Below are 72,089 nucleotides of genomic sequence, written 5' to 3' on the forward strand. Positions count from 1 at the left end.
GATAAAAATATGTCTAATGTAAGAAAGTAGTAGTGCTATGGGTCATATTTTGCTATGCAATTATATTTCATTGCCAAGTGGACAAAAGGGCCTCGATCTGGGAGTTGTTCAAAATGGAGCTTGGATGAAAATGGAGGATTAAAACATTACGAGGTGGTAGGTGACAACAGGATTGATACAGATTGTATTGTGTATACAGGGCTATAAAAGCATGTAAGGATGCTGTTAAATAGACTTGGACAAACCATCTGTAAATGGCCTCGGATGTATACCTCCTTGTGAATTTGTTGCCTTGTGAGTGGGACTAGGAGTTGTGCATTTTTACATTTGTATGATATCTAATTGGATATGTTAACAACTAATGTAATGAAATGATTACTACTACCATGGACTCTGTGTGGATTTTAGTGAAATACAGTCAGTATATCTGAAATTGAATTTTCTAAATTTATTTTAAAAACACTGGAAAGTATAAAAAAACGGATCAACACATTGTCCTTACATTTGGCATTTAAGCAAAAAAAAAATACTCCTTTTAAATACTACTATACAATCCATCAATCACAGATATGCTCTGATTTGGGAATTTAGCATCTTTAAATTCAGGAACATTTCTAAAGTCCTTATTTTGTAAACCATATCAAAGACATGGCACACAAGTGTATCACTGTAGGTAAAAAGAGCAAGGAAAACCAACGAAAGAGTAAGTCTGTTAGTGATTAAACCAAACAGGTATTTCGTCAAATGTTGACATATCACAAACACACATTTCAAAAACATCTAAAAATAGAACTTAACAGCGGAAAATGTTTCATCTATCGATAACGTTGACCATAAATGCTAGGTTTTGTTGTCAGCTTTTCAGAATCAAAGAGAGATTCATCAGTTTGCATCACCATCCAACCGTCTTACGTAATAAACAAAAGGCAGAGTTACATTTTTTTTTACTGATAGTGACTGCTGTAAAATGCAATTCAGTCACAGTTTGTGTCTTTAACTGTTGTTTGTAGCAGATGAAATGCATTGCCCCCTGTGATGTGCCTTGTTGTACTTGGATCAACTGTGCACAAAAAAGCACATCCCCCCCCACCATTCTTCTTGACTGGAAATACAAATACAAGCATGCAGACAGCCACAGTATCCATATTGGACGGATCTGGACCACATGATTTACATCCAATGTAAGCGTGTACAGATCAAAGATGCTGAGATCCCAACTCACAATGCTTTCAGAAATAGTGGCTATACCAATATGTTAAGTACAACTTTATTACAAAGTAACTCCTGCTCTGCACTCACAAGACAAACTGATAATATTTAACAGTGAGCTAACCACATGTTCCACCATGGTCAGGGCGGCGTAATGAGCTGTACTAGCCAAATGAGATGGGTGCAGGGCAGCGGCCATGAGCTAACACATGGCCAGCCCACCGATAATAACCAATGAAGTAAGGAGAGACTCAGGTAACAACATAAACAGAGAGAGAGAGCGACTTCATTATCTGCCATTTTTTCTTTACATTGAAAAACAGCCATTTGCTTCTATATTGTTTAGAATATTAAATACATCTCTTTTTAAAATCTAAATTTGTCAACAATGCTTTGATCACCACTATTATTGGATTAAAATGTTTCCAGATGCAGCATGATTAGAAATTGAATGTGATCACTCCATTATTAGTTTGATGCATCTGTTACTGAATTATTTCTCCCCCTAACTTTAGCCCTATTTTTAATTTCTCTTACTTCCTCATCTTTTTTTTCTCTCTTTACCACGCCTTTCTGTCTGCTTTTTTCTGTCTCATTCTAATGCCCCTTGGAATCATCATTATGCACACTCAACCATATCATCTAGAAATATTTTTATGCTAATGCCTGCTTTTGTATGCTGCTCTAATTAAGGCTGGAAGTGTGACATATGCAAGAAAACAACCCATAGAGTTTTCTCAGTAGGCAAAGAAATTAGTAAAACAATCCATAAACACTGTCGTTCAGAGTGGAAATGTTATTACCTTTTCCCTGTAGACCACAAGCTTGTGAAAAAACAAAGACCTGATTGATTGGCTGCCACTTAATTAACTTAAGCTGACCATCCAATAAGATAACAGGTAAGTTATTTCATCATGCATCAGGATCTCCCGGTCTCTGGTTGGACAACACATTTAACAATATTTCCCTTTTGCATTGGCGCTTAAGTTTGGAGTTTGGCTAAAAACGGCCTTTGGGAACTACGACCTGATGTTTGTACAATATAGCCAAGTGTGCCAGCTTCCTGCTTGTACTGAACCCAGTGGAAATGACTCTCAAAAAGTATGGTTTTCTATTTGGCCCTTAGGTTATTGTGTTTTTATTTACTTTTTCATTTGTGATAAAATATCCATGCTATTCACCAAAGGCCTACTGGCCCCAAGTTTAGATGAAATTAGAAATCTATAATTTAGTTCACACTTCAGAAAGTGTGCCGAGCAGAGTCAATGTTTGGCGAGAGAAAGAGAAACACACACACACACACACACACACACACACACACACACACACACACACACACACACACACACACACACACACACACACACACACACACACACAAACACAGAGACGGGGAGAACAAGTAAGGGGAGTGGAGAGGACAAAAAAAAGGGAGGTTTAATTTCCGCCGATCACACTGCTCTTGGCCCAGAAAAGTCTCCGGCACAGAACACAACCTTGAATAATGAAGTATATATGCGTAACAATATCTTCATTTTGCTATTCATATGAAAAAGGCAAGTTGGTTGAAAATAAAAACTAAACTAAACTCTTAACAACAAGCAAGAGTAAACTCTTCAGCATCAACAGTTTGTCATGTCATGGAGCCGAGATAAGAGTGCAATGCTTGATCTTCTGACATGATATTTGACACATTTCTCTAATATAATTGTTGATAGAGGAAACTGTGTGAGCCCATACACATCACCCAACTTTCTTCCTCAAGCCTCTGTTAGTTAATACAGTCACTTCAAAGATCCAAGTTAGTGGGATGTTATTGGATTTTTGACGGGGGTGGAGGGCGGGCTGAGAAAGATATTGCTCAAGAGTTTTTCACCAACACTCAGTGCAATATCATCAGATATTAAACATGGGGAGAAATCACTCCCTTTGAAGAGCGGTAAAGGGAGAATGAACAAAGGCAGGAGAACACAAGATCTATTACCTCGGATGTTGACAAAAAAAAAGAAACTATATCAAAATGGCTCGGGGCGCCAGGCATTTTAACCAGATTCACTCTACCTTTTCATTGTTGTTGGTTGTATTGTACTTTAGTGCACTAGCAGGTGCTTCATTGCCTAACACAATAAAATAGAGGTTATGTTTTCATGGTAAATGTCAGATTATAAACAATATTCTTGAGCGGTCAATTTTGAAGTCAGGTGATATTTGGTTGGTCTCAATGGTGAGAGTTGCATGAAGGGAATAGGGAATCAGTCATATAATGTTTCTGGGATGTTGTACATCTGCCTGTGAGCTGACATTTGCAGGGCCATGTGCTAAAAGAAAAGAAGTGTTACTCAGCAGAATAACTTTATGTTCACTGTCTCTAGAACAGGAGGACAGACATGAGTAAACATGCAAAGATTGCTTTCCAAAGGACCGACACAGTTTTGACTTAGATTGACAGTGTGACACAATGCAATACTTCTGTCATGAACATGGTTAGTATTCAATTCATTACTTGGCTTTGCCTACAGATGATGCTCCAGTTTAATGTTAACATACCTCTGGAATATTACTGAGTAATACCATTCATCCTGGTAATATCTGTCTCGTAAATTTTCAAACGTCTCCGGGTATTTTGACACGTAGCATGAGAGGATGTGTTTCACTCTCTTGTCATGTGTGAGACAGATGGATTTGTTTCTCCCGTCATGCTCTGATTCAAGGCAAAGAAGGGAACACCGAGCGATGTGCTGGGGGTGGAGCGTTTCTTTAAATCAGCGGAGAAATTCATCATCTAATTTGTTATCGTAAAAAAAACGGAGAAATTAAAATACCACAGTGACAAATGCTTTCTTGTTTTCTAATGATGCACTATAGAAGCAATGTATGGTAGTTTAAATGAGTTAAAATCAAGGAAATCAGTTGGTTCTTGAGAATCCAACCTTAAAAATGTCATATAATGTTTTATTGTCCATGTCTCAGAAATGGAGTAATGTGCTAAGAATGAGAAACCGGCACGACAAGCAAAAATGCAAAATGGAAAACGCAATGTATGCCTTTGGAATTACAATCTTTTTCACTGCAAATATCAATCCGAAATTGCCTTTCTCATGCCACGCTCAACAATATGTTAACCATCATGAGATAAACATTAATTCATGTTCGTGTTGCTACAATTTCTTAGTTATGAACTGGAACCAAAACAAGTTAAAAATGACTAAATGCCCCTTTTAAAATCTTTTTAAATCACCTCTAGTTGTCCTTGGGTTGTGTCATTTATCCAGAATCAATATAGACGACCTGTTCAGTGGCAAGTACATGCTGTTATTAATCCATGATATGTTTCTCTTGAATGGCTTTCAGAAATGGCAATGTGATTTCAATACATTGGAACAGTCAACACATCAAACCAAAAACAAAGAACAGATCCCTAAAAAGACTGGATTTCAGCCATCTTTACAAGCCTTTGGGCTGTTCATCCAAAACAAACCCTAGGTTCTCTATCATGACTTTGATGACAAATTAAATGCATTACCTCAAGCAATAAGCTTCTATTATTCAAATAAACCCTTGCACTGCCCTTGGGCTAGAGACGAACCAGTGTGAATCCAAGTCAAACACTTAAATGACCTAATTCAGCAGCATTGTCCATTTAAGGACGAAATCCATTTTTTAAATGACGACACTACCGTGAAATTGATTTCACCTATCTTATCAAAGCAAATGTTGAAAACCTTACATCTTAAGTTCGTTAATTGCACCAGTTCGTGATGATCTAATTTGTTCAAAAGTCCTAACATTTATTGTTTCATATTTAGTGTTGCTTTATCCTCCAGGCTTTTAGGAAGCTGAACGCTCTCCCCACTCACTCACTCCCTCCCCTCTTTTAGACTCCTCTGTCTGACTGCTTGCTAATACAGAAAGATATATTTTTTTAATATATTTTTTTTCTCAAATGTTGTCTGTATTTTAGTCTTTTAGAAATGTTTTTTTTCTTTCCTCTATCTATTGCCACTTTATTATCTGTATGCACATTATGCACCTCACAATTGGACAAAAGAGAAAACAAAATTCAATTATTCTGTATGTTTGGTACATGATACATGGCACCTTAACTGCTTCTCTTTTGCACTCTGGACAGATGCAAACTCCATTTCGTTGTCATAGTACTTGTACTATGTGCAATGACAATAAAGTTGAATCTGAATCAGTCTTTACTGATTGACTGTAACCTCAACTACTCATGTTTGATTCTTAAATTAACTATTTAAAATACAATGTTCCTTGAATCCATATTATATTTTTAAAATATTTATGGAAGAGCTCTTAAATTATTCAGTCTTAAAATTGATTTTATTGATATACAGACTCAATTTTGGATTGTGTTTCACTGTCTTTCCTTTAAATTGATCTGTTCTCTCCAACAGGCCACATCAGCACAGGATTTAATGTCACTCCCCATCAACACATTGCCATGCTATGTAAAGTACGAGATATTGAAAATGAGCTAGTTTAAACTGGACATCTTCATCGTGATAATTAAGAGTTTTTGTGCATCCAGATGCACTATTTAAATGTCCAAGCACAATTATCTCTATGTTGCTGAAAGGTGCCACACAGTGAGGCAAGGAGCCACTTCAGGAAGCCTTGTAGGCCATCTGCCATGGGCACACCTAAGAACCACATCTGACAGGCAATTAATAAGAGAGCCTCTTGCTGTGGTGGCCAACCTCTGTGGCATATGTCGCTTTGATGACACTCGCTTGTCTGGCATCGTCCAATTAATCAAACTAATCATCTAGGAATTGCATTGTTGCGTTCTCTCACTCAAGTGAGTTACTTTACTCTGTATCACTTCATTTGGAGGAATGGAAGCTTTTTGGAAACAGGGGTGGACTACATATATCACTTTTTTTCAAGCAGGAAAATCCACAATGTTATGACAACTCCTTTTTATTGGAGTTTTTAAGACTTTATTGCAAGTTACTCAACAGTACAACCAAATTAATTTCCCTATTCAAAAGGAAAATAGCCCTACAAGGCAACACAACACTACACAAAGTACCTGCTCTCAAATGTAGCAATTAACAGTTTATTTCAAGTTTCTTTAAGTGTGCATCAGATACCGGCGCAGCGCTCACTTCACATAAAAACACACAGGAGCAACATTCCTTCACTTCCAGCCAACTATACGAAAAACAATGAAGGCAAAACAGCAACACTGATCCGTTTGATCTAAATACAAAAACACCGGTCAGCATGGTAGCGTGTTGTGACTTCACCTGTCTCTCCTCTGGTTCATTTTGTCTGACCCCAGACTGCTGAACAGTGGCAATATCTGGGGGTGTTCGATCCTCGCTTGGCCCTGATTTGGGGAGATTTTTATGTAGCAGCAGCGCCTATAATTTGGAAATTTTTCATTTTGAAGATGTGCAGTAGTTTGGACTGAAAGCTGCCCCTGAATATCCTTGATCATTGACTAAGGTCGTGGTGAGGACTTAAGGATAGTTGGAAAGCTTGGTACAGATGTTAGACACAAGTAGTAGCATTGAACTGTCTGCTGTTGGTCAGAAGTCAGGCTATGAGGGTCATATTTATGCACTGGGATTTTCCTTCTTTGTCAAGGTTCTAACAAACAGCCCACATATAGGAAACCTACAGTATTCATCTGACTAGTGTCCACATCATGGAAGTAAATCAGTTTACAGCTGATAATCTGCTGGAGGAATGGATGCAACTTGGCATTTATCCATGTGTCAGGTGGAAATGCCAGTGCTAGGTTACTGACTGTGTTTGTGCCGAGATATTCTCAAAGGTTCAGCAGGAAGAAGTCCTTTAACTTGAGATCTGCAGAAAAACTTTGGTAAGTGGCGTGATTAAACTGAGGAGATCCTGAGACAGATGAATGTATGTGCCCACCATCATTGAAGGAGTTATGTCATGCTGAGTAGCTGCTAGAGATGTGAAGGGTGACGCTTGTCTTAGTTAAGCCTCTGTCTGCTTCAGTGCATGACAAAGACAAACTATATTTTGGCCAGTGCAGCACATTTGACAAAATCACGAAAATCCAGGCAACTGTAGCACTATGAGACACCTTCTAACTATCCACAGGAATCCTCCTAAATACCTTCTCTTAACGTGTGCGTAGGAGGAAACAAGGAGTTCAAAAAGTTTGTGAGAGTAGGTGAAATCCAAGGCAAAAAAGCTACATGTTTAACATAAAAGCACAATACATATTTCAGTTGCTATCAAGGTAATCTGTTGAAAGTCCGAACTTTCTCTAGCAATATCGCTCATATAGTTTATCCATACTTTTATTTTAGTTTACATTTAGGCTAAACATATTGAGTGTAATGTGACGCTAATAGTGTCTTCATTTTTCCATAGAACAAGACCAGGTACAGTTTGTTGGGCTGCATGGCTGTACCACATTGTAGCAAGAATGTGGCTCCCAAGTTAAGGGATTGGAGACCAGTGTTGGGGTAGTTACTCAGAAAAAGTAATTAATTACACACTACTAGTTACTTCTGAGAATTGTAACTAGATTACTTTACTAGTTACTGCATTTGAAAAGTAACTTCACTACTAGTTACTTTACTTTCCATTTTTTTAAGCAAATGTCCAAATTAACTGCAAAGATACATGGACAAACATCATGGCCCTTTCATCACTTTATTTTCAATTTTCAATAATAATTTATTATTATTAATTAATATAATTTCCAATAATAATAATCGCGCGAGTCACACGACACTTCCTGCACAATCTACCGTAAACGTCGGGTTACGAGCCGCTACTACCTTCGGTCAGAGTCCCCGTTAGCTCCCCGCTGTAGCCGGCTGGGGCTCCTGCTAGCGCTCCGTCACTTCCCCGCTAACTTCCGCTAGCTCTCCGTTAACTTCCGCTAGCTCCCCGAAAACCACCAAAGGTCGCGGGACCAGGCTCGACACCCGACTTGAGCAGAGGGGTCGCGGGCAGTAGCAGCAGCAGCGGTAGCTAGCAGCTTGTTGCTATTGTTCATGCAGGAAGTGTCGTGTGACTCGCGCGCCACTAAAAGAGAACTTTTCGGACTGGTAAAAATGGCGTGGGTAACGCAGGAAAGCGCGTTCCTGAGGTCTAGTAAAGTAGTGTAGTTACCAATATTTTGAGTGTAATGTGTTACCTATAATAGTAATATCGTTACTGTAATCCGTTACTTTGTAACTCGTTACCCCCAACACTGTTGGAGACCCAAGGGTGAAGGTAATTGGAGCACTGGTCAAACCTATCGGTTGTAATGGGAGCACATATGCTGCTTCATCGATATCATGGAGGCCGCTAGTATTGAGCAAAGTGGTGAGACAGAGTGGGGAAAGGGGTCAAATAAAGGATTTGTTGGTCAGAATTGAAGTGAGGGGTTGTAGTTAAGGGGAGTTTAGTGTATGGAGTTTAGCAAATAACATGCTAGACATCGTCACATTGATCCAAACACATGTATGGAATCAATGCCTCCAAACATCACTGGATTTCAGGTTACAACAAAAGGCCTGGAACAACAAGGTTATTGATACAGTAAAGCACCCTCCTTTACTCGTCTTAGTCTAAGACCACACATCCAAGTCTTTAAGCTCTTGTCCAGTGAATCCATTATGCCAATAGAGCAACAGTTCTTGTTCTCGGTGAAAATCAATTGTGAGCCCACTGAAACAGCTGCTGCAGCAATGGGACTGTTTGCGAGGTATATGAATAACTGCTGAAACGGAGGACACCACACCAAACAACTCTCTCCCAAAAACATTATCATGACTTAAGGTTCAAACCGTTGGGTACCAGGGCAAACATCACTTTAATAAAGATGAGGCTGCGAGAGGGAGCTATTATTAAAGGCAAAAACACAATGCTATTATCAGTTGTACAGCCATGTTGTATAAGCGTCTATTACATGTCATGATTATCTATTAAAGTAGTATATCCAAAGTAGTGAGAGAGGCAGTTCAAATATTTAACTTCTACCACATTGTTTCCCCATTCTGGTTTATTCGCCTTGTAAATTGTAGTAGTTTTGATTGTGTCTGTACTCACCCAGCCATGCTGCTTCTGCATATTGTAAAGCATTGGTGATATGCTTTCATCTCAATAGCATTTTCTGCTGTGATTCTCTGCTTGCAGTGATTGTTAATTATTGAGATATTCTCTTAATGACTCTCATTTGTTTATGAATTGACTTTAGCTTGAACAAAGCTATTCAAAATAGCATCTCAGCCTTTAAATTGCAAAATTAAAATGGGGCAAAAATGCAAAGGATTGGAAAACTCCCTTTTTAAAAACTGATCTCAACATGTGAGCTGCCCGATATCTACTAGTTTTTGGCAGGATAAATAGCTTGGAAAAGATTAAATATGCAGATGTCCTTATCTTTCTCAAACATGTTAAGCACACTGCTGAGTGGAGGAAAACAAAATTGCCTTCTTTCCTCAGTAAAGATGGGATGAAAGGGGAAAATCGCTTTTACAAAATTTTAGACTGTTGTATACCTGCAGATGACTGGCACATGACAGCATGTTTCTGGAGGTAAGTGAGGATTTAAAATGCTGCTCAGACTTCATAGGTGCTCATTTCGTATTCACAGAACACAAAGAGTGGAAGCAAATTTTGACTTCAAAGCATTTACTGTAAGTCATGAGATATTTTTAGATTAAGTGGACAGATAATGGATGAAGGATGACTTTCATGAAACATCATCTGGAAACTAAGTCACTTGTTAACTATAATGTATGCCTTTTATGTAATGTATGCCATCATCCGTATTAGTCATAAAGTGTAGCCATCGGTGGGAACTTTTGGCTCATAACTATTGCAAAGTTTTGAACCTTAATTCCTCTTTCTGTGTGTGGAAGCCTGTATATCCTTTAGCAGCTAACTGAGAAACTACAACTGGAGGCTAATTTTTGTTAGACATTAGTAGTTAAAGTTACTTAATTCAAGGATGTAAAGGATGCAAATAAAGTAAAGACAATAAAGTAAGAAAGGGTTATATTGGGAAGGTCACTATGGGTGGAATTCATCTGATATATGTAAGAGCAGTATTGGGAAGTGGGAAGCCAGACCAGGGCCCTATTTCTCGTACCTGGCTTACTGAGTTAGCGGGCTATTTGTCAGGATAATATGACGTCGGTCAGACTTTCTCGGTTTCTCGAAGCAAGCTTAGATTAATCACAATAGCAACACAGCCAAAAATGTAAACCTGCTCCCGGGCAGGTTTACTGAAATTCACTGGATAAGCTGGACACTCCCACCAGACAAAAACGGCAGCTCACTTCCTCATTGATGAAGGAGCGATATTAGTTATATTAGTTTTAAAGGGAGAGAGTTCTTTTAGATCGCCAAGATCCATTTCTGAATTTCTGATTATGAACAATACATACATACTGATCCGCCCATACACATATTCAAACTCTTAGTTATATAGTAATCTACACATATATAGTACATGATTCATACGCACATACAGTACATATATCCTCATAAGTATATATTTATTCGTAAATATAATCTGATTGATTTGGGTGATGAAGCACTTAAAATTTGCTGATACATTTTCCACTGACGCATTTAACTTGTCTGATATATTTGCGACGCTTATGTCTCGCAGCGGGCGCTGTTAAAGTTGCGTTCACGCCAACAATGTTGCAAAAACATTGGAATATTCGCAACGCATTTGCTGTGAATGACTACGGTATTGACTTCCTCATATGCCTTCATGATCATCTCCTGCTTCTCAGCAGATAAATAAAAAGAGGTTCCTCTGAGTTTTATTTGCCATTGTACTGTTAGAACATCGTGGTGTCAGTGCTCCATTATTATCCCTTCTGAAGAGGAGCGGGCGCGCGCATTTATCCAGATGACTGACGTCTGGCTAGAATTAACGAGACCGTTTCAGCGCGGATCAGCCGTGAAGAAACCCAGATAGCCCGATGTCAATCATCTCGCTAATTTAAGATGGAGATTAGGACATTTGCTTGACTTTGTTTAGCCAGGTACGAGAAACAGGGCCCAGTGCTATGTGAGAAAAAAATACAATCCAGAAGTTTTTCAGACATTTTGTTTAATCTAAATTTTAATTTAGATTTTTTAATCTAAACAATTAGCAGGTAAATGGGAGTAAGCCATACAAAGTAGTCGAACAGGAATGTGTGATGATTGCATGTATTTGACTGGCCAACAGTGCAATGCTGCAGAAGTTGTGCCAGGTTATTTTGTGCCGGGGCACTTGGGCGTTGGGAACCTAATTCTGCTGGTTGTCTCATTTAAATAATTGAGTAAGCTGATGTTAGTCCAAAAACAGCGTTAGACAATTGCTTAGTAAATGCAGGGGCCTCTTTGTCTCCACACTGTCTCCTGAATTTCTCGATACTTTTATAATGACCTTCCAACGAACAAATTAAGATTAATTTGATCATCATGCATAATTGCACCATCATAATAGTGGCAGACTCAGAGACAGAAACACTGTGTTAATTACTACTCCAATAATGATTGTGTAACATATAAATGTGGCTCCCTCGAGCTGGGCATTTTTTCTGTTGAGAGGGTGGGAGAGTGTGGAGTCATGCAGTCATTCACATGCCACCTGAGTGTTCCACATGATGGGTATGCAGTCATGTTTTTTCAATCTCTGTCTGTAGGGGATCCCTGTGAGTCAGCACGTTAACCACGTCACCCCATGGGCCTTAATGGTTGAGCGAGGCAAGCGTCACAGAAGGGGCAATCTGGCGACGGTGGCTTGCGGAGACATCCGGACTGGACTGACTCTCCGTTGGATACTGCAATGCATGGCTTCTTCTAACCAGCAGGAGCACAAGCAGAGCTATTCGGCAGGAGCACAGAGGAATGTGATGCTGAAGCTGAGCTCGTTCCTCCTCCATAAGAACCTCTATCTCTCCATGGGCTGTGGAGTTTTACCTTTAGAGATATTTAGCCAGAATAGGAGATAAGAGCTCAGCTATTGATATTGATCTTTCTTGGTTGATGTTCATTCTAAATAGTGTGATCGGTATTCTCTATAAAGTCCAATTAGAAGAGCTGATCAAATGAGGCATCAATTATGAATTAAAACTCAAAAACTCAATTGCCTGCTTTCTTGCCTGCCTTTTCATTTACTCTGAAAGCAACGCTGCTGAACACACACACACACACACACACACACACACACCGAACCTGGCGCCGCAGAGTTCGCTTTGGAACTTGTTCTGTCTGAACAACCCATGCGGAGCAGCCAGCTCACGATCTGCAGCGATAGTTTTACCCTCTGTCATGTCTATTTTTCCTGCAAGACGTGAGCAAATCTGCCAATAAAACACACTGTCAACACATGATGACACTTCTAAATCTGCATATCCACTACATTTTTTAGAAATAGCTTAGTATTATTGCTGTTTGTGATCGCTTTTTAAAATGACCTACTTATTCCCCATATCTGTCAGTTGTGTCGAATCTGAGAGCCAGAGAGATGAGCACACACACACACACACACACACACACACACACACACACACACACACACACACACACACACACACACAATTGTTGACTGTCGTAGAGAGATGGCTTTAAATATGACCAGTGTTCAGTGATTGGATCGGCCGATCCTGCTTCCAGCGAGTGGAGATCCAGCCCAACAGTCCTGATGGGTGCACCGTTAAGTATCACCAGGGGGGGAAATCTCTGGAAGGGAAGTCACTGCTACTGGCAGGATAAGATAGTCAGTGAAGTCTGGCTGGTCCTGGAAGCCAACGGTGGACTGCTCGATGCCAAAGCAGATGAGGCTCTGCTAATGCACGTCGACAGTGGCACCCAAAGCACGGGTTGAAAGAAAGATGTCAGCCACAGCTGCCTAACAAACACATTATCTGCTATGGTGTTGGCCGGTGTCGCTGAAGTGGATGGGAAATGATGTGGACACTTTCTTTTAAAAAAGGTGGCCCTCATAGCATGACCATTTTCAGAGTAGTGGTTAACTTGACGCATTCAGAATATGAATTATATCATTTGATGGCAAAAATCAACTGTACTGCTGAAACAGGCTGTATGGCTACATCATTGGGTTTGGGAATTCCTTGCACAGTGAAGCTTGGTTCAAATTACAAAGCATGTACACATTTGTTGGCAAGGCCTGTAAGCAAGCCCAACTCATTAAGCCATTGCTAACAATGCTTGGTCAACTGTGACTTCTAAATCTGCAAATGTCAGAAAATAACTGGGCTGGAAAACACTATCTTTATCAGACCCTTTTCAATCACCGGTGAGCTCACATAAGGGGTTAACATGCATCAAGGAGCCCTTAATGAGTCAAAGAGACGGAGAGAAACCAGGGAGGGATTAATATGTGACAGCAACCAAGACTCTGGTAATCTAATTGGTGTAGATGTGTGCCATCCCCCAGCAAAACTTTGTTTAATTTACAGCATAACTGACAATGTCTTCAGGATGTCAATATCCCAAGATGCATCACGACTCTTACAATGTTGGTTATAGATATGTTTTAGGTTCCGAAAGATGAAGATGCATATGAGGAGCATTTCAAATCCACCAAGCCAGCAGGGCTACATATACATGCGACCTCAACCCCGAGACAGCGGTGCACATCTTAAAGTTTAAAGTTGTGACTACTATATGGTGGCAGCGTGGGCTGTAAGGCCACCATGAAGCTGATGTTCAAGCTTGAGGACATGGGCTTTTGGATGATTTTGTCACTGTTCTCCATCACTTTCAGTTTCAGTCTCAGGAGATGTGACCTCTGAGGGGGAACTTCAGCCCAATATAATTATTTGTGACAGGCGCGTTCACATCGGTGCTTGCCCCCCAAACTCAGCTGTCAGCGCGAAATTTTTTGTTGGAATGGACATGTTTGTGAAAACAGAGAACAACATAGAGGGATTTGTACTGTTGCTTTGGCATGGCACATTGCCAACCGATCTTCACACTTTTCTCATCATTCTCACCTGAAGCAAGGCCAGCGTGAGCTTAGCTCTGCAATCTAAAGAGAACTAATGATAGCATCACAGGGGTGAATATAGGCCGCCATTTCTGCTTTCCTCCCTCTCAGCCTCTAGCTTTCTTATTCTTTCTTATTGTTGTACTGTACGTCAACGCATAATCAAAAGAGTTCTGAACAAATCATAGCACACTGTACATTGGAGTGTGGCATATTGAAAATGGACAAATGAATGCATGGAACAAGAACAAATATGCAAATGTTTTCTGTACTAGAATCCAACAGTGATCACAAGAGGCACTAAAGAGCCGTGGAGTCACGGAACTGTGCCTCTTGAAACGGGTATGAGCATGAGAATGTTCCAAATAATTCCGGTCTCCCAGAATAATACGATGACTCAGAAATATCACCTTACTTCTGTGTGATCCAAAGTGAATATCAGATACAAAGCACTGAGCATAGCCTCACCCACTCAACTTTTATTTATATTGCGTACTTGGCAGAACTCCAGCCATGCAGTTTTGCCCAATCGAATACTGAGCCAAATAATACTGTGGAATACAGTGGAATCCCATTGCTTTCATCCTCAGTAGGTTTCATTGGTAGTTCAATAGCATGCCTTCAGAGTCACTTTGCCTGTGGCTATACATGCAGTCAGACTGTAAGACACACTGATCATTATGATGATTGAAATGTATTAATAATGTGTGAGCTTTAACCCTAAAAAACTAAAATGTTTATATAATTGTGAAATGTGTATAAATAAGGTTCACCAATGTTAACCTATGTAATGGTAAATTGCATATAAACATGCAATTATGTTGACATAATCTCACAGAGCTGTGAGCTCTGTATCTCATCCAGTAAATGCAAAATAGCTTCAAAATATATTTTTAGCACGGTGTGATATGTGTGATACTTTCCCCTCCTTCTAAGCCTTCAGTGATAGCCAATCACTGGAACTGGTAAAGAGCAAAAATCCCAATCAACAGGTGACAACCGGGAATCTGGAGAAGCTCAGCTAATTCACAAGTCATGACACAGCTAGAAAAGGTCAAGAACACGTATGTAATGCAGCTCTCTTGCATAGAGAGCACAACCTTGGGTCGATCGATAGATCGCTCCCTTAGCCAATGGATGATCTGACACTGATGCTGATACAATAGCCTGAACATTTTAGTTGTTAATTTATCGGACAAAGGGTGTAGCACTGTGTTACTCTTTGAACGATTTGTAGACATTATATAAAGCATTACACTGATTCACATTGAATTCCCTTGTCCGCCTGTTCATTCTCACATAGGAAATATGTACTTATATGTCCATGCACAGAATTTTTATGTAGAAGAATAAAATCTTAAAAACTACCAAATGTTCGCTCGAGTCAGATCAATTCTATGGCAAAAGGGTGTGTGTGAGTAAGATGAGGCAGAGACGTGCAAAGTTATTTCAAAGTACAGTCTGTTTATTAATGTAGTTCTCAACTCAATTAAGTAAGCGGCCTGAGAACGGTCTCCCACCTTAAAGAACTCCCTGAAATCATTTCAACCTTTTTCTTTACTCGCTATATTTTCATTAGAGGGCACACGGTTGAGCCAATAACGGCTTGGCTTTGGGATCACATTTGAGGTTTCCAGCTCCTTCTCGAACACATATTGCTCCACAGTAACCACACTCAGCTTAGGAGAGAACAGTGTGTAAGACAGAAGAGTTGGAGGCAAGTACCTGCTGTAAACTGCCATCAATCAAAACAGAGGAGAGCTGGCAAGCTTGCTGCTGACCCTACACACCTTAGCAGCATCCAAACTGCCATCTCAAAGTCAGTAAAGGTCATTTGCCACCTGGACAAGGTGGAACCTCTGCAGCTTCTTTCCTGCATTAACAATCAGAGGTAAAATGTCCATTCCATTTTTGTGCCTGACCAAAAAAGTTGCAATCTTTTCTGCACAGATGCTATGCTCAAAGTATTTTTTTTATTTAGTAATAATTTTAGTAGTATTCCTAATATTTACTTATCTTTTTTTTTTAGTATAGTAAATAATGATTTTACTCAGACAGCTTATATTAGCATAGATAAGTCTTTCACGGTCACACATGCAAGATTAGCGAGTGATGCTCCCTGAATTCTTGTTGGTATATAAGCCACTGTGTGCCACGTCCCCCTGGCCAATGGTGTTTAATTACACAGGCCACGTCTCCAACAACAGCTGGACAGTCCCAGAACAAACGCACATAAACTAAAGGAGGATAACATAATCGCCCATTTTGCTCAGAATGACAGCATTGCAAGCTGCAATGCTGTCATTCTGCTGCAAGACCCGTTCAAGGCACCTCTGGGCAGCTGTACTGAAGATGATGGATGGAGGATGTGTAAGGAAGTCCAGTCCAGTGACAGTGTCAGTTCAGTGTCTCATTTCCCTACAGGGACCATCTCTCAGTGGACAGCTGCTCATGAACTCAAGGGTTGCCCCAAACCAGAACAATTATAGGTACAAATGGAGCTGTGTGCAACATTAATGGATACCCAACTGTTTAGCCTGCTGTCATCCTCAACTCTTTCTCTGAACTGATTCAACTACATGAGAGTGTGAGATATAGCAATGAGAAGGACGAATCAACGAATGGGGAAAGCACAATGGTAACTGTTTCTTATTTATTTAACTGCATGGCGAAGGGATACAAACAGCAGTGTAACATGCTCGCAGGCAACAGTAGCATCCTCATTAATGCCATCTAGATCTACATTAGTGAGATAAATGCTTTGAACAAGTTAGTCCTCGCAAGTGGTGATAAAAGTGACCCACACCACCAGCACGCAAAGGCCGCACCGGGAGGTGAAGACCGCCTGCCCGCCGTTGAATGGGCCGGTCTTCAGACTGCTTGCACCGGGGCTCGGTCTTCAGACGCTTGGCGTTGCCGTCAGGCCGTCGGTAACAGCCTCCTTTGCGCCGGCTCTGGTCTTCTCTGAGTCGGGTTGTTTGTGAATGCAGCCAAAAGTGTGTGATAAACTCCATCTAGTGCAGTAAACCACTGCGATCATCAGAACATTTCTGACCACATCCAAACATCTTAACTGTAACAGTACGTTGTGTTTGACATATTGCAATATTTCTGTAAGACCAGTACAGTTAAAATGTTTGGATGTGGTCAGAAATGTTCTGAACACATTCATATCAGTTAGTATTTTGAAAACCGGATGTTGGGTCCCGTGACTCCTTCCGCCCGTTTGAATATTTTTCACGGAAGATTCTGCACTTGATGTGACCACAGAGATCCGAGTGTCTGCTGATGATCGCAGTGACAACCCGACTCAGAGAAGACCGCAGCCGGCGCGAAGGAGGCTGTTACTGACGGCCTAACGGCGGCGGGCAAGCGTCTGAAGACCGAGCCCCGGTGCAAGCAGTCTGAAGACCGGCCCATTCCCGGCCTAACAACGGCGGGCAAAGGGTCTTCACCTCCCGGTGCGGCCGACTCTCGGTCTCCCGGCCGGGCCGGCGCCCGGCCCGGCCGGCTGTCACTGGCCTCACCCCGCCCCTCTTTTCTTTTTTCTCTGCAGAGTTTAAAAATTAAAGTATGCTTAAATAAAGCAACAAAACAATAACACAAACACACGATTATAAACGTATTTGTAATACGTCAAACACAAACATAAAAACAATAAAACAAAAATACGTGTATAATCAAAATACGTGTTTAATCAACCTATACGTGTATAATCAACGTATGTGTAATACGTCAAACACAAACATAATCAGGGAGGAGATACGTTTCTGATCAAACGTAATTGGGAATGCGTATTAGTTCTGGGGGAACGTAATTTTTAGGAGACAGGGTTGCATCTGAAGGCTGCCAGCAGCAACATCTGACATACAGCATGTCACAAGTCTAAAGCAAAATTCTCCTACAAAAGTGTCCATACATGTATCTTTTTAAAGGAAATCATGTATTTTCAATCCAAAGATTTGCCGCCTAAATCAAAGCCTGTTTGCTAGTTAATACACAAAATGCACATACCAGCCAAAAACATTCACAGTTTCAGCAGCCTTACCTTAAATAGCGTCTCCTTGCCGGTTTCTTGGTAAATAAATACACCAAGTCATTTAAATCCAGATGTGATTCAATTGGAGCTGACAACTGACGCACCTCAGAGTCATGCCGTGGGTAACTAGCGCCGTACATCTCTTTGTATCTTTAAACCTATAGAGTATAACACAATTACATTTCCCACACCTGATATTGAGCGTGCTGTAATTATGCCCTATGTGGGGAAAGATGTTTCCCACCGGCCGGGAAGATTATTGGACAATTATTGTAACTGGCAATTCTGTGATGAATGCTAAAAACAGTCCAGCCCTTTTCAACTGCAACTGCACTCAAATAATCTGGTCCCATACTGACATGTATTCAATCTCAATGACTGCTTACCTTTAAATGTAACCTAATGTGTTTCTTTATTATGATTGAGTCTTTGTATATCTAAATCATGGTCATAAATATATCCCCCTGCATAGTCTAGCCAACTGAACTGATTAAGTAGACTTAATCACAAACGTAAACTAATTATAAAACTATAAAAAACAGTTTATTCCCCACATTACATATCTTGCACCTGTATTATATGAACAACATTAACTTTGCATGTCCTCTACACCCCTGGACTCAATCAACACTGAACAAATATTTTAGAGAATACTCATCGTGTCCTGAGAAACTTCTCAAACCTCTCGATAAACACCCGGTATGCTCCATATTCTCACGTTAGAGGAATTTGAACCAAACACATACAGTATACATTTACAACATTATCATTGCCTCACAGTCCCGATCCATCCGACCTGTCAGTGCAGACATTATGACTTGTAATAGGAAAAGCGCAGGTGTTACGAACGTCGATTATTCTATTCAAGTGTCCCATGTGACAGTGAGCCAGCATGCAGAGTAGATCCTGAAACTCAAGCAGCAAATTGGAATTCAGGCTTTCCCGTACTGTGACATGTCAAAATGTTCTCTGTGAAAAAGGCCTATACTGCATAAATGTTGACCTCAGTTGAACTCCCAAAACCAAACACTTTGCTGTGAACCAGTGGCAACTACACAGACATAGTAGTTAAGAAAAGACAGTCCGACTGTATAACATCACATACATTAGCACCATGTTCACAATGTGGGCATTTTGGGAAACCTAAAACACTCCCGTAATGTAAATGTAGGTGATACAATAGTTCCTATATGAGGTGACTGGTGGAGGACATATTCAGAACTAAACACAAAGTATCACTTCTGTAAAGGTTACATCATTATTATGAGAAACATGCACTTAAAGTATCATAATTGAAAGTACCCCTAATTCAAACAAATGCTTAATAATTTCAGGACCTGTGGGGCGAGCAGATGCTATTTTATTTTCAACATTAATATTACGATTGTTGAAAAGATCATAATGAGGATGTCGGCCTTCGGCGCCTCATTGAAGTTGTCCTCTGGCGGCTCAAATCTCCATAGTGGGAAATGTGAAAATCCCAGTCAGCTGCTCCTCTAGCTGGCCACCATGCGGCGGGCCCGAGAACTGCAGCTTTGAGCGCAGCATCCCTGCCAATCCCGATCACTCCCCCCCCCCCCCCCCCCCTCTCTCTCTCTCTCTCTCTCTCTCTCTCCCTCCCTCCACAGCCGTCGCCGGGAGCCGCGAGTGTGTGTGTGTGTGTGTGCGTGTGTGTGTGTGTATACGTGTATGTGTGTGTGAGAGCGCTGGTGTAATCTGACAGCACGCTGGGGCTGCGTTTCCTAAGAAAAGCTCAGCGCTCTCTCAGTTTTGTGCCCGTCTTATTGCCGCTTTCATTGTCTTTGCCGACAGTGATAAAGAGAGCAGGTACCATCTGTCCATTCCGCCAATTTATTACCAGTTGCCTTTTTTTGTTTGCTGCTCTTCACAGATGTTATGTCAACACTTTTTGGGTGGTGTTGGTGATGGGGAGGGGTGTGGGGGGGCGGGCGGGAGGGGGACTCCCCAGTTCTAATGGAATTTGTTGTGGCTGTTTTGGTCTCTTCTCTCTTTCAGTTCAACCACGGGCCTGTTTTTGGAATAAGAAAAGCATTGCTGTTTTCTGACTTTGAGAGAAGGAAGAAAGGACTCCTCTGGAATTTCCTAAGGAATTTATTCGGACAGCCCCGGTAAGTGGACATTTTGCTATACAAAAAAAAGCTTCATGGTTTGGAATGCATGCCGCTATTTACCACGAGTTCACTTTTAATGAAAACAAAACAAGCGTATATCCTTCATTTTCCCATTCTTCTATTTTAATTACAGTTACCGGGGCTTTGCATTCTACCGCCTGGGTATATAGTAAGTAGTATAGACTTTTATTCCTGCACCTTTCATTTGTGATTTGCAGTTGAAAGCTGCTCATTGTGTTTCTGATGTGTGGAAGAAAGTGTCGATCTGGTGTCTCTACAAGTTATGTGTCGTGTCGCGATGGGATGAGCAGGTGCCCATGCAGGGCGCATATTTCTGCATATCTCGAAGCTGCGTTATGGATCATGTAGCGCTCAACATGCACCGGTCTGCTGCGCGCCGTTACACTCCAGATGGTGGCGAGATATTTACAGATTTGTTTTGAACCTCATCATTTATAACACACATACTGCGCTCAAAGCCACAGATACATCTTTGCCCAAAACGATGGTCTGCACGCACGCGCGCACGCAACCATTTCTGAGATATTCTGTGCGTTAGTTGTGGGACGTGCTGAGAAAGTTTTCTTGGATGTTTGGTCCTGACAACTGAGCCATTTTGAATGGTTTTGTCTTTGGATTTATGCGCGCGTGTACGCGCGCGCGCATGCCTGCTCCTGACTCAGGTGATGTAAACGGTGGGCGGGCTGTGACTCACTCGGTTTACCCATTTCGCTGCTGTTATCTGACAGGCGTTGATGTCAGATTTCACTGGTGATTGACAGCGGATCATGCGCAGTAGTGTGTCAGCAGACCGTGTTTTTCTCCATCGGTGCCAGCTATATTTGGAAGTAACCAAACAACATGGTTTATACAACCCTTCATCTGTGCCAAATAGTATTTGTCAGACTTCTGCTGACAAGTGATTCATACATAGCCAAATACCTGTGATTTCAAGTCATACTTTGAAGCCTGAGAAAGGGGGAAAAGCCTATAAAAGGCAGGATAATGAACTGAAAAGTTTGTGTGCCTCAGTATTTTGTATAGCAAGCCATGCTGTGGAGAGGCAACCGCAAATGAGGGCAAGGACAGCTCACACAGCCAGAGCGATGTGTCTTCCCTGGCATGAGTAGAGTGACAGAGGGCTAAGTGAGCATGGCCATTGAGGAGAGGTAATAGCATTACGGTCTGCGAGTCAGGAGGCATTGTAGGCTACAGTTGCATTTCAAGAGGAGCTAAATGGACAGGAAGCTATGACATGAGGGCACTGAGCATTTGACAACTAACAACCCCCTCACATTGCTCAAAGGGGCACTTTAGCTATTTCTCTAGTTATGATAATCATTGTGGGTTAAAGTTGTTTTGTGATGCGGGGTCAGAGTTACTGAGCTGTGGGTATCCTTTCTGGACCGGATATAGCATTGCTTCACTAATGTCACCCTGGGGTTTGAGATTTGCTGATGCTGAGCTTATTATGGATGCTTATCTATCTATCTATCTATCTATCTATCTATCTATCTATCTATCTATCTATCTATCTATCTATCTATCTATGCTTATGAGTTTCTTGCTTAAAATGTCAAAGCACTATGGAATACAGAAACACTGTGGACATCATACCAAATCTGATTGTGTACCAATGATTACACACAACAAATTGCAACATGACACAATGTTGAAATACAGCAGTCCTTGAGGCTAGTTATCCCGGCGTGTAGAGACACAACATCTGAATAATTTGCTGTCGGGCAGTGCATTTCTTGCAAAGCTTTCAAGGATTAGTCCCAGGTAAGAATGCCCCCTGCCATCCTGTACCCGGCAGCGTCCCCGTTTTATAAGCATTTTAAAATGTCCCTTTGTCTTTCTTTTGAGTGATGCTTCCAAAACTACTCGCCAGGCCCACATCAATCACCGCTGGATGGGATTTGAGCACCAGCTAGACGCAGTAAGCGAGGGAGACAGGACTGCTTCCTCACAGTTGCATCGAGCTCCTCCACAGTGACCCCGAGAGCCACAGCCAGCGGTGCCAGTTAGATAGCTGCATTTCTGAAAATCTTCTCCTCCTAATAATTACACCTTCACACTGGTTGCTCTACTGCGGCTGCGTTGACAACACACCCTCTTTTCCTCTGCCTGCTGCGCGTCCCTTGGGAGAAACAGGAGTACGCTGTAATTATGGTTTATAAACTTCATCCAGGTGACATAATCGGGGCATGGCTGAGATGGCAAGATACTGTCATAACAGCTGCTAATTAATTTATAGCTTCTTTTTTTTTTCGTTGCAATGCACATTTCTTTAGATACATGTTTTTCCGGATGTCGCACCACGATAAATAAACTAAAGTCACTGCATTTATATGATGATTTCTCAGGATACAGTATAAGAGGAAAGCAAATGTTGCCACATTTTCAGAAAAAAAATAGTGAAAGCCGAACTCCTATGGAAGAGTATCAGCTGTACTTCCTCAATTTCTTTACTCTGAGCTACAGTACACCTTGATGGCGGCCCAAGGCTTGGCAAGCCGAGCAGCCGACTCCCATGGGCCGCTTTATAATGAGGATGCGTTGTCAGATAATTAGATACACCTGACGCAGCCGTTTTTAGGAAATTTTGATTTATCTCAAAATAAAATGTCTGCACTTGCCACCATAAAAGCAGGAAAAAAATATATACCCTGCTGTCACATTACCTCTCCCCTCATGGTGGCATGTTTTATTTATTCATCCACGTCTTGATGCTCTTGGATGAGGCGGGCTTCATTTTGTGCTCGCTGATGCCGTTGTTGCCAAAGTTTCTCATCACACAAGATGACATCTAATTGTCATTCAAAGAGAGTGGTGGGGCGAATTCAAGCCCCAGAACATGCATGTTGCATAACGACAGATGTGTCCAGTGACCTGTGAATGGACTAGGTGTGTGACAATGTGTGCATTTTCCTTTTTTTGTGTCAAAACAGACCTTAAGTGTTTGGAGATTTTTGAATTTGGCAGATGTACATGCAACTCATCAGCCAATTCATGCAAACACTGTATACGGTTAGCGATGAATGATTAATTGAATTTGCTTCGACACACTTCCCCACACACACAGACACAATCTTAAATACAATGTGTTTTTCTTCGCTGTTGATTAGAAAATGCTGCATGAGATGAAACCTGCTCACCTGTGCTGTTTATTTATCAGGCACTTGGCTCCAGTCATAAATCAGACTCTCATTAAGTTGTTTAACAACAACTTTTGCCTTCTGCAGGAGACATAAGCTTAACGCTATTAAGCCTGATACATATGACACAGCTGGGAGCTGAACTTTTACAGACTGCTCATTTTATCTAACTAAGATAGATCAGACGGCAACCTCTGGGTCTGAAAAGTGAAGCCAACGTGGAAGCGCCTTATACTTGCATTCTTTCTAACAGCCAGCAGAGGGCAACTCCCTGGGTTTCTATAGTAATTTGAGAAAATGATCCTACTTCTCACTTGATTTACAGTAAACATTGGAAACTCTATCGTCGTCTTGGAACTTAAACCCTTTCACAGTGTGTTTTCAATTCATGCATTTATTTCTTAAACATTTAACCATGCCAGTGTCAACACCACTGCAAGTCTTTCTTCGGGTTAGAGGCGAATCAGCAGTAAGCTTAGGTTAAATAAATGTATCCAAGTTGACATCCTATTAGGTCAACAGAAATGTTAAATTAGCCAGTTGAATTCATTTTTGTATGTAGCAATTTAAATTTGAGAGTATTTCAATTGCCTCGAAACTCTCAACATGGCGTCGATTGGGACGTATTAGAGCGGCACTATTTAACTATCACTAAACTGTGGCTCCCTTGGGGCATTTATAGGATTACGACAAATGCTAAAATATAGCTTAACATTAGGCCAAGAATAATAAAGTCAGTGAACTGACTCAGTACCGATACACATTTCTAGCTAGGGCTGGCAAACATCTGCTAACATTAGTCCCCATAAACTATTGTTCATTGCAGACTAAGTGCAATTCAACATTCTATTTTATTTTGTAAGTGCAATATTGATTTGCACAAATTTTTGGCTGAAGTTCACAATAAATCTATACGAAAATAAGGATGAGAGAGAGAGAGAGAGATAAAGAGAGAGAGAGAGAGAGAGAGAGAGAGAGAGAGAGAGAGGATTACAGCAAAATGTTTTATGAATTGTACCTTAGTTGTTTTCTTAGTAATCTCATTGTGAGCGAATCCTACACACTGAGAGTTGAAAGAGCATTCTGAGAGTCCACAGGACGCCAATGGAAGCCGAGCTGATTTAGGTCATTTTCTCCTTTTTAAATAGAATACAAAAAAGAACAAATCAAATTCAACAACCACCTGAAAACGAGTGACCCTACCTCTCACCATCACAAAGCCAAAGAGGAGAACATAGAGAGGAGTCCCCTCAGCCATCTGGCCCTGAGGCTCACCTCCTCCCACAGCACACAGCCTCAGGACAGCCCGTCTTACAATCTGGCCCAATCTAATTATAGCTAAAGAAAAAGAAAATTGCATTAACTATTGGACATCTACCACAGATCTCAAAACACATTTCAATGCTATTTGGCTGTAAACACACAGTGCACCGTGGCAAACTCTCCGACCACAGTGACTGATCCAAAAGAACGACATTAACTATAGACAAACTGGCCACAGAGACCGAGCTGCCTGCAGAGGAGAGGACATGCTGTGGCAGCTCTGTCCTCACAGAGAGGTAGAGACAGAGCAACATTGCTTCAAATGTCCGTATGATCACATCATTTGACCCGGAGCATATAGTCAACAAAGCTCCGTGGCCTTTCTTGCACCACTGGTTATAAAAGTGTCCCAATATTTCAGGATTGTGACTTGAGTGGTTTAAATTGCCATCACGTTCGTACTCTGCACAGCATGCAGAGCAGTACTGCAGGGCAAATGCAACAGTATTTGCCCAATACAAATGAAATTTAAATATATCACTATGACATTTGAATGAATAATAGGATGTGGGTCTGCTGTGCAGTAGCCTTGCTGAGTGTCCTGTACATTAGCATGGACGGTCATATCAGTGAGATATTGTTGATTTCATTAGTGGACTGCTTTTATTCGTGCTTGGCTGTCTGTACCTTGAAGCCATGACAAAGTCGCCAAAAATATTGCTGCGCTCTACAGTATGCTATTATTCCCTGTTACCTAACGTCACTCTCACGGCAGCAGGAGTTGTAACCCAGGCTCAGCGATGCAGGATTTGAAATTCATCTCAGCGGTGAAGGTTTCCCTTCTCTGCAGGAATTTCTGCATTGTTATTGCCTAAAGAAAACCTGTGTCCGTGCTGTGAGGTTGAACAAACAAACAAAAACAAAAGCAACGTTGCTTTCTCTCTGCTCTGACAGGAACTCACAAAACTGATGGATACAAAATGACCAAAGACGCAGACAAGAAGAAGATGCTATGAATGTCCTGCCCTGGGCCAGAATCCCTGCCTGACAGCCATTTACACTGGGCTTGACCCAATATCATGAACACCTGTGCAGTATTATACAGCAGCATGTGTCATAAAGCTGAATCAAAAGCTATATGACACACTCAAAGACATATAAATATTAATTCTGGACAGAAGTGCAGTTCTGTTCCATTGGCTTCTAGTAGGCTGTACATGCATGCACAGTGTCTTCTTTCCTCCTTGCATGTTAGCGTACTGGTAGTTCTTTGGATAAAAGGAGATAATGACTTGTTCCTAGAGAGCAAATGCCAACGTGATCTTACATCCTGACCTTTTTGTAACCCACATGTTCTGCGCCATGGTGTGGATTTATATTTAAAAAAAGAGAAAATACATGCTTTTGCCGTGGTATTCCTCTGCTATCTGGCTGCCCTGAAAGATTGAAGAGGGCACCGGAATGTTGAGTGTTGGCATTAAAGTCTCCTGGGACATGGAGGCAGAAAAGAAAACAGAAAGGAATAATGCAGGCGAGCTGGAGCCAGGGTACTCTGCACAGTTCGATGCTGCTGCCTCTAACCGACATGAACAAGAGAAATCAATTAGACCTACTCAGTTGCTATCCAAGGGACGTCCACCATGGGAAAGGGTAGAGCGAATCAAAGGGTTTGGGAAGAAGAAGAAGAAGAAGAAGAAGAAAAAAGTAGCAGAAGAGGAAAGTGAACTCAAATGGTAGTTTGTTGTATTCATAGTAAGATCGGCCGCCTCTGACCTCAAGATAACATTCATTTTTTCTTTCTTCATGCCCGGGTTGCTTATAATTCCAGACACTTTCCTGTCTTTCTTTTTTTCGGTGATGCTTTCAGGTCAGTAATGAGAAACAAGGATGGTTGGCAAAAATGGCTTTTGATGAAGCCTTAGCTCACTTTACCTCCAGATGCAGCAATCTCTTGTTTTTTCCCCACAAGCTTTTAGATTCAGACTATTATGTTTATATTCATACCTTAGAGCCATTCCAGTAGTCACTTGGAGGTCACTTTGAGCAGCATTTCTTTTACTCTCCATTATGGGCACCGGAGTATTGTTTTGCTAAAAAAGAAAAGAGTGAGGGTATTATCCAGTTTTAAAAGTTATTTAAACAGAGTTTAGTTTTAGAAAATTCTTTATTTGGATTTACAGAAAAAAATCTCTCTGGTCCCACAAGATTATAAAACAATTCTTCATATTGAATATTAAATAATCCAACCATTGTGGTGGGATCAGTGAAGCTAGTATCCACAGCACATCATTTATTAATAGTATTTCACAGCCAGCTACAGTACAGTTAAAAATATATATTTAGCATCACAGTAAACATAGAGCTCATTTGAATCCTGCTTTCAAACTTGAGTGAATAGACATTTAAATCTATACGTGGATTTCCCGGTGATCATGACGAAAACATTTTTGCATAACTGGCAGAGGGGATCGAAACAGATACGGCTATTGATGCTTCTTGAATTTTTCATTGAATGGAGCTGAGCTCTGCACTGTAAATATTGAGGTTGAGAGTGCAGAGCATAGTTTTCACGGGACCCAAAGGCCTCGTCGACTCTGATCAGGCTGAAAGAGGACACTTTTTGATCAAGCCCTACCTCGGACATTTAAGTCAGCCCTCTGACAGGCTCACCGGCTCTCAGGCCGGGGAGATAGGTGGTAATCTCCACACATAGGAGAAAGTGGACGACCTTTAAAGGGTGCCGAAGTCTGTTAAATTGCACATTTTTAATTGCTCTTTTCCCTTGATGAATATCTTGCAGTTTGTGTGGTGATTTATTCTACAGAGTGGAAATTATATTTGACAAAGACCTGTCTCACGGTCTGTTTCTTAAATGGTTTTGATCGCATAAAGTCTGCAGTATAACAGACATGAAAGGATTAATGAACAGGAATCCATGACTGTGTAGCTATTCCTGACTAAACCCCAGAATGCAAAAATACAGCGAAATTAAAAAAATAATAATACATGATTATGTGCAGATAACAGAATGAGCATTTAACAGCCCAATCTTAGGAACTTGTGTTCCATCTATAATCGTGTGTGTGCAGTTCGCCCCGTCCCCTGACAGAGCACACATGTAAACACAGCACTCCCACCTCCCACTCAGCCCGGCTGTAGGTTTGGCTGTGGGTGCTCGGCAGATCCCTGGGCATCATGAGAGAATAACAATGAGGGTTTTGGGAGGGATCAGTTCCCCAGCACAGAGCCATACTGGGTAGGGTTTATGTAAGACCCTGGCTTCCTGAGCTCTCTGCCAGTTTAAGATGACAAACAAATGGTACCAAGGAGTACCGGCTTGCCAAAGGGGGGGATTGCATCTCCTTGTGCCACCCCCACTCCTTCATACACCAAACACCCTCCTTCTGTTCAAACACAGGCCTGGTTATGTGATTCCAGGTCTCCTGTGTAACCATGCAAGTTGATGTGTGTTTTCACACCATTTGTTGGCTCCGTAGCACCATCGCCCACTTTGAAGCCGCCCCATCTCCTTATCCTCCTCTTCCACCCTTTGTTTCCCCCTTCATATGTTCCAATGAAAGAAGGCTGGGATCTGTCAAAAATCTATCCTTTCTTCTGTCTGGCTTTCGACTTTTTTTTTTTTAAGGTGAGCTGCCATGGAAATTCACTCAGCCCTGACAACCCATGGTTCTTAAAATGTCAAAACAGGCTCAAAATAGCTGAAGTGTTGTCTTTCCTTGATGATTCAATTTATACGTTATCATCAGTACTTTGTTGTTTTCACATCGTAATGCAGTATTTCTAATGACGTCATTCACGTCAAAGCTACTGCAGCTTGATGAGGATCTTAATTGTCTGCCATTAATTATTAAGGTCTCTAAATAGAATGAGGTCTACTTAACCCACTTTGAAGTTCCCCATTCGTTTCTATAGTTGTTCCGGCAAAAATCAAGTGTACAAAACAAGCACTAATCATGATCATGCAGACAAAGCTCCTTGATTTGTATCCTTACACTTAAAAGTGCAAGTCCAACTCTTCTGCTGAGGCTCACTGTAATATAATGGGAACAAGCTACTGATAAGATGAGGCACACAATCCCTTGGTACAAGGTGTATTTTTAGAGGTAAAAGTGTCTTGCACACTGAATTTCACTACAGGAGGGAAGTTTGTGCTGTTTTAATTTGCTACATCTAACTTTATGAGTTTGGCAAAATCAAGGGCGTGGATAGAGAAATAAAAAATAGTCCACTGGTTCAGTACAAAGATTAGACGATCACGTCAAGTCAACAGATGCTGTTGAAAGGGGATTTGTGGAATATCCCCGATGATAGAAAAGACACAGCAAATAACTGACATGAAGGAAAGGGTAGCTTCTCAATCATTTCCTTCCCCCGAGGAAGACATATTGTATACAGTGTCTTCTGACATGCACTAGTCCGGAGCAACGTCTCCCAGTATTCCTGCGTAGCACAGAAATACACCATAGACAACATTAGGACCCAGTGTGTAAGGGGAAAATCGATGTACGGTGAAAATTAAATTTGTCCGAAAGAGCCTTTAGGCAAAGTGCAATTTGAAAACACATCTTTTATTTTCCCTTGGGCGTCTGATATGGACAGGCAGGAGATGGACGATAGATCTAACCATCATGGAAAAAGGCAGAGGAATGCTGTGAGGGGAAAGGGAAACACCTCATCTCTCTCCTAATGTGTCTCCCCTTTGATTGTCTAATTTGGTTAGGGCCGTGCGTCCGTTATCGGATCATATCAAAGGTCAGAGGCGTCCTGTAGACAAATCAATCTCCCCGTCTGAGGAGGCGCACAGGAAGCATGGATTGAGGGAGAGCCGATCCATCTAGTGGGCCCAGAATGAATGTGGGTGGGGAGAAAGAGAAGTGGCGGGGGCAAGAAAAATAATGGCATCTGCTGCTTGGAGAGAAGGGGGCGAGGAAGGTGAGATTGAACTGTTGACTTGGGGAATGCGATATGCTCAGAGTGAAAAAGAGTTTACATTATTTCCAGCAAGATTAGACCAATTGTTTGTGAAGACCTGGCAAATTATGTCCGACCGGACTACCGGGCTATTCACTGATATGTTGCCTGGGCTTAAACAATCCTGTCATCCTGTGCCAGAAACAATACAAGTGTCATTGTAGGAATCACAAATTATTGAGAGCTATTCTATACAATTTAAGTTTGACATTTTCATTAAAAAAGCTCTCTGGTGGTCACCAGTATGACACTATAATCTCAGTGTTCTAATAGGTGTGAAGAAAATCCTGCGGCTGCTCCTCATGCACAGCATTTCATTTACATTCCTTCGTGCAATTAGAACAGGTTCTCTTTTGTGCCTTGAACTATCGAACACGTGCACCCAACTGAAAATTGATCAACAACAAATCTGTGTGCGCACCGGCAATCTGTCGGAAATGTGTTGGGCAATAGTGGTGGAGTAGTAATCTACCACGCATGTGTGGAAGGTGTCCTCTAAGTGAACACTATAAGCAGCACTACTACATGTCGGTGTTTTCCCCAGCAGTCGGTTTGGGAGGATAACCGAGGGTTTGCAGCATTTGGCATTTGTTTAATTTTCTCCTGATATCATAGAATAAATGATGAATCAACAAAGCTTTTCAGAGTAATTGGTAATGGAAGTAATGATTAATTGAAGCCCCATTGGTGACTTTGGGAGGTCCATTTCAGGTTGTTTATGAGAAGCTCTTCTGTAGTGAAACCACTATTTATCATTCATCCCATTCCTCATATTTTAACCAATACCCCAGTCCTCTTAAAACAGCCATTATCAAATAGTCATAATCAAAGCAGCGGTGCATAAACACAGCCGTGGTGGGCAGTAGTGGGCAAAGTTTATAGGTGAGTATAAATCATCCACAGTTTAATGCCAACAAGATGTTTAATTTGGAATCCCTGAGTGCGTAATTAGTTCAATTAGCCTCATTCGTGCACAGAGAAGCACCTGCAGAGTGGACCCAGGTCGCTCTCTGGTCTCCCTGCAGTAAAAGGCGAAAATGTATTTCCTCCTGTAAGATTAAAACTCGCTGTGTAATAACTCACCAGAGCCTTCCCCCCAGACACCATTGCGACGGTTCAGAGTGAGATAATGTTTGCTCTCAATGAGATTCAGCGCTCCGGTGACACCATTACTCTAAGCTCATTGCCGAGTCAGGTTGGGTGGGTCTACCGTGCCTCAGAAAGGCGACACGCAGAGGCGCCAGGAGAGAGAGCACCTCTCGAGACAGATTACATGTCTGTGGACAAGCGAATAGACTTGCACTTCACCTCACGCCTGAGACAAGCGGGTCATTATCTTTTTGAGTTTCTTTCTTTTTTTTTCTTCTTCTTCTTCTTCTTCAAGCTCTTGCCAGTCATGTAATACATCCAGGACAAGCTGCTCGCCCCGGCAACGCGAGCAGGTGGACGACAAGGCGGATTACACAGTCTGGCTAATTGCAGGCAGTCAGTGAAACGTATCTGAAATGAAGATGATGCTACAAGCCTGCAGAGGAAGTCAAAGCAGCCTAGGCCTGAGCCAAAGTGTTTTAAATGGATTACACCAGTGTGTCATTGCGATTACACGCTCCTCGCAGGGACCGCGACAAGATGAATTGTATTTTATGGCTTTACAGCAGATCTTTTTTCTTTCTTTTCTCCTCCAACTTGAATGCATCCCCCTCCCCTTCTACTTTAGCATGGTCTGAATGTGGGATTGTCTTTGCCTTTGAACTCCCTCACAAACAGTTCATCTGCTACGTTTCCTAAAGGGGACATTTTCTGTTTAGTACCTCAGAGTGGAGTGGCTCACTGAGAAAACCGTGCTTTGTAAATAATATTTCAGAGGTTGAAACACCAGAAGTAGCCCCTCAGTTTGCATCGTGCGTCATCGCATTTCAAAACTCTTAAAATACTCTTGGCAGTGAACATCAAAGGGCTTCAAAAAAATGGAACACATACAGCAGTTTTTCCTCTCGACGTCCATAAATTGTGGGTCTAATCATTCACACCATGTTTAATAACAACATCTTATCTTTGCCTTCCTGTCAGTATAACATATTACTGCAGCCGTGTACGTTATATGGCTAAGCCAGTACAGCAAAGTAACAATTCACTAGCAACACCCTTTTTTACTTGTATATTACATACCATGTGTCATAAACCCTCACTGATAAAAATGATTAAATAACAGTGCTTCAGGAGTGCCCTCCAATCGCAACTTCTTCTCGACACAAAATCCGTAGATATTGGCAAGGTGTGTGTGTGTGTGTGTGTGTGTGTGTGTGTGTGTGTGTGTGTGTGTGTGTGTGTGTGTGTGTGTGAGCAGGCAGAGTGGGTTCTGAAAGCTTCAGAGAGAGAGAGAGAGAGAATTTATGTCTGCAGGGAGTCCATTAAGTTGGAAAAGGCAGAGGGTTAAACACTCGCAAACTCTGCTATGACCCAGAAGAACATATGTTCACACACACACACACACACACACACACACACACACACACACACACACACACACACACACACACACACACACACACACTTTAACTATTCAAAGCATGTGACTAATCAGCAAGTACAGCAAGTAGCAAAGTAACCCTTTTCATTGCACCTCCTTTCTACTTCCTCTAGTTCTGCGATGTACTCTCAGAGACGTGTTGAGGCACACTGTTTTCCGTTAGTGTGATGTGGGGGTGTATTACATCTGGTGCTGTACTGGTGGAAATAACCCTGTGCACACAGACTGTGATACTTACGTATGTGTCTGCACGAAGCTACTGGACACAAAGGTGTGAAGTCGTACGCGATACGCTGAGCATTTTACACACGGTGCGCTTCAGAATAATTTAAACATTTATTTTTTCCCCCCTAATTTTATTGGTTTATGAAGCATTTTTATATCGCAAAAGAAGACAAATCTAGATAAGTCAAAGACTTTTTGATCTCATCCTTAGCAAAGTATATGGGTTGACAATTGATGACATGATGTCAGTGATTTTATATGAACTAATTAGGCATTACTGTTTTAATACTGTTGTGATGTATTGATAATCTGCCAGGTACTAAAGCTACAAAGCAACTGGGTTTGGCAGTTGGAAGCTGTTTTCTACAGTACTACTACATACTGTACACATAGATGTAAATGTATGCACTCGGCAACCCTCCATCAAGTTTTGAATGAAAGCTTCCTCAATCCCCATAAATTATTCAAATTGACACAAATGCAAGACACATAGCCTTGTTCTAAACTATGTCATGCTAGAATTTGACATTGTCCCGTTCATTCGCGGTGCCTCTACTTGTGTCTTTGAGTGACAAGTTACCAGCGAACCTCAGATTTGTTGACATAGTAACGGCAATGTAAAGCTGTTTTTCCCCCATCAATGAGATGAATCCAAAACACTTCATCACATTACTTTTTCAACAAAGCTCGCGGGTTTACTCCATTTTGCAGTAACACAGATCTCAATAGCCTATAATAGGATGTCTGATAGATCCATTTGTTTTACAAAATGTATTCATCTCGTTTTAATTTTGGATTAAATGTGCTAACCTTACTATGTCCTGCAGACACACAAAATGATGGCACTTGCTACGATGCAATTGAATAAAACCATGTTAAGACTACACCTCTCTAATCCTGTAATTGATTGCTTTTGGGTGAGCTGCAATCGTTCACTTGGCTACAGGTGTATTCCACCCGTGCTTCACAGGGATCTACCTCTGCTGCTCTTGGCACTGAAACCATCCCTCAGTCTCTCCTCCTTGAGTGCATACAGGACTTATGCGCTTACAGAGAACACACTTACTCCTCAAGCTGATCATAACACTAGCGTTATGCAATTTGATCAGTCTTAACAATGACCATTGTGCACTTGTATTGAGTGCCATACAAATTAGCCTATGTGCTGGTGGCTAGCGGGACAATGTATTCTTCTGGCTTTATCACATTTTGCCCCGGCCTGCTATTAATCTTGTGAACTGTATGGGATGAATTAATGCACCGAGGGATTTGTAAGGCCACGGATATGGATTACATTGTCTGACGGTATATTTGAATTGGCCTCTGAATGTAATTCCTGTGGACTGAGATTAAATTCATCTGATAAGTGTCTGCTGTAACAAACCACGTTATTATTGCCCTTGTCAGTCTGTTGTGCATAGCAAAATGAAGTAGTGCTCTCATAATCCTGTTCATCTACAAGAGGTCTACATCGCTGATTGAATTGCATACGTAGAGTGGGGATTGGCTGGAAAGCAATTGCCATTTTGCCTAATATGTCCTCTGCAGACTCCTGACTCTCACCTTCTGGTGCTTTTTTACTCTCGGGCTCTTTCCACGCTCTACCTTCTTTGCTTGTAAAACTCTCACATTTATGAACCATTCACCACTGTTTAACCATAAACTGCCTGGAGGGATAAGAGGCCATGAAAAATGGGATTTCTCCCTCCACCAATCACAACAGACCACTCACAGCGGGGTTTAGACTGCGGCTGATCTTTGTCCTCCCTCTAAGTTTTTCTCCAGCATTACATCAGATCATCGTATTATAGTGTCATTTCTCTTAATGCTCCCTGCACTGTAAAATCATCAGTGCCGTCTTAAATCTAATCTCGACCTAAAGTGATTTTTTTTTCCATGCTCCTAATTGTAAATTATCTTCTTAAATGACTCGTTAAGCGTCGCACATTTCCTCCCACACACTGAACTCGTTTCCTCACGCTTTTTTGACAGTCACATTAAGAGAAGTTAATGTGCATCCTCAGCATCTGTACTCAGTAGATGCAATTTGAAAACAATGGCAGGCTGGAAAACCTGCACCCCTGGCTGCGCCTGGCGAACACCTCTGCAATTATTTGGTTGAATCTTTTGGATAATGGCTGTTTACTCCTCTCAACCATGGTGGCACAGCCAGGATAACTGCTTGTGTAGCTTCTCGTGGTTTCTGGCAGGACGGTGTGCGCCACCAGCTATAATGATTTTCAAGCCAGGGAAGATGAGGAAATAAATTAGCATTCGGCTCCAGGCTGTGTCACAATCACGATGGAGCATCTCCACAGAGGAACACTAGCATCCACATTTAAACTTGCATATAAATAAAGTATAGTCATGATTCACCACTCCACGGAAGCAACCCCCTTCACTCAAAACACATGCGAAGGGGCGGTGTCATGGCATAATAGGAAAAAAAAAAATCCAACATTCAACATTAAGCTCCACTGAGCACTGATTCATTTTTTATAAACCGTCCCCAGAGGTTGATAAACACTGGGAGTTTATCAACCTCAGAAAGAGTGAGTAAGCGACAGATTCAGGCATTTGGGGGGGTCCCACAAGATGTGTTTTTTTCCAGCATGCACAGACACCTGCTGTGGCTGAACTTACAGGGAGGTGGCAGCACTCGCTCCAGAGCAGCTGTAAACAAGATTGCATCATTCTGTTTTTCAGTGCTTAGAGCTGACCCCGCCATCCATTTGGCCCTACTTTATGATTACCATAAATGCCTGGATTGCCTACATAAAAATGTGGAGTGGAGACGAGGGCCTCCGCTTCCATTAGTGGCCTCTTTTTACAGGAAGGGCCAAGTGTGTCCCCTGGGTGAGGCCAAAACTCTCACTGTCCTCTGCAGTCTGTCAAATAGACTGTAATCAAGGACTGGGCTAAGTGGAAAGCTGCACTGATAGTGATGTTCATGAAATGATTATTCATAGAAAATACATTGAGTGTGTGTTAGAGAGATAATAGGGGGCAAGAGTGTTTCCGCACAAAGAGATCATCCTTGAAATATTAAAGCTCAATCAGTGAAAATCCTTTTTATTGAGCCAAATTCTTGAATATACCCCCAGTCAGAATTTTGAGTTGCCGAATGCTCTGATGAAAGTGTATTTTAGAGATTAGCGGAGCTATAATTGATAGCCTTCAGACAAAAAGGCATTAAACCACAAGCATGTTGATCTTATTATTTCACTATCCACTACGGTCAACCATTTAAAGCGAACATAGCCAAACATAATTTACAAATACACTAAAGTCGCATTTAAAAGTTAAAAGGATATGTGAAAGTGTGTTTTTTTAAATGCAACATAATTTAGGTAATGACATGAATGCAGGAAGCTATCAACCATAGGCACATGGTCATTGGTATCCATGCCTCAAATATTTTCCAGGTCATTTAATCAGTTGGGAGTATGAGTCCCGTAATATCAGCTATTGTTCAGAAATACTCTGGCGGTGTAAAGTCTTGCTGACACAGTCTATAGAATAAATTCCAGTGTCTTATTCAGGGATTTAAGCTTCAATTTGACCTGATCCTGTTTGTTTAGAGAAAGCAACTTTTCTGGAGATAAATCTCAGCGAGGACAAAATATATGGAAATCCAAACAATAATCTGAAGGTTGCGTTGCATATAAATGTGCAACTGACTTAAAATACATTCACACAACCAGCAACCATTGTGATTAGCACTGACTGTACACAAAAGCGCATTTTCTTAAAGTGGGATTAAAATGTGAAAGCAACTCCCATAGGAACTCAGGAGGAAGCAGTACAATAATAAATGCAGGGGGGGAGAAAAATCTATTATGAGCATGATGACAAGAGATCAATGTAGCCTCTTATTCCCAGTGACATTCTGAAACTAATATACTCATTAGCGTTAATGCTAGCGTGATATGAATTGAACAGGCTTTATTTTTGAATAGTCCTGCTACTGTCTGTATTGGGTAAAGAGTGGTATTCTATGAGCTGAATCTGTCATGTGTCCTTGGGCATCAGTGGCTAACAGCAGGGTGAAATTGGATCGCTATTGTGAAAATTGTAGAGGGAATTGTGCTATACTGTAAAAAATACCTTTATTTCGAGCTGCTGTGTCCTCTCTTTGAATCATTTTAGGTGAATGGGAGTGTATAGAGAGAGCAAGAAGAAAACCTCATGTGCTTTCACCACTTTACCTTCACCACAATGCGTGTAACCACAGATGTAGTTAATTGCCAAATCTGAAGATTAATTACTTTAGCACAATGCTGTCATTGAGCTGTTTTCCCTTCTGGACCATTTTCAGTAATGGTTATAGTAGCTGCGGGTTTTTTTTTGTATGTGGGAGCGAGTCTTTCAAACAAAGCAGTATGCTAAGTATGGCTTTTATTTCTGAATAAACTGCCCCCTTAGAGAAGCCCAGTTACTGTATCTACCCTAGAAATGATCACGCTTAAACCCCATTTCCTATTAGGAAAGCTCAGTGCACTAAGCTATACACATCTGCAATATTGCTTGACTTGCATTTGATATCATTTATGTGCCAACCTAATTTCTATTTGCAACACATCTGTTGTTTGAAAATGATTACTAGCAGAATGCTGTCATCAAGACGTTTTGCACCCTGTGATCACATAACCAATTGTTCATTGTTAAGCTATCAATCATGTAAAACACAAGATGTGGTCCAAAAGCAGTTTTGGGTGAAAAAAAAAACAGCTGGAAGGGAAAAAACGGCTAATCTGCTGAGGCTGGAAAGTTTTCCGCAGCTGCTGTTGGCGAACAGCAACAACAAAACCAGGGGCTGGGATTTAAAATGGAAAAAAACAGTTTGTGGCATATTGAGCTGACTTCTAATGAGTGAATGCAATTTCCTGCATTTTTTAAGATATGTGCTTGTATTATAACGATTAGCTGTCAGGATGGCGGCCACATCTCCAGTAACTGACGTGATGTACTGTACCGTTTCTTGGCAGCATTTATAATGAGCTCCATTCTTTAATACTTGCTAAGCTAAGCTTGACGTTTTGTGACCATCTATTAATTTATTGGACATTTCAAGATCATTAGGCTTCCAGTGACGATATAATAATGAGGCACAGAAAAAAAGAAGAGCATATCAAAATGTTAGCCAAAAGTATGAATGATCAAGGTGTTCAGTAAATGAAGGAAAAGACTAAATATTTTCAGTAGCACTTTATAATAACTACACATTATTTAGCATTAGTAAAGCATGAGTAAACATTGAATTCATCATTTATAAAGCATTGTTCCAACATGAACACTCATTAGAAACTCATTAGTATACAATTCATAAACACAGTTATACATGTTTTATTCTTGATTAATAAGCTTGACTATTATGCGTTTCATGATTGGGTTTTCATACTTTATAAATGATGGATTTCCCATTTGTAAATTAAGAAATATATATATTGCAAACCAATTAAGTAATATATATATATATATATATATATATATATATATATATATATATATTGCAAACCAATAATTAATAATGACTCATAGATGATGCACTAATGGTTAACATGCGCTTTATAAACATGTTTTAATACTGCAATTCATGATTAATTCATGTAGTTACTAGTCGTTAGTTAAGTATTAGTTACGTATTTTGTGTGACCCCTCTAAAGTGAGGACTATCTATGCTTGTCACATAACAGTCAGTATTTATCAGTGAACCTTTTTTGTCTGTTTGACTAATTGTCAAAAACACACTTATATTGACCAACCATCATACTTGAAGCAACACGATGTATGAATGTATTCAAACCCATTATTACACGCTTAACTCCATATTGGGACAGACCTTTGCTTTGAGAAACTTCCCGAGCAAAACTAGTGACCGCTCAGACCCGGAACCTGCAGCTCTGTGTTCTGCGGACCAAGACAAATAGTCCGCAGTCACACCTTCCGACAGAGAAAAAGCATGTCACTAGATTCCACTGCCGGTTCAGTTACACAGTGCCAGCTTACAGATCGATATGAGCCTGCCAATGACAATGTCTGTGTTAATGCCTCAGCCCGCTGCTGCATTCTCCCTGACAAAGCCATTTTTTTGGCAAACCCTCCCTCTAATTACATATGCGTTCTTTGTTTCCTCTCTGTCCATTCTCTGCAACGAGCTTATGACAAGGGCTAAAACACTTTCATTCCCTCATCTTACTCACTGCCAAGGAATTGATGAAATATTCATTCAGTTAAGCCGAGAATGCCAAGTCGGAGTTCTGAGAGTGACGCGTGCTGATACTGAAAGGAGAGGTTGTGTAATTGTGCCTCAAAATCATCATGTGCTTGTGTCTGACCAATAGCAGTCGTGTCCAAATCAGCCACCTAGTGCCTGGACTTGCGCAGATAGACGCGAAGGAGGGAGGACGGAGGTAGAGAAAATTAAGAACAAAAGCAAGATGGAAGACGCATGAGGGGAGACGAGACGGAAACGAAGACGAGACAAGAAAGAGGAAGGAATATGTTTCTGCGGCTATGAATTATTCAGACGCCTTCAAGAAGCAAATATATCATCGGTGCTATTGTGCCTTCAGTTTTGACTTTACTTTTGATTTTTGACTTGAATTGCAATATGACTTGATCCTTCATGGACTGGTCATGTTTCATGACCCCAAAACAAGAAATGAAAGACATTGGACAATGGGAGTCGGCATAAACTGCCGTCAAGATTTTAAACCCATGAAACTGATAATGTACTCGCAATAATCTTAGCTTTTTGATCTGTGATAGCACTTTAATGTGGTTAATCTAGTCCACTGATTGACAGACACTCTGCCCTTTGATCAGCAGCAGATTGACATAGGTCCCACACAGCCTCATCCTCCCACTGTGACTGCTGACACACACACACACACCTACACACACACACACACACACACACACACACACACACACACACACACACACACACACACACACACACACACACACCTGTTTTGTGTGTGTGTGTGTGTGTGTGTGTGTGTGTGTGTGTGTGTGTGTGTGTGTGTGTGTGTGTGTGCCATTTCTCATGATACAAACTAATCAAATATTTTCATATTTTTTAGTGTTTTGTATATTAATATTCACACCCAGCTCTGTGCTACAGATCATACATTTTCATTATCAAGAACAGAACGGAACAAGGTAAAGAACAATCACTCTGCCCAAAAAGCCTTCAGCTCTCCACTGTTACATCCAGCAGGCTTTGTGTTAGCCACCTCAGCTGTGAGCCTGCGTTTGTCTAACAGAGCTGTGCCAGCAGAGAGGAACTGTACGTGAGAGGAGCCATATTTCAATGCTTCCATATGTTTTTGCACATGCTCACTGAAATGAATTTAAAATTCAATGAATGCCATTCACTAATATAAAGACATCAGATAAAAACTAAATGTAGTATGCACTGCATGAGGTTGTGGAACTATGTGTTGTAAGTACGAGTTATATACTCTCAGCAGGTGGGGTTGCTTCAGCTCCTGTCGTCACCTTTTAAAGCTGCAGACATGTTCCTAATGGGACAGGCCGGCTTTACATACAGTATGCACAGCACGAAGCAATAGCTAAATTAATTAGCGCATCGGCAGACCATTAATTGACAGCTACTTTGATGAAAATGCAAAACAGTCCCTAGTTCCAGCTTCTCAGTTGTGGGGATTGGCTGCTTTCTGGCTGTCTCATGCACTGGCTAATGGAATATCTTTGTGTTGGACTGTTAGTTGGACAAAACAAGCACAGTGAAGATTTCGCCTGGGACTGAAGGAATTAGCTTTTTTCTTTTTTTCTGACATTTTAAAGACAAAACGATTAATGCACTAATCGAGAAAATAATCTGCAGATTACAGTGCAGCACCTTAAGCAGGATAATAGATTCCAGATATGTCCACAAGGGCCAATGGTGTATTATTTTGAACTAAAAGTCAGTGAGAACTCTCCACAGGCTGCAACTACACAGTAACAGGCAGTATCAATATAATGCATTGCCATAATTTTTATGTGGTGCCTATATTTGGGTAAAAATGTTTTATTCAGTTTTATTTGGGTTCATCTATCTGCTTAAATTAATGCTGAGTCTTAGCTTGTTTGGTTTTAAAATGGCACCTGCAATGGAACTTGTGCCTCTGCCTGTTTTGCACTTGCAAGAATCCTATAAGAGTCCTATACTGTAGGTATTGCTATCATCTCAGCCGTACCTTCCTTGCAAATATGTTAATGTATCATGTCTGCTATACGCATAATGATGCACAGGTGTTCAGTGTGTGAATACTGTGTGGGTTTCATTACCAGTACAAAGGGTCCAGACAGCTTCTCGGGCTGAGGTAGAAAGAGCAGCACTAGAAACAGCTGATTCCTCCCAGTCACTTGGCAAAACACAGAAACTGGGCCAGTGGTTTTGAAAGAGCTGTCAGGAGCAAGAGGACAGAGAGGGAGAGATCATAGAGTGAAACACACACACACACATGCATGCACTCCTTCAAAACTGAATATTATTATTCACCATACCTAGTTAATTTTACAGTTGGACTGCACGTACCTGAACTACTTCAAAATTAATGATGATGTTATGGTAGAGTTGTAGAGACTCCTAAAGATTAAAGATGTCCTTTGTAGCTCTGCAGATTTTGTATACCACCTGCTGGCAATAGCTCTGCAAGTTCTTTCTTTTTTCCGCGAGCTTCTCATTAAATGTATGAGTGCTTGAAGGTAGTCAGGTTTTCTATTCTCCCCATCTGTATTTTTGTCCGTACGGGATGAAGTGCTAAATAAGTTCTTTTCTCTCATCTCTCTCTCTCTCTCTCTCTGACGTCACTCCGCTCTGCTTTTCTTCACGCGGAGAGAGTTTGCTGAGAAAGCAGTACATCAGCTATCTAATCTATCTCTTCTGAATTTGTCAACACAGCATCTCACTGTACTTCAATGCCACATAAGGAGTTGGGCATATTTCCACCGACCACTTAAGCGTCCCTTTACTTTCTGTCCCCGATGCTGCCACCTTAGAGCGAGAGCAGCGCTGGAGAGATAGAAGTCAAGGGTGGGAGGATGTTGTTAAAAAGGTCAATGCCACATCATTAGCGTTGGTTGTGTAAGGGGGGGGGGGATGATAAATAAAGAAATAGATAAATAAAAATAGGCCCAGGTAGTTAGCGGCGTAATGAGACAGCTGCGCCCATCAGCAATCGATGAGCTCGAGAGACAGTAATCACTACAGCGTCCTTAACAGTGTTTTAATTGGATGTCAGTCATTTACACTGCTGCTGCAATAACCCTCCTAGACTGTCTCTACGTGCCTGTGCTTGTATGAGAAAGATAAAATCATCTAGGTGTGTGTGTGTGTGTGAATCTGCGTCACACCTTCCCTTCCTTTCTTGTTCTCAGCAAGGTTTTTTGAAAAAACGCAGAGAAAGCGACACCTGCACACACAGATAAACAACAGGAACAAAGTTTGGGAACAATGTCAGGTGACCAGGTTAGTGCAGTAGGCCAGCAGGAGGGTACATCCAGCAGAGCGCTGTTTGTGGCCCATGCGAAACTAAAAGTAAACCGTGACATTTTGTCCCGGGAGTTGTTAGTCACGCGTCTCGTTTGTCACTCGCTAACACCAAACACTGACACTGTCCATGTAACATGTTGGAACTGCACCATCCCTGGCATGTCCAAAACGATACAGTGCACTGACATTGCATCTGTATTTGACAAGTTGGGAGCAAAACTGTGGTCTTGTTTTAATATCATTACTATCGTATTTGAGCTCGGTAAGGAGCTATTTCATCTACCCGAGTGACCCAAATCCATGTTATGTAATTTTAGCTGGCTAGCTCTCCTGGAAATGCTATAGCTACAGAAAACATCAAGTAAAATATTCTTTAGTGTTTTTAGCTGAAGAAACGGTATTCATTCGTGAAGGGGACTCTGGATGGAAGCTTCCAGCTTCAACACTTCCAGTGGCACTCTGCCATCTTGCTGCGTGGGAGGTCACTCTCTTAGTGTCTCAGTAAAGAGACACTTTATTCTTTGCTCAGGTAGACATTATTTAATATATCTATTTCTTCACATTACAAAACATTGTTTGCTGCTATGTACCTGCTACAAATCACATATATAGAAGCTAAGGTGTCCTTTGCATTTGTGGATACAAGCATGTGCACTCGGGTGTGTATCAGCGTGTGTGTGGCAGCGCTCACCAGTCATTAGCATTGATTTTTCCAGGAGGGGCCTTTTCTCCCTGGTCTCCGTCTCTCTCAACACTCCCCTCCTACCTCCTCCTCCTATTGCTCTCTGGCGTGCAAATAGCTATAATTTTGCTCTCACGGCCTTGGTCACTATGGGCCCTGCACTCCTGCAGTGTAAAAGATGGCAGTCATCGATCGGGGCATCTGGACGCCTGCCCTGCCCCTCCTGCTGAAGGATCCCTCTGTCGATGGGAATCTCAGGTAAGTTACGAGCACGCCGGCATGGCTTCCAATTAACTACCAGACTCAATGCCAGCCAGTGCCTCCCTCCCTCCCCCGAACGTATTTGTCAGCTGTTAGCATCGATACCCACAGCCACACTTAGCTTCTACTGGCCTTTTATAACTATCACAAACCGATAAGTGTCATCAAGTGCTGAAGCTCGAAGGTGAGAGGGTTGCTTTATGGCACTAGTGAGAAGTTTTCAGGTAAAACTGTCTATTCATTGAAAGGCAGCAGTTTCCATATCTAAAAAACATTAAAAAAAACACCTCTTGCACCTTGGATGACAATTATCATTCATAACCACCATGGCGGTATAATCATGAAAAAATAATTGTCTGGCCATTTTTTTCTCAGGAACACCCTATCATAAATGCACAGCCTGTTGCTGAGACGTGATTGCTCAGGAGTAATCTGACTCATAACCAGTCTCACCTACACAGGAGAACATTTCCTGCACAGTCACTGGGTGGAAGGGATATTACTAAATGTGGTCTTCCCGCAGGAGATCAAATCCCAGTTGCCGTTTCCGTACTGCATGACAGTCATTGTTTGAAGTTTGTACTGATTAAATATTTAATATAGACATAAGAGATGCTTTATTGAATCAAGTTGATTATTTTAGACACCACCTCTGTGCCAGTCAGTGTACTCTGGCTCTCCCAACATGAACACATGGACTGGTGTTCACTAACCCTCACCCTTACCATAGGCAGGTATTTGTGATTGGCTAATACATATATCTATTAAGTTATATCAGTATCCCCTCTTGGGAATATTTGCATATATGCATATTAGTGTTGTTTAAAAAGGCATTTATTAATAAATAAATGCTGCGGTAAAAAGTAATTATTCTTGCAAAGACAGCAAACAGCCAAGCAAAGAAATCAGGAAAATAAATAATAGAAAGCGTCACAGCTGTGTGCCTACAAAACTGAAACCCTGCCTGCTCAAGCTGCAATTAATATTCCAAGACCATGGCTCAACTGACACTGATTATTTCAAGTGCCATTGTTTTTTTTTCCACCACTGAAGACGCTTAATCATCCTAATGTTTTTGGGAGAAGTAGTGAGAAGCTTGACATTTTGTTTTTATATTTCCTTCAATTTAATAGGGCCAGAGATGTTTGCAAGCCAGAGCACATTAAAACCTGATTACTCCAATTTTCTTCCAACTCCATACCCAATCCTACATGTCCCCCCCCCCTCCTAAATAAACCCCACGGTCTTGTCATTTTGCCAAGCAGCTGTTTCTTGGCAGGTTTTCTTGCCTCCCACTCTCTTTCTCTCTCCTCTGTTTCTCTCACTCCCTTTCCCTCCTCTCTCTCAGGCTCTAAGCCCACAGGGCCCAGTGGGGAAGATCTAGCAATCCGCGTAATGTGAGCATAATAACACCAACAAAACATCTCATTCCACGTCTAATTCAGTGTATCGGCTGGGCCGCTGTGTGTGGGATAGAATAAAATCCTCTCTGCCGTCCTCCACCACTACAGCCTGTGACTTGCTTTCCTCAATAGGTTGTTATAGCAAGACAGTAGAACTGATGTCTGCAGCTATAGCTTTGGCGTACAAACAAGACAAAGCCCACAGTGATTTTTAATTTTGAACAGTATTCTCATGGTACCGTTTCAGTTTGTGACCCTTCTTGCAGAAATGACAGCCTGAATATAAAATCTACCTGATTTCAGAGGCGTTTTAGGTTATTGCATTATGAGAAGAGCCGGTGGCATTGTAATCAAAGGCTTTTATGCCTTCTCTTTTTGAATTCCAACCCACGGGGTCCCTATTTCATCAGCTATATTACAGCTCTCATTACTTCAGAAGAAAAAAACACAGTGGCCCACATTTTAAGTCACTGTGCTCTTTATGAGCTTATTTTGCCCTAAGCATTGATATCCTCTGTTTTTTTTTATTGCATCTCTATTGTCCATTTCCCTTTTGGTGATAGTATTTGAATCAGAGATTTAGATTTAGGTTTAGTTTTGTTAACAGTTGGCTTACTACAAAGCTTTGTAGTTATCAAGAGTACATGTTTTGATTATTTGTCTGTATGAATTAGCAATTTATACCCTTGAATTAATCATTTGCACCTTTAAATGACTAAATGTGTTCCTTGAATGTAACAATTAGGCGCCTATAAATTATTCAAAATATACATGACAAATGTAACCCCGAAGTGGTTTCTGGTCAGTTGAGGAGAGTGTAACGTCAGGCAGTGTACATCAAATGAAAAACTTAAATACTCTGAGGAAGAGATCGTTACGGTGCACAAATTATAACAAATCTCACCCTTAACTGCAAGACTTTGAAGCTTTTAGCTTGAAGCAGTTTTAAAGATGCATGTGAATGTATACATTGCCACAAAACAAGGAAAACCACATTTTCAGTGGGAGCATGATCAGTGCATTAATAAAAGCAGGAAAGCAGGGTTTAAGGAAGAAAAAACCTACACTCCGCTTGTCAATCATTCACTCACATCAGCAAACTTTGTTAGCACTGCCTTCTGAAGAGCTCACACTTCCAAGGCCCTAATTAAATCTCACACCCAAATGCTAATTATCCAGCAAAAGTACAACCTTCCCTCACCTCCCACTGTACCTCAGTCAAATCCCTGAAAACACGCACGCACGCACACAAACTCAACAGTTCTTCCCTTCCCTTCCCAGGTTGTCATGGTACCTTGGCAAATTATACGCCGTCTGGAGGAGGCGTGTACCCGGTGTGCTCTCTCAGGAGTCAACCGAAAACAAAGCCACTTAACATTATCAACACAGGTGACAATCACATGAAAAGATCCGCCACTTAGGAAGGCACCCAGGGGTGGCTTTGGGATGCAACACAGTATGACTGTACTGCACAATCTTACTGTGTGCTCAAACATCAGGGGTCTCTTTGGAGGGATTTTGGGATCCTTTTCGCCCCAGTTTACAAATGACAACCGATTGCGCCTGAGATCGAGAAACCTGAGGTTAGTCAGAAACATCCTCCATAATGATATTACATTTATTATTGTTATTATTATTATTATTAAATTAGTTGCCTAATTCCCACAGCCATTTCTTCATTTGCTTTTTATTGAAGCCAAAACCACACAGGTTTACTACTTCATTTAACTTCTTTCCTACCATTGATCAAAACAGCAACACTCTAACAGACAGAGTGTGTTGCACAACCTTTTCCTCATGCATTTGTCCAACTTAACACTGATACATGATGTTTGTTTGAATAATCCTAATACTGATGCTGTTACTGAATGCTGTACACAGCATTTTCAGCACGGACAAGTTTTGTACACGAAACTTCCCAATAACAAATTGGTGCATTTCACAGCTGTTGCCACTGGTCAGTAAATAGCAGTTGGCAACAGAAATAGCAGACAGTGGTGGCAACAGCAGACACTAATGACTTTATATTCCTGTATTTAATAATATTGGAGCATATTTCTTTATTTAGTCTAAAAGTTTAGTCTAAAAGGGGAAGCAATATTTCAAAATGTTGGGAAGTATATGAGAAGACCGATACCACTCTTATTTACACCTGTTAAAAATAAGCCAAAAGCTGGTTAGCTTATTGAAAAAGCTTCAAAACATGCGGAAGCAGTTAGCCTTGTCCTGTTAGAAGGCCAGGAAATCCTCCTACCAGTACAGATTAAACAAGATAACATGTTAATCAGCGAGCTTTACAGGTGCTGACTGGCAAATGTTCTTACCTTTGGACGGAGCCAGGCTAGGTGTTTCGTTAAGGTAAGCTAAGCTTACCAGCTGCTAGCTGTAGCTTAATATTGATCACGTGTTTAAGTGTGTTATTGATTTTCGCTGCTTCCTCCACAAGCAACAGAACAAATATATTTCCCCAAATGTCCAACTCTTCCTTTCAATGTCTGTTCATGGTAAGTGATACTTGTTCAACTAATTGTGTCACTTTGGATTATTAATAGTCATCACTAATGCATAGTTGATTGCAACATGTACAAAGGGTCATACTATATCCATGCATGAATGCATATCAGCATCCCTGATTTCTGGAGCTCACTTCTATGTTATGTCACAGGGATCCTAGAGGGAAGGGAGTCCTCAAGAGAGAGGCTCAAAGGGCCCGCCTCAACCTCTGCATACCAATTGACATTTCATTGTTTCACTCCTATCAATAGTCCTTCTTTTTGTCCCGCTCATTTGACCAGATGTTTTGCTCTTTCCTCTACTCCTTCTGATTTTGTAACATTTGTGTTGCCTCTCAGTATCACAGCCCCCTTTACAGGGTTTCCCTTGTACACTAGGACTTGAATGTATGTTTTAAATACCCTATCTAGCTTTCAGATCTGTGAAGAGCTTTTGACAAAAGCTGTATCAGCATGTTAGCACAGCAATCCGAGTCCAGGACAACTTGAAGCTGCCTCGCAGCCTTCGGGAAGCTGTTTGAGAGAGGAATTCCAAATCAAATTAGAGGTGATCATTATGCCTGGCTTTCCGTAGAGACTGCAATGGCAGACCTTTTGATACAACGCGAGAGAATGTGCGCTGTCCAAGGTCCTGAATCTCTCCTCAGTGAGCCTGCCTCCTTCATCTAATGAGTATGATCTTGCATTGAAAACCTCAGCACAGCACTAGATATGTGTCAATCTGCTGGCATGCACAAAAAGCCAAATGTCAACGCCGTCTTTGTCCCATTCATCATGCAGTAAAATTAATGAATGTTTGCTGGTTTGCTGGTTTCCTTTTCTTGGCTCATTTTAAAGCAAAACAGGGGAGGCCAGTGAGGAAACGTTTTCATTGGGGCCAGGTGTGTCTTTTTTTTGCAATGAAATCATCTTATTTTGCCCTATCGGTGTCATTTATATTCAGTAACAGCCAAGCAATCAATCACTGTACATTGCAATGAATCACCTGCTGCGTTCAAAGCTCAGTTTTTTTCAGTTTTTTTTCTGCAAACAGTTTGTAAATGATTCCTGCACATTACAAATTATACTCGCCATGCTTATTATTATTATTATTATTATTATTATTACTTATTCATTTTAAAAGTGAAATAATTACATAAATAAATGCAAATATTTTGCAAAATACATGCTTTACCATTGCTACAAGTCTCTCAGGGTTAAATGCTTTTAGCCTCCACTCACTCTTTTTAAGTTTGACCTTAACACCCGCCTTAACTATACATATGACATTATACAGAGGGTAATACTTTACTTGTTGTGTCATCTTATGTGGAAGGACATTGTAAATAATCTCAATAGCTCCACCGCATTATCTGTGTGCCCACATAAAGTCTAAAGCAGTTACAAGCCCACTGACATGCATCCCAGCTGTGCAGCCGTAATCAGTAACTGACGTTGCTTCAGATGATGCTAGACTGGAAAGGACATCTCATTTCACAAAGAAGTACATACAACAACTGTGAAGTAAAAACACAAGTTCATGCCCTATGAAAAATACACTGAAAGGACATCTCATGTCCTTTCACAAGGAAGTACATACAACAATTGTGAAGTAAAACCACAAGTTTATGCCCTAGGAAAACTATACTGAACATGAGATTGAAATATATATATTAAGTAAAGTGTCTCCTCATCCCTCTTGTATGTTTTAAGTGCTACACATGCACAACTGTCTCTCTCAAAAGTCTCCCTGCAAATGTCATGTTACCATTTGAAAATCATTGTTTATAAGTTTCAACGTGCTTGCTGTGGTTTTTGGGGTCTGCTCCTGGACCTAAATATATTGCCGTCAGTGGTAGCCCCGCACTTTGTGGACCGGCTGAGCTTTTTCAAATCGAGTCCTCTGTGCTGCTTCAGATCGTCTTCCTCCACCTCTGAAATGGAATCGTAGTGTGCAGCTCACACATAGCTCGGGTCATAGGTTGTCTCTCATTTTCTGAGCAGATTCATATCTGAGTTTTGGCCCCCCTGAGATTTCTCACCCCCCTCTGAGATTTCTCTAGCCCACTCTGCTGTGTGGAACCTTTCTCAGAGGAACCCTGCCTCCACCGTTTGACCTCCCTTTCATAACGCCCTGACTCCCAAATGTCTTTCTGTTCAGAGTGCAGGCTACGGAGGTGGAGATCCACGCTCCTGCCACGCGACCCCTTCACCCTATCACTCCACTTTAATTAGGGGTGAGGATATACATGGGAAGACTGCTATCAGAGCCATAATGCAGTGGGCTTATTAAGCTCTGAACATGGAAATGCATTGGAACCCATTGTTCAACGGCATCATCAATCGTGCTGTTCTCCTGGGTTTAACTCGCTGCAATGTGCTGAATGGGCACTCGGCCTAACCCTTTAATCCTCTCACACTGCAACATGTACTACTTCCTACATTCCTCCATCCCTGCTCATGTTTAATATCAAATAGGGCTTTATTTGTGTTGCCGCGTAAGGTTCACTAACTGCAACACTCCGCTACAATTCACATCAGCCGGCCTACTTATGCAAGGAGAAATATCCACCTTCATTATGCATAGGACTCTTGACAATCCCTTCCTTGGATTAGGTACGTGTGTGACAGTGAGGGCGCAAGCAGGCAGGGCTCAGACGAAAATGGGGTAAGGAGGAAAATATGCAAGGTTATACATCCCCCCCACCCCCGCTCTGTATTTATCCTTTCCATCCTATGATCCCCCAACTAGTGTATTATACATTAAACTGTAAGTAATGACAAAGCTCAAGTATATTCTAGTCAGCAATAATACGAGAGCCTCAGGGATTTTCTGAACATCTGCATGCACAAGCATCTGAAAATGTATAGGAGAGAGTCAATCCTGGTAGCTGTTGGTGTGATGGGAAAAACTAGAGATGTGTGATTTCTTCTCCCCATGCATTGAAAAATGCAACACAACTGCACCAGCTGCTATGGGACATGAATGGTGATGGAGCAGTAAATAAACCAGTATAACCTTTGTACATAATTTAGCTCAGATGAAGTGGCTATACATATTCTAATGCATAGACTGAAGTCCTTTGCAGCATTTTTTTTTAAATATCACTGTGCTAATGCAGATGCTTTTTCCCTAATGTAGTTCCAATTCATACCAGAGATACTGTACAAGCAACACAGGAAGATGGATAATTCTCCCTGCTAAAATAAATTAGGTTCACAAGATTTTGATTTAATTTCCCTGAAAAGTATATTTTTGATACTAGTTAGATCAGTCAGACAGGGCTAAAGTAGACACCTCTTCCATAATGAGATTACATTGCAAACACTGTAGGAACCTTTCATGTTCTCTTTAAGTGAAAATGAAGATCTCATATTTTCACACCTTGTTGAGATTTTGCCTATAGATTAACATTTTCTCCCTCATTATCACTGCATAGATGCCGTCTCTCTTCTCTCTTCACAGCTCCGAGCGTGAGAAATTTCATTAAAGTAGCTGCTTAATTATGTGTAGGTGTTGAAATTTAATTAATGAAATGGGGGAGCAACTCCATTACTCTGACACATTTTTGACGCTTGCAGAGAAAAGAAGAACAATCTCGTTTTAGCAGTCTTTCTTTGTCCAGCCCGTGTCTATCTCACAATACCTGCTTTTTTTCTGTCCACATGTCTTAAGGTGAGATAATCAAACGCCTTGGATGATAACGTCTCAGTTTGCAGGAGAAGTTAGAATTATGGCTCTACTTAGTTTAGGACAAGTATTTAGCATGCGTTTCAGACCAGGAAGTCAGTTCTATCTGGCCAACATTTATCAGAGTGATGCAGTTAGTCCAATTTTTCTAACTTAGGAAACAACTTATATGTTAGTCAATTCTCCTCAGAGCTACAGAGTGTCTAAACAATACGTTCAGGCATAGAGACTTGCACACATATTCCGTAGTTGGAGTTTTGGCAAAAAATGAAATACATTTGCGACTGATTTAGTTTGGGATGCAAAGGAGATCATACAAGCAGCTCTCCACTAACAGAGGTGCTCCCACACTTACAGTGACTGGGGAATAAATGCAGCTTTGAAACAGTGATGATGGATCATTTAAATTGTAATATATTTAACTTTGAGAGATAATGTGCACATTAATTAATATTGACAAGCTGCTTCTTTCAAATAGTGGGTTTATTAGTTAACATTACAGAAGGTGGGGCAATAATAGTTACGTGATACGTTAATCATGTTATGGTGTTTTTGTGTGGGTCACATGAACGAAATAGCTATATGTCGCCCTAATTTATGTATTTCTTTTCCATCCACTTTGCAATTGGTTAATTGGTAAATATCACAATGAGATGTAAGCCATGTATTCATTTTAGCATCATATGTAACATATACAAGCTAGACAGCTTATATCTATCCCATACATGTAAAAGCTAATTTCTGCATTTTGGATTATTTAATAGATGACTGTCTCATCTATTAAACTGACAGAAAAGCCACTAGACACCAGCGATGCCAAGGAGGGATTCTGAGCCATGCTAGATACATAAACCATATGTTGTGCAGACTGGTTGAGGAAACAGGGGATCCTGGATCAGGAGGTCAAAAAGTATATAGTTAGAGCGATATATAACCTTTCTCTGTTTGAATCAAATAATATAGATATTTCCATCAGAAGGCTTCTTTATCAGATGACACACACACACACACACACACACACACATACACACACACACACCAGAAACCAACCCCAGGTGTCTTCTCATCTTCCCAGCAGGTGCCTGACTGGCCGAGTGCCCTGGCGCCTCCCTCAGAGAAACATTGTGTCTCTCACAGTGTACTGAAGTGACCTCCCTTCCCTTAAGCAAGAAAAACCTGGAACAATGTGAACCACATAGCGACAGACCATTGATATCTTTAGCACAGAAAGTACAACTTCTACAAAGTTGGCCCCGGATCATTTTGCTGTGTTGCTGCTGCAGCAAACATATAGCCTGTGTCCAGGTATAGGATTACACAAGTGACTAATCCCTCTGAAAGCTGGAGCATGGCCACCTCAATGGGCATGTGGAGTCACAGAATCATTCACTCACAAGCCCTTTTCAGTTCAGACTAGAGAAAGCTTCAAGGCAACATTTTCCACAGCAGGTTGCGCCTGCATCCCTTTCCCTCAGCATGTATGACCGGCAATGCCAGCAAGTGTAGCTATTACACAATCTGCCGCACCACGATCTCTGAGAAACAGTCGGCAGCAAAGGGACCAGGGGCATACTGTTGTGTGTCAGAGAGCGAGAGAGCCGTTTGGTAGATGACAAGACCGTAATGAAAGAATAAAGCTGATGGCTTTCCAACTTCACTGTGGGATGTTCATACAGTATCAAACTGTAGATGGCCGTGAGTGCAGCAGCTCCAGCCAACCGACCAGCTCAGGCGAGGCCGTGCCACAGACTCCCTTTGATGTTGAGGGTGAGCTCAGAGGGAAGGGAAGGAGAGATGAGGAGGGAGAGAGTAGTGAGTGTGGGTAGCCAACAGCTGTTTTGGCCTCTCCACTGTCACAGCTGACACGGCGAGAGCCAACAATAATTACTCTCTGCAGTTCTGCGCTACAACCCTCATGCACCTCCACGCTAGTACCCTCCTTGCCGCCCCCTGTTGGGATGGACTCCCGCACTGGCTGTTTGCAAATTTAATTGACGCATACATAAATGCACCAGCAATTGAAGTAAAAAAAGACGAACTGAAGCATAACAAGACTGGGGGTCTGATTGAATGTAAGGTTGCTCTGAATTTGTCAGTAAAATAGTGCGAGCTGAACTTCTGCATTCAATTCACTATGTATTACTGAATGATTTGTGAGTGCATATCCCTAGGAAAGCACTTATGCGCACAGCTGCAACACTCGCAGTGTCCTTGTCAACCTCATGTTGCATCCCATGTACTATCGCTGAAATGGAATATCTAGCTTTGGACTTTCTTCTTGTTGCTGGATGAAACATTACCACGACCCCAAGCTGATGTCACTTGCCCATAAACATTTGGTGATGATTGCCATTGTTTACTCTGGGCCTCAATGTCTGCAGCACATAGTAGTACAGGACAGTGAAACAAGCAAATTGGAGGTGGTGGGACTCCCTTGGATTTGTTTTAGAGCGGGTCATTTGAGCAAGAGTTCTGTTCAGTTTCAAACTAAACACCATTTGGCAGCAGGCGAGTAGAAGCATCCATCGGAATTGACCGTTTGTTTAACCCCTGCCCAGAGAAGCGATTATCCAATCACAGCTTAGTAAATGTAACCAGGCACTGCGGGCCAGACAAGCATTGGCTTTCTCCAAATGTTTAACTGTACGTCGGGCTGTTTGAGTAATAGTCAGTACATAGAGAGTTTGAAAGATATTTTTTTCTTCATCCTTTAAAAACCAAAACTGCAAACATTGAATACATGTATTAATCTGGTCTGGCATGAACTGGGAATATTAGCATGTGCAGCTACGGTATAAATGCAGTTATGTTGAAAAAAAGCCATGTTCAAGATAGCACATCCGCTTTGTAGTGTGTCCCTCCTGTGTGGAAGTTATTCCCGGATGCTACTATATCAGCATTTAGGCTAACGTTAGCAGCTCTGCCCTTCTTGTTCTTGAGCTTGTCCAATTCATCTTCTGGCTGCTTAGCTTACACACACTTGGACAAAGCATCGGCATAATGCATGTCCATGTTTTCACAGTTTTATTCTCTTCACAATAAATGTATTACAAAACAAGCCTAAAAAAACAACCATCCTAATATACATTATCGGTCAAAGATTTTCCCTTTAAATTTAGAATTTGGGAATGCATATTTTAAAGCTGTTTCTTTTTTCGGTTTAACTGTGGGTTGTAGTGTTACATTTATGGAACTCTGGCTGTACGAGGACTCCCTCTACTTCCAGTGACTAACATGAACCGTATGCTATCCCACCCCTACGCTTTCCTCCCTGCACTGAATGGGTGTCTGATTCATACTGTTCTGTGTGATTTTATTTCAGGATATCTCTTTTTTAAAAAGCCCTCCGCTTTGAAGTTCATTTTTAGACGCCCCGTGGATTACACTCGGTGCTCGGTGGAATAGGTTAAATATGTCCAGATGTGCTGTAAAGAACTAAACGAACTGGAGACAATTTTCTTTGTGATCCATAGATAATTCTCAACTTTTTAATGATGCCCCTTGGCTCCGCTGTAACATGATACACCTTCAGGCATTAGTACCGTTAGAGCACAAAGGGAAGTGTCATCTTTGTAATAGTGAAAGCTCATTTCCCATGGTGTTCACCAGTACCTTTATGAAAATAGCATGGTGATTGGGATTCATGTCTCGCATGTCTGGTGTGCTATTGTGAGTATGCAAAAACTTACTGTGGATTTTTAGAAAATACCTACACAACTTCTCAAGGGACTGGCTTGTGTGCCTGTATCAGAAAATATGTTCGCAACTATGCTATATTTACAGTGTTGTTGAGGGGTTGCATATATTTTTTTGCCGTTAATATTTTACCTTATAAGCTCTCAGCTCTTTATTCTGATCGCACGGAAATGAGAAGTGTGTTTAAAAATAACTAAAACTGTGCTATATCCTCATACACAGTTCCGATCTAATTAATTTAAATTGCTAAAGTACTGTACCCTTGTGAGAAGAAACATGTCAGTTTACATTAAAAAAAAAAGATAGTTAAATTTTAAAAATTCCGTAAGCTCCCCAACATGACTAAGCGATTATAACATTTTACTAAAATACTCATAAGTACCCCTAACAATGGTGGATTTCAGTCAAAGTAACTTCCCTGTAACCCATGAGACTGTGTGAGTCTAACAGTAACAGTATTGCTGCGTTCACACCAAATGCGTTGCGAATTTGACGCACGAGTAGATTACATGTAAAGTCAATGCACAGGTTGCGAAAAAGCTAATTTTTCGCCGGATGCCTTTCAATTAAGGCTAGTGTTTAGATTAATGTTCCTTGAATTAAAATGTTTTTAATTCAAGGAATCTAATGCCTTCCATTCATTCATGAACACTTCAAAATCGATTGGCAGACTAGGGCTGTGTTTGACGTGTATGATCCATCGTAGTGAGCAACTAGTCAACATTGATGTTTTTGTTAACATTACATTATTGTCACGAAGTAACACAATGCAGATTCTTTTAGAACAATCTGCTCTTTAACTGCATTCGCTGTGCAGCAATAATGTGACATTGACACAAATTAATGCAGACTTGTTTGTAAGTGTGATGGATTACACAACTCAAGTTACTTTCACCAGTTGACTAATTATTTTTCTTTATACATAAATCAATAAAAAACAATGGCTGCCTGGAATGTAAGGAAAGTCAAAAAATGTGCATGCATTTTGAAAATATTCACCAAAGTGATTTCTGGAAAACACAATGGCATGGACCTTTTATGGACAGTTAAAAAAACAGTGGGGGAAAAGAAAAAATTGCCGAAGTATGCCATCCAGTTCTCGAATAAAATTGGCCTGTCAGTGTTAACCATTTGTCAAACAAGCACTGCAGTAACCTACTAACCTATAAAAAGTGCAATCTTTTGTGTTATTTTAGGCCTATTAATCATTTTCTGAGAGTAAGTATATGTTTCACCCTTTTGCCAAATAGAGCACATTAGGAAGTCAAACTAAAGTGCTGTCCGTGTTCAAATGAAACCGAACACATTGTGAAGCCATGTCTCAGGCTGCCCATCACAATGACAGCGATATTGCAACATTTGCATCAGCCGGCCACATTTGTTGCCACGTTGAACTCATTACAGTGCACAACAACAGCCCACTATCTGTCAGTGCAGGACTAGCTTTCGATATATTTAGTTGTCTTTTTGATGTGATGGGACTCTCTCTGAATGCTTCTCTGTACAGTGGGTAAGACACTGCAATGCAACGTTGGTATTCTGGCCAAGTTCCTCTCTGCCATCCCAGGAGGAAGTTCATGCATAATGGATTAATTGTTGCTCACATCCACATGCAAAGGGCTCACAGGTTAGTATTCCTGCAGTCTCACGTCGCTCAATAGGTCACCCAAATGGCCATGCCCAGCAATATCACTGCAAATCTATTGAAATAGTTCAATTAAGTCCACAAGTGTTCTTCAGCCTCCAGTGACTGACTGCTAAAGAGCCGTAATAAGCACCTTTCGAGTTGCCCATGGTGTAAGTTTAAAATTGACACATGCACTCTGTGTCTTTCACACACACACACACACCAACATTAGCACACACCCATATGTAAAGGCCCGGGTCCCACTGGAGAAAGACTTTGTGAATGTCAATGCAATTCAGCGGTGACAGCAAGCCATGTCAGCAGTGAAATGGGCCCTATGTTGAGTGGAATGTAATGACTCACAAGACAATTGGAGTTGAATATGGAATGGCTTCCACTTTGTTGTGACGTGCTGAGGACGGGTGACAGGCAGAATAGCGAGCGAGCGAGCGCCCTTCAAGGGGGTGTCCTCTCCTCTCCTCTCTTCCCAATGTGTGTTCCCTTGGATTTTTATTTATGCCAGCTCCCCTGTTGAATGCTCAGGGATATTGGTTCTGTCTGAACCTGAGAGAGAGGTCCAGCTCTACTTTTCTTTTTATACCTGCATTCAGAGCGCCTGGCATTTATCTGAAGAAGACGCGGGGCCCGGAGAAAAAGCAGCAGGTTGTAGTATCTCAGAAGGATGATAGCAGTGTAAAAGCCATGTTCAAACAACAGAGAATATTTCACATCCAGACAGGCCTGAGGAATTGTTGGAAACTTTTTTTCCCCCTTTAACAGAAACTTTAGTTTTTTTTAAAGTATTTCACCCACCTCTGGCAACACAGACAGCATCACTATTTTATGAAATACAGATTTGTGGCTGTGCTCGGGAGAACACAGGAACTGAAATAAAACATGACTGACATGTTCTTTTTTTAACAATGTAATATTCATAAGAGTTTCAATGCTCTGCCCGAAATACATGTGGACACCAAATAAATTATTTGTTTCAATCCATGTTGTAGACGAGCTAAACAGCATATTATCAACTTACATACTTGAATCAATGACGAAGATACAGTCCAGTATTTTTGCTCTGGATGAGGAATTTGAGCACGACAAATATCTCTGCATAACAGACGCAGTACAAATTATGTTGATGTTACCCAGTGCATAAATATTTTGCTAGAATACATCCTACTCGTGAATGAATAACAACAAAATGAATGCCACATCCAGCCTTTTCGAAGCTCCCTCCGAACAGCACAATTAGACGCTAGGAGATTTGAATGCTAAACAGAAAACCTTTTCATTTCAAACGTCTCTTTGATCACCTTGCTGACAAGTGCAACAATTCAGCCCTGGCATTCAAAGTAATGAGAAAGATGCAGGTTTTTTTTTGTAAGCCATAATTTATTTGTGTGATGTGTCGCAGTCAAAATGTGGAAACTGTGAAAATATAAAAGACAAAACAGAAACCAAAAAGAGTGAGGCATACATGATGTATTACAGATTTATAGTATGGATTCATAAGGAAGACAGGAAGAGCTGCTGATTATTTTTAAAACAATGACTAAAGCCGTGTTTAGGAAATGGCTGGTGTGGGGGGGGCGGCGTCCATTTTGTGCCCTAATGAACTGATCATGAACATCGGCAGGCTGGCTCACTAGCAGGCCTGTGGAAAAATGACGCAGCGAGAGGAAAGGAGTGTAAGGGTGGTAGCCGTGGAGCAGAGAGATGAATCGCACCGACGAACGCCGGAGAAACACAGGGCTGGAGAATTAACAAGCTACTTCCAGTTGTTACACCAAGAGAGCAGCTTGCGAAGATCAAAGATGGTCATTGTTTCTGTCAAGGACATCTTATCAGAGCTATCTATTTTTTGGATCTTTTAATTGCAGAAGTTTTCACGAGAGTGCTGAAACAACAAAAGTTAACAGGCACAATTAGGGAAATATCCAGGCTGCGTCCATTTTGTCCTTTTTGAAAACTTCATAGTTGATGTTTTTGCTTTCATTACATATTATTATTATTATTGTATATTTTTTAACTTCAGATTTAATTCAAGTATGTACAGTACTAATAACCATGTTGCCATGTTTTATAGTTAGTTACCTTAAGGCCCTGAAAACCTATATTCACATGAGCTTCTTATTTTGATTGACTGGTTTCTACATTTTCTGCTGAAGTTTAGATAGTTTTTGTTTAATTTGTGCAATATTTGTGTTTTTACGTGTGTGGCTTAGTTGGAGACATGTTTTAGCAATTTTGGGGTTGATGTGATAATCTCTTGATGAACAATATGTTTTATATATAGTTGCTTATTTAGTCACATATTTTAATGTGTAAACAGATAAATACTGCAGATTTTTTTTACTGTTCTTACACTTTTTCTCAGCAGATAAACAAAAGTAGGAGCTTGATATTTTGGTTTACTTCTAGGACATTTGCAGATAAATATATAGGACATGTTGAAGATTTTCAAAAATAGATAAATGACTCAGTCCTGTTTTTACACTTGGAGCCTCTGGAATTGAGGTTAATGTACAATGACAAACCTGCTGGAAAAGCGTTTAAAACAGCCTCCATTATTGCAGTGCACATCTTAGAGCTTTTCCATTCAACCAACACATACAAACACAAAGGCAACCCACTGCTGCTAATTCCCTTCACCCAATGCGTTCTGTGGATGGAAATGTCTTTTAAGTACTCAACCACAGTCAATTACTGTTGACTTACAGTAAAAGACAAATCAATTCCCTCTCTTCCGCTGTGTGTTGTTGACTCCTGCTGAGGCAACACAATGGCTTTTTTAGGGGCACAAAACAGTTTAAGCGCTCTACGTTTCTTCTTTTTAGCAAAGGCAATTTGCTGCCGCACAGCAGTCTCGGAATATCAACAGTCTGGGCAAAAACACTGGCTGCATACATCATAAGCTCCAAACTCAAGGAGGGATCTGATGCTGTGTTTGACTCGCGAAATGCGGAACTATTGAGTGGCACCACCAATGGATTTAGCTTTTAGGCTGTCAGATGGCACCTCCGCTTAAGAACGTGACACAATGAGAGATTTTGTCAGTGTGGGTATCAGAAACAGGAAGTTATGGTATTGAACTGATAGAAACAAGACATCTGCAAATTATTCACTGCGTTCTGCTGCTGACGAATCACTTGATGGCTTTCTGTGTGACATATCCATTTCAGTCGATCTCCATAACAATTTGTACTCTCAGAGATACAATGTCTTTATTTTGATCCAGCTAGCGCTACAGTAGAAAAAACTAGATAACCTGTCTAAATCTCTTTGCGGAATAAATCTTGTGCCTTCAGTATAACAAGATAAATTACCTTTGCTCAGAATCATCATTTCCCTAGTCACAAGGCCGCCCATAACTCTTGGCATGGAACTTAATATTCATTTTCAAAAGAGTGAATGATCGGTCACATCGTGCGTTATGGGAGTGACCCGTTTTTGAAGTGGCAGTGGGGGTCAGTTAATAGCTCTAGAGGTTCCTGGGTGCATTCACACATTGGCGCTCACTGTTGGAGCCACAGGGAGCAGCTAGTGTTGGTCGATGTCACAGGAGCACTTTCTTTGTCTCCAGGTCAGATACATATTTCATAAGTTTGAATAGAGAAGGTGGGGCTGTACTTAGGGCAAATGGCCTGTCAGATAGGGCAACCATGAAAAGAACATCGTCTTCCCTCTGACCTTCCTCTTCCACTTCATTACCTGAAAAACTGAAAAACACATACTTCAAAGTACTATTACATACACAATTCATTTGATTGTTTCTAAATGTATGGATGAGTCAGTTGTTGCTGTGATTGGCTGATCCAGTGAGATATAAATACATTGCTTTATCTTCAGCAATTGATTGTTTCTTTTGTGAGACACTGTTTCTTTCATGTGATGTGGTCAGGAGTTGGGTGAGGGATGGAAGACTATTCTGGAGTGCAGTCACATTACTAACAGTCATTGGCACGTTGGTCATTGATATTTGATGCTCTTATTAAACAATCCAATGATTCAACTCTTAGTGGAATTAGCTTTAAAGGAATGGTGTCATTTGTACACTTTCATGCCACGAGTTTGATGAGAAGTTTGATATCACTGTTATGGTAAAAATGTAGTTGGATTTCAATTTTACGGGTGTCATGTGTTGGACTATTCACCCCCTGTAAAATGTTGAATTGGTGTTTATTGCACTTTAGTTTTACATCTTAAATAAACAGGAATGAAAGCATTATCTAGTGAATGTGGAGCACATTTTGTTACCTTTCCCATTTTCCCCAGGCTCTAAGATAACTAGCTGCTGACTCCAGCAACTTTTTACCATACAGGCATAAGAGTATTGGCTTTCTCATATAACTTTCAATGTAATTCTTTATAAGACTAACATTGGGATACATCTTGGAAACAATTTGTCTCAAATAGGCCTAACTATAATATGACACATGGCTGAAGCTGCATCCTGCCAGGTACACATCACAGTTAACTATGAGGACTATGTCAACGTAAATATGGTGTTAAGCTTACTTAGATAGACACAAGCCATCATCATTTCTAGTGTGGCTTATAACAGCATTACAGCAGCACAAAATGCTAATCACATTACCAGAAACAGGAATGCTTCCAACTCCTACACAACGCTCCCGTCACAGACAGACCCCCTACTTCTCCCTGCTAACTGGGGAGGAGGCTTTCACTGAATACACAGGAGAAAGAAGGATGAAGCATCCATCCATGGTTGGAGGTGTTTATTCCTTTGCTTTCTGCCATGTGATGCTTTGTGTGGCCTCTAGGGTCTTGAGCAAATATAATGAGGTTTGACACAGTGTTTAATAGTGTGCAGCAATAGGGTGAACCGCACAATGTTTGTCTCTACCAACACTTCACAGTGTACCTGGACTTGTATTTGCCAACACATTCTCACTCCCACCCGCAAAGCGTGAAGCTTGGTCGGCAGCCCTATGCTTGGTCGGTCTACGTACCCTATAGCGTCAGTTATGCAAGTGTTAATTACCACTCTGCATCGGGCCGAGCCGGAGCAAAGTTGCATGGTACAAAAGTAATGCAGTGATTTACATGAGTCCGAAGTGCCTTATGCTGCGTTGACACCAAAAGCATTGCAAATTTTTCGCGCGAGTAGACTACATGCAAAGCCAACGCACAGGCGCGAATAGATGCGAATGAGGCGAATGAGGCAAGAAATGTGTCTGGTCGCCCATCAGCACCGACATCCTGCCGACATTCAGCCTGAAGTAGCGCTGGAAGCGGCCGTCATCAAGACGCAGTTCTTGGAGTCGAGCTGTGTGCAGCTACGGATAATATTATGAACCCAGACACGAGGGCGTCTGATGGTCCGACGTTTGAGGGACTTCCACAGCAAGTATAAAGCAGAACTAGTGGTGGATCGGGGAAATTCTAACTTATTCCACTGAGATAAGCCACGCCCCCTCTCTGGCGCGTTTAGCGAGAATGAAGCGAATGACACGAATAACCACACATAGTCCGGCGAGTAAACTCACGTGAGTAAAGTGGAAACTACAATATTAAACTACCAGGTGTTTTTAAGTGTAAATTATACAGGAAACAACTTAATAACAATACACATTTTTTTCACAAATAAATTCTGAAAAAAAAGATATAAAATAACACAAGTATTAGAACTCATTTGGTGTTCATACGACTACTTGAACAGACCTAAGGCCTCTAGAAGAGCTTCTCCCCCTGTAGGGGGAGGGGGGGGGGACTCAGGGCTCAAAGCAAAGGATCATCAATTGCGTTAAAACAAGCATGTTTGCGACATAGTTAGGATAGGTTACGTTACGTATGCAACGTAGTAACGTTACGTAATTTTAAACAAGTTGAAGTTAAATTTTAGCTTCACATGGGGCACAAACACCACCAAACATTATGGTTTGTTACGTTTGTTACGTGGTGCAGTAGGTTATGTTACATACACAACGTAGTAACATTACTTAACCTAAAATAAGTCAACTGTTTGGTATCACAACGAACACATACACAGATATCTTGGGTACAAGTCCTGTGTTTTTGGAGCCAGCCCTCCACCCCAGACAGCTATGCAGACTTTATTGCAAGATTAACCCTAGTTCTAGACTAAAAGAGACTTGCAAAGCAGTTGAACTCAAATTTGCCACCTCAAAAATAGTTTTGCAGTCATGCATTTTAATATATTCTTCAATGAAATGATCTGATTACACGAAGCAAGGTTAGACTTATCCCAGGACTATAAGGCGTAACCATTTCAACCTCAGCAGGCTCAGTCATTACATTTGCTTTAGTTGTTCCCTCCCACATAACTTGACCACAATATATTTACCCACTGCACACCCTGTCACAGATAGTCATATGGCTGAGAGGTTTGATCACTCAGATAAAGGGTTGAAAACATCTCTAATGTGTGTGTGTGTGGGGGGGAAAGTGGAGATGCGGGGGGAGGAAAAGCCCCCTATGAAAATTGCAACAGTGCAGCCCTTATTTCCTCCCGATTGATACTAATTGGCAGCAGAATGCCTTCCTGACAAGTCTCTCGCCCTCAGCGCCTCCCGCATGCGAGCGTGATGAACTGCCAACTCCGGAAATAATCCCAAGTTTAGCTGGGAAGGATAATCAAGGCCTTTAAAAATCTGCTGGGACCTGAAAGATGTTTTCCTCTTTCTTGGCATTTTCATCGACATCTCAGGCTTGTTATCTTTGCATTTTTCCTTGTGGCATCAACTTATTAGTTATAAACTCAATTACAAGAGAAAAAGGGGTAAAATCTGTTTTTATCATGGGAACAGGACTGTAGTCTTATTAGCATTACATATGAATATATATAAACACCTTTTACATTATCTTTAGCTTTTTAATTGGTGCGTATTAATTAGGATAACATTAAATTAAAATAATAAACGTCACTTCAGGTTTGAGAAAAGCACCCACCTGTAAAACAAATATGAGTATTTATTTTTTTAGGCTTTTATTTTTTGTGCAGTTCTATAGATGGTACACCATACATCCCTGGATATAGAAACTAATTAATTTACCACATCTTGGGACAGCAATTCTCATTCTTCACATGCTTAAAAATTGACTTCATTGTACAAGATCATTCAGGGCTTAGGATAGATTTTTTCTGCCGGTGCGTAATTTGACACTTGACAAAGTGCAGGGGGTTTCATGGATGAATGAGTATCTATCAGGTCTTCTAGCGGTGCTTTCAATCAACCATACAGTCCAGTGTGCGGCATTGCTCTCTCAGTTGAACCGTAAACAACTTTTTTCCACCGTGGATATTTACCAGGTAAATGAGATGTTTTGGGTTTCAGAGGATAAGAGCAAAGACCTTTTAGTTTAGAATAATGATCATAAACTTATATTCCGGAGAAAACTCCTGCTAAGTAATTAAAGATTGACAGTTTTTAACACAGTGAAAAAAATGAATACGAGGTGATACATTATTAGCAAACTATAAATCACTGTCAAGAAGTGATGCAGAGGCGAAAAAAACCCACATTTTATGCCTTTGGATGCACTTGGGAAGGGTCATTACTCGAAGACGCTTCGCGGTTCTTTTCCCTCTACTCTTTTAGGAGAGGGCAGGATAATGTGCTGATGATAAATTGAGTTTATGCTGAACTGCTAAATTCAATCTTTGGTGGTAAATCTCTCTCTCTCTCTCTCTTTCTTGCTAACTTCTCTCATCACAGAGAGTTCAAGTGAGGGCACCTTTGTGGCCCTGTTGACATTTGAAACAAATCAGCTTTGACAGGTCAGGATCCCTTTAGAATCACTGCTCCACAAAGAGGTCAATCACTTGATGAATGATTTATCTCGGGGAGAATAAACTGTTCCTTTCCAGCGGAAACAAGATGTATGCTAATGTCATCTGTGAGGAAGCTCTTGGTTGGCGGAGAGTTAAAATATGCCGTGCACAGCCTGACTTGGGCAACAATGTGTTGAGCATGCTTACAGTGCTGTTAATACTTAAAATAGGAGGCTCGGAGTGTGAAGGTCACCTTTCTTTCTCACTTGACTGACTTTGAACACAAATCTCTGCCAATAAGGGAGCAGAGGTCCATCGCAGCACAGATTCAAGCCGATGTTGTCGGGAGCCTGTGATTCTCCCAAAGGCCATACAGTACACCGTGCTGCCAAGCTCTCTTAAATGTGCCAAAATGCACTCTGCCTTGAGGTGCACTGTGTCCAAAACCATGATGCCTCATCCAGCTAATGATGTAAGTCTCCCTTAAGAGCAGTGTGTGCAAACTGGATTTGTTCTGACCTGCTCAGTAGTCTGGCAAATCTCTTTGTGGCACGCCCGTTGATGAAATGATTTAGCTTGTGCCTATTTAGCATAGTGTGATGATGTGTTTTTTTTTTAGTCAATTAAGTTCCGTTTATTTCTCCAATGGCGGCAGAATCCTCTCCAGTACTAGATGATCTATTTTGTGGTTAGAACACCCTCAGCTTTTAGCATTTATTGAGGTCATGTCCTATTACCATCTGTCTTTAGCTGCATCAGGAGTAATCCTTGAGCCCGCTCCCTTAACCTTATTAAAGAGATCGAGTGCAGCGAGCAACAGCTGCAATTTGCATTTGCTTGGACCAACTGCTAATTTCATCATATGGGTTAGTGACATAATGGCACAATTTGCTTTCCATTTCGTCTGCCTTCATTGCGTTGCCTTACTTCCATGAAGGAAATACATCAAATGACATTGATCTATTTCAAATACATAAACTATTGGTAATTTATAGGTTACATTATGGGCGGGGGATGGAAAGTTTCTGGGAAGTCCCGACCAGACGCAGTAGTGCCAATCAGTGCCCGTCATGTGCTTCTAGGCCTGTTAGCTTATGAAGCTAGGCCTCATGCTACCAGCCATTATAGCGGGTCCCATTATAGCGGGGCAGCGGTTCAAGACATTACTCTGTGTTGACAAACAGTAGAGTAGGTTTTCTTTTTCTTTTTCTTATACAGTGCCAGATATTACACAGTGCTTGACTGTATGGTATCCAACAACTAATGGCTTAATCCTTTTATCTTTGGCAGAGATGAGAAAGTTAAGTTGAATGAATCTATCTTAAAAAGTGAGCGACCATAAAGATCCTCTACCGTGCCCTTTACCCTGCAAATATAAATCTACTGATCTGTAATCATTATACATTAAGATTTAATTACTGGGCACCATGAGTTGCCTTGAAGTAAAGGCTTCCTCTGTTGGATCTCACTGAAATATGTATCGGGTGTATCAATCTACCTGTCTGCAGTCTGATATCAAATGTGATGGATGATAGTCGGCCAATGCTAAAGTCAGCTATTTTGGAGGAGCTATCTGGTTCAGACTCAGTCAAGCACAAATCTGAATGTCACAGTCCCGCTCACATCAAAGGGCCCCTTTTGGATTCATTAATTCGCAGAGACGGTCCTCCTTATCAATTATAGCCATGATTAAAATGTTTTGGAGTTGTCTTGCTCATAGTTGGAATATTTCCACCGAAGGCATAACTTCACAAGTATGGATCCTTTCTTCAGAGAAATTAAATTCTTCAAATATTCCGTCTGTTCTGTGGTTCAGAAAGTAAAATACACTACAACAATTATACTGCCACTGAAACCAATTTGTTTTAGTTGTATGGCTGTGGGTACACTTAAAATAAAACCGAAAGTACTCCCAATACAACACCACTGAAAACTATACACTGTATAGCGGATACAAAACTTCATAATATACTGTTTGTGATAACATTAACAGGATAAAGTGAACCCAATTTAGATACATTAAGAATAAAAACTCCGGGACTTGCTAGATGTATAAAAAAAAAAATCATCAGTATGTTAAGCGGTCTTTCAAAATATATTCAGTATAAGTTCATTATAAAATTAGCCTTGCTGTCTTGGAATTATTGATCAAAGTTTCCATATTCCGAATAGTTTTAAGGACATCTCATCCATGTTGGCTTAAACATTGAGATTGGAAGTTTCCTTTTGACCTTGGAAACAGCAGTTGGCAAAACAATATCAATAACTATAAAACTAATGGTCCTTGCTGTGAGAGTGTTTTGCCAACTGCTGTTTCCAAGGTCAAGGGCGCATTTTCAATCTCAATAAATCACTGAACAGTCTTAAACTTGGATTCAGGATATAATCACCAAAATCTGGTGACACAAATAAATGTAAATCTGCAGATTTTGCTGGAACAGAGGCTACCTGTTAGACTATAATCAATTATAGTATGACAATGTATCAAATGACAACACATATGAAATAATATATAATAAAATGGCTATTCCTAATATTTCTAAATAAACAAACAGATTAAATGGCAATACTTTTCGGCCTGATTATCAAACCAGAGAGAAAACAGTAAACTCTCGCAAATTAATATGATTTTTTACTGGCATTTGCTTAGAGAACCGCCGTCTCCTTCCTCCCTGGTCAGAAACTAATTTTCCTCATCCATCCATTTCACTTGAAAGACCCTCTGAAGAATCTCATCTGAGCTTGTTTGTGGTTGATGTTTGTGATGTTTATTTCTGCAGTGTTCTGGCGCAGCGCCACAGTTACTTTAGTGGGAGTGAAAATTAAATTGATTGATGACAACTCCGGCTGTATTTTGATGAAAGGGACAGCAAAGGTGTTGATTGGTGTGGGTCTTTGTTCCCCTTTTTAGTCCTAAATCTATCACCATAATCGCTCGTGTCATAATTTTCAGTAGCTATACAGTATCGTCATGAGATGTTTCCTCTGCGTACACAATGTCAGTGCCCGTTCTTTCCCATAAGCACTGAGAGCCAGGTGTGAGTCTGTGCTTAGCGTTCTTCTGCTGAGTCCTTCGTTTTCTGTTTAGCATCCACACCAACTGCTCCTTCACTAAATCCAATGTAAGAAAGCACAAACAGTGAATCTCTCTGTGGGACTGCAACATACAGCAATTTCCATCTTTGGGAACGCTACTTTGCCTCAACAGCAAGACAACTGACGCTCGGACTAAAAACAACATGCTAATGTTCAACAGTGCATGGCTGCTGCGTTGTCTTCTTTGTTTTCATTCTCACAGTCCAGAATCTTCAAAGACTAAAATGCTTATCCATGGGAATCAGCGATCTGAAACAAAACATGGTTCGCCGAGCCAGAGAGCACAAAATTGCTTAGTGTTTCACCGGATAGGTAGGCGTCCCACTGGCCGTGACGCTTCAGACAGACTGGGCCAGATTTCATCAAAACGCCTGCTTCCCAGGGTGAGACAGAGCAAGTTCTGAATTGCACAGCTTCATGTTCAGAGACACTGTGAAATAGCATGAGCACATAACAGTGAGGATGCCATCTTTCATTCTGAACTACAGAGGAGGATTTTTTTTCATTTCAGTGTGTGGAATGACACACTGTACCCAAACTGTCAAAGCTACAAAACTACATAGAATGAAGTATTTTTTGTTTTTTAGAACACAAGACATCTTGAACTTGTGTTTTTATTGTCAGCTATTTATTTTTTTATATAGTCTTAGTGCTGTGTGGAATGTCCTTGTTGGGATTTGATCAAATGTTTTTTTAATGTCAAGTGCCATCTTCTTTCTCCCAAGCCCAGTTGTTGTCCTTGTTAATGTTAACTTAAGTAAATAAATTACTTACATGCTTCTCTGTTTTCTGTCTCACCATTCAGACTTTATTTTATTTTCGTTCAAATTTCAAGTTACATCATCTAATAAATACTGCTTTCTCTACTGACAAAGAAAATCCTGTCGAGCACTGCTCTGTCACACATTAGTGATGTTATGGTCCTGGCGAACCCAATATTAGGAGATGAACCATTTCCCCCCCCCCTCCCTTTCCTCCTTCCTGTCCTTACACCAGAAGTGTTCCTGGAGGCGAGCAATCAATAGAGCTCTCACGCTGAAAGGCTGTAAACCTGAAATAGTATCCATGACAAGCCCTTGCAGGTAATAGGTCAGATGTATTGATTGATCTGTTCATAAAAACACATTTTAGGACAGCTTTCTGTGAAATGTGACATCCATGTATAAAGCAAACAGCTGGAAATGTATGTGATCTATGTGTGTCCTGGAAAAAAATGTAATTTCTCTCTGGCATTAATTTTACAGGAAAGGATTGTTGGCTGAGAGGACCAGCTATATAAATCATTTGTGGCAACTTCAGGTTTCCGAAATTAGAAAGTGCCTTCTCAGCCAAACCACAGTGCCAGAAGTGGGATTCATACGTCAGACCACATACCATTGTCTCACCTCTGCTGTCACTCTCTGAGATTTTTTTTAGTTGGATGCATCATGAGGATGCCTGTGCAGTAATAAAATGTTGAGGCTATAGTGCAAACTTTCATTTATTGCTCACTTAGTCGTGTGATATTTTCAATGCGCAGCATCTTTCCACTTGGGACTAGCAGACCTTTCTCATTAAATAGTATTATAACCCCCTCACAAATGGCATTTTAACTACTTCCACATCACATTCTACTTTCATTTTCTTTAGGGACTGTATGCAAGTTATTAGGACCAGAGGTTCAATGTTATGTTTTACTTCACCAGCATGATTACACCCAATCTCAGCACCCATGATGGGTAAGCCTCTGTGGGCAAGGAGCTATATTTCTGGGGTTCAGGTGTAGCCAGCGGATATCTGGGCTCAGACTTCCTTTTTCCGAGCTCATTGTTTACAGTCCGATTAGCAAGTTATGAGTTATGAGACGACTTGTACAACACGATTGTTTCACAAGTAGCCAGTTTACGAGCTCATTTTAAACCGATACAAATTGAAATCATCGTCAGACGACAACAGCCGATGGGTTCCCGGATTGTGTTCGGCCAATGCGTTCCGCCTCTTTCTCCGTCTCTCTGAACGTGAGTGGTCACTACTACTTGGACTACAAATCCAACGACAAAAATCTTGCCCCTATAGATTGTACATGTGAATGCAGAATTTGCTAATAGAGATTATATTATCCCCATTAGTTGGAGATTATTTGGTCTCTTGTGATCAGATCTCAGCCGGGCACAAATGCAGTCTGTAGCTTGACCACATTCAAGAAAATAAATCTGTAGAGCAAGTTCATAAATCTCCTTACTCCTTCTCTTCTCACCTAACTTCCCCTCTGCTAGCTGAAGCAAGCCTAGCAAAAGCTTTCCTCGACAAGGACTGCCTTCATACCCGCCGAAATGATTTGCACTGTTCCACAATGCGTCCACAATCGAGATGCGATAATTAAATATAATGCCAGGTGTCAATGCACATGGAGTGGATTTCATTATGAGATAAATTAAATGTAATGTAATAAGATATAGTATCTAGTTAGAGATCTCATGTTAATACCAGATGTAAATGGGACCTAAATGTAACATAATGCTTCTGTTAGTTATATAATGAGTATACTGACACTCATACACATGCAGGACAGTATGTAATATGCAACTATTCATTAATTGCAGGGGTGACATTAAATATGAATCTAGAGTGAGAACAAATAAATACAAATTGAAAAGAACCACCCCCCCTGCTCTACCCCCACTTAAGCCAAACATAATTATTACAATAACTTTTTCAGATTTTTGTACAGTCCCTAAAGTCAACTTAATATGCACCTCAACCACAATATGGTTTTGCTGACATAGCACTGGTTTTGCATTAGATCCCGGAGGTATATAAAGGCCGAAAGGAGAAGATAACCCTGCTCAGTGTCACTACTGAATTGCATACGCAGACCATTTCAAGTCACGGCACATTTTCACCGTACGCCTTTGAAGTCTTAACCATGCCAACGTGACATAGATTTCTGCTCATCCCGAGGAGACACTGTGTCCTTCATCAAACTTAAGTTGAGACGATGCAATCTCTGTTTCTCCCCTGCATCGTCCCCCTCCTCTTTCTCTCTCTCTGTCTCCCCTCACTAATAAACAGTGCTCTCTTCTTCATGGATGAGGGGCTCGGGTTGGCTCCCCTCCCTCAGACAGATAGGAGAGGAGATGGATGTGTCAGTCAGCGCCGTCTCATCTCAGTCAGATGCTCTGTGCACTTCAGGTTATTTAGAGGCCTGCTGGCTGGTAAACCACACAGCTAGTTTTTTGAAAGCCTCAAATTTGTCTTGAAAACAGAAATAAGTTCATTTTGCGTGGATGTTTTCCAGCATTTTTTTTCATTTTTTTTAACGGTACTTTTTAGACATATGTCAACTTCCAATTTAGCAAGATATAAAATACATGCAGTAAATAAATAAGATGAACCAAGATGTGGTGTTTTCTTGTGGTCCCTTTTGCTACGACCTCAACACCCCGACCCTACAGAAACTGGAACAGTCAGTTCAGTAGATCTCTCCATCTCCCTCTCTGCAGTGTCATGTCAATGAATAATACGCACCCAGCCACAATCTCCAATTATGCAAATCGATGGCGGGATCCTTATATAGGGTTGTTTGTGGCAGGTCTAAATGCAGATGCACTGAAGGTTTAGAGTTCTATCACATTACAGTCATGAACAAAGGACTGTCATCTTAGACTCTCTGCTCAAGCGTGTCTGTAAGCTGCCAGTACGTATTGTACACTACAGCGATGCTATTAAAGAAGTACAAAGGTCTGAGAAACATAATTCTTCTATCTATCGACCCTATTTATTTTCTTCAGATTTTCCAGCGTCTGTATGATGACAACATGGGACAAAATAGGCATCAGTTGATGGCAGGTGGCATGTTTTGCGATGACTTCCTTTAATGGATCGAGTATCGTTTAACACAATTAAATCCCAGTCCTCTCAGTCTTTTTTTTTAAGTGGTCCTTTGTTAAGATTCCCACGGCCCAAGTCCATTTCCTGTCCGCTAATGATCAGTAAGTGCCGGTTTAGGAATTTGACTGTTTTAGTAGTACTGAGCTCATTCTCAATATTGGAGCAAAACAAACAAACAAAAGTAGTTCCCACTTTTTTTGTTTATTGAAAAGTATTTTTTCTGAATGAAATTATTATGCACTTTTGTTGATGTAGCACAGTTGAATAAACACAAAACTGGGTATCACTTTTAGTGGAGGTTCTGACATGTCATTTGTATGAATTATCCAGACTGTGGAGTTCAGGCAGGCCAAAGCAGAAGAGGCTAGAGAGAAGTCCAGGCTGTTCCTCTCTCAGAGTGACCACAGAACACAAAAGAATAGGATGACTTCTAACATATTGTGCATATCAAATAGACTGTGGCAAACTTTGCTGGACTGTCTGCAGAGGAAAAGCAAAAGAAGCAGCCAGATCGTTTCTTACCTTGTCTTTTCCACGAGGGTATACTTTTTTATTTTTGAGAGAAATTTCTTTTCTCAACTAATGCATCTCTTTTCATCTCAAGAGCTTAAGAGCGTAGCTCGTGAACCTTCCATCCAAAGTCTCGAGCTGATATACAAAATCTCCTTCAAAATTGTATCTTCTATTGAAGCGCATCTATTCTATCTTCACCTTAAAGTTACTGACGTAACAGCAAAAAAAAGTTTATAACTTCCACACTACAAAGGGCTCATCAGCGCTCTCTATTCAGGTCAGAGCTCTGCTGCAATCACAGCCTGAGTAATGGCCCGATCTCACTTAATACAGCCTTGCTTGAAGAGCCCCGTGAATCTACACAGAGCTGGCTGCTGGTGATCGCGTGACTGGTGGCTAAATGCAGCAATTTTGTTCGGAAAAAGCTCCAAAATATGCGTAGCATATAGTTCTTCTCTTTTTTTGTGTGCTCACATCTGGGTCGCATCCATGCCAATGTTTTACTTCCTTTGTGGTTGATTTATTGACCAGCGTTACATGTTGACGTGGAGTTTTCATTTTCATTCACTGAGTTACCGAGTTGGCTTCTGTTTGCATTAGACCACTGAGTGGAGGCTTGGATTACCACACTTCAAATCAAGATATCACAAAAATGTACAATAAACACCATGAAATTATGTTTACTTGCTGAGCAATCAACCTTAATACTTAGAGCAGGAGTTTTAAAAATATATGCAGCTCAACAAAGAATGTAATAAATTGGCCCATTGTTCAAACTTCCAATGGAAGCAATGTGGCAAAACCACTATAACAACTCTAAAATTGACTGTAAATATGAAGATATATTTCATCATCCCTCGCTTGCTATTCTCCGACCACTTTTAAAGAGAACTCTTCCATCATCTTCCCCACAGAGGCATCTCATTTAAACACGCAAACCGCTGGGAGGACAGCCACAAATGCCTAATTGAAACCCTTT

This window comes from Taurulus bubalis (genome assembly GCF_910589615.1).
Source record: "Taurulus bubalis genome assembly, chromosome: 3".
NCBI classification, from domain to species: domain Eukaryota; kingdom Metazoa; phylum Chordata; class Actinopteri; order Perciformes; family Cottidae; genus Taurulus; species Taurulus bubalis.